The 60948-nt window shown below is 36.5% G+C and overlaps 4 protein-coding genes and 1 non-coding gene across 22 annotated transcripts; 1 reads left to right on the top strand and 4 right to left on the bottom strand.

The window, feature by feature from the left end:
• Positions 1 to 425: 425 nt before the first annotated feature.
• Positions 426 to 3056, bottom strand: LOC122314108 (putative methylesterase 11, chloroplastic). 2 transcript variants are annotated; one of them, XM_043129517.1, is made up of 2 exons: positions 2379 to 3056; positions 426 to 1087 (listed from the first exon to the last, which is right to left on the bottom strand). In XM_043129517.1, exons 1-2 carry the CDS (start codon positions 2742 to 2744, stop codon positions 1073 to 1075), a joined length of 381 nt encoding a protein of 126 aa, XP_042985451.1. In that variant the 5' UTR covers positions 2745 to 3056; the 3' UTR covers positions 426 to 1072. The 2 variants fall into 2 exon arrangements, with proteins under 2 accessions (XP_042985451.1, XP_042985450.1); XM_043129516.1 differs by having other exon boundaries at positions 432 to 1072.
• Positions 3057 to 4606: 1550 nt separating this feature from the next.
• LOC122313811 (pre-mRNA-splicing factor ATP-dependent RNA helicase DEAH10-like) lies at positions 4607 to 29875 on the bottom strand. 12 transcript variants are annotated; one of them, XR_006243510.1, is made up of 11 exons: positions 29098 to 29875; positions 28938 to 29027; positions 26633 to 28856; positions 26465 to 26533; positions 24335 to 24393; positions 24122 to 24213; positions 23960 to 24022; positions 21600 to 21804; positions 6575 to 6774; positions 6305 to 6439; positions 4607 to 5715 (listed from the first exon to the last, which is right to left on the bottom strand). XR_006243510.1 is itself a non-coding variant. In XM_043129056.1 (6 exons), exons 3-6 carry the CDS (start codon positions 21636 to 21638, stop codon positions 5673 to 5675), a joined length of 417 nt encoding a protein of 138 aa, XP_042984990.1. In that variant the 5' UTR covers positions 21639 to 21804; positions 23960 to 24022; positions 24122 to 24319; the 3' UTR covers positions 4607 to 5672. The 12 variants fall into 12 exon arrangements, 4 of the variants coding, with proteins under 4 accessions (XP_042984990.1, XP_042984992.1, XP_042984991.1 ...); XR_006243512.1 differs by having other exon boundaries at positions 26633 to 29027; positions 29098 to 29186; positions 29254 to 29875; XR_006243506.1 differs by having other exon boundaries at positions 28938 to 29875.
• An 85-nt stretch (positions 29876 to 29960) lies between these two features.
• LOC122313812 (pre-mRNA-splicing factor ATP-dependent RNA helicase DEAH10-like) lies at positions 29961 to 44118 on the bottom strand. 6 transcript variants are annotated; one of them, XR_006243513.1, is made up of 7 exons: positions 43012 to 44118; positions 31884 to 31997; positions 31149 to 31221; positions 30976 to 31068; positions 30810 to 30899; positions 30468 to 30731; positions 29961 to 30390 (listed from the first exon to the last, which is right to left on the bottom strand). XR_006243513.1 is itself a non-coding variant. In XM_043129059.1 (2 exons), the coding sequence occupies exons 1-2, from the start codon at positions 43095 to 43097 to the stop codon at positions 35910 to 35912; spliced, it is 303 nt and encodes a 100-aa protein (XP_042984993.1). In that variant the 5' UTR covers positions 43098 to 44118; the 3' UTR covers positions 35886 to 35909. The 6 variants fall into 6 exon arrangements, 2 of the variants coding, with proteins under 2 accessions (XP_042984993.1, XP_042984994.1); XR_006243514.1 differs by lacking the exons at positions 29961 to 30390; positions 30468 to 30731; positions 30810 to 30899; ... (1 more) ...; positions 31149 to 31221; positions 31884 to 31997 and adding exons at positions 35886 to 36126; positions 36358 to 36985; XR_006243515.1 differs by lacking the exons at positions 29961 to 30390; positions 30468 to 30731; positions 30810 to 30899; ... (1 more) ...; positions 31149 to 31221; positions 31884 to 31997 and adding exons at positions 35886 to 36126; positions 36769 to 36985.
• A 2564-nt stretch (positions 44119 to 46682) lies between these two features.
• LOC122314392 (cell division control protein 48 homolog B) lies at positions 46683 to 53533 on the bottom strand. Its single transcript, XM_043129934.1, has 12 exons — positions 53302 to 53533; positions 53160 to 53204; positions 52586 to 52641; positions 52249 to 52398; positions 51503 to 51610; positions 50514 to 50613; positions 49544 to 49828; positions 49301 to 49470; positions 48960 to 49088; positions 47772 to 47859; positions 47564 to 47641; positions 46683 to 47215 (listed from the first exon to the last, which is right to left on the bottom strand). The coding sequence occupies exons 1-12, from the start codon at positions 53461 to 53463 to the stop codon at positions 46751 to 46753; spliced, it is 1836 nt and encodes a 611-aa protein (XP_042985868.1). The 5' UTR covers positions 53464 to 53533; the 3' UTR covers positions 46683 to 46750.
• Positions 53534 to 55694: 2161 nt separating this feature from the next.
• TRNAT-CGU lies at positions 55695 to 55766 on the top strand. Its single transcript has one exon. It is a non-coding gene; the product is annotated as a tRNA-Thr (tRNA).
• Positions 55767 to 60948: the final 5182 nt, after the last annotated feature.

The raw sequence follows: 60948 nt of genomic DNA, 5'->3' as shown, positions 1-60948 counted from the left end.
TGACAGTCAAAATGCAATTCATTTAGCCAAGAATCAAGTATATCATTCTCGAACAAAACAGATAGATGTCTGATTTCACTTTGTACGTGAAATATTAGAAGAAGAATACATCATACTTCAGAAGATTGACACTGAAGATAATCCAACAGATATGTTGATGAAAGTCGTCACAGGGATCAAGTTCCAATACTGTTTGGACTTGATCAATATTGCACACTGCTGAGCATCCTCAAGTGCATTGGAGCCGTAGAGTGCATTTGATAGTGGAAGTCTCGCATATCAAAGAAGGAGGTGCATTCATTTGAAGAATGGATTAGTTTGTAAGCAACCTAGTATGACACACTTAGGTGGAATGAGTGACTGTTGAAAAAGCCACCTAAGTGTGAATGTAGAAATTAAAAGGCTGCTATGCACATGTATCGTCTAAAATCTCATGCTCTGCACCGTCCTATATGTTGCAAGTTCAACTATCAACTATAGCTACTAGTTACTCTCAATTATTTACTGGAAAGCGGAAAGCTAGCTACAAAGTTCCCTAATTTTATACAGGCAAATGAACTTTCAGTGAATATCTTGTCCAACTGTGTTGCATAATGTTTGTTTTGAATTAAAACGTGAGTCTGAGAGACGGGAATCTTGTAAGCATGAATAGAAGAGAGCAATATGATAAGGAATCTATACACAAAGGAAGAATAGAATAATAAAGTGGGGATAAGCTTGAATAGTCCCTTTCAGAGTTAGTCATCTCCGTATGAGATAAAAGCAATCTGAAAGTGTTATCCTTGTTGCAATTGAGAGTAAAAAACCAAGACTAACTTGTGAAAGAACACCAAGGACCTCATACGCACACAACTTTTCACCCTATTAGCATATATGAATGCAGACAAAAATAAACACTATGATTATATATCTAACACACACACACACACAGAGACACACACAAGTAAACTGCATCAACTTTGTATTCCCCTTCTTCCAAAAGTGTCATAATTTTTTACCAACACCAAGCACCAAAGCCACCTCCGTGAACAAGGACAAAATGATTGGTTTCCAGACCATCAGCCTTTACATCCTAAGGGATTAAAATCTGAAAATAAGATGATGACTGATATATAAGAGGAAGAATTTCCTTTCTTGGATGACAAATCATTATTTTTTGCACCTCCTATTGAACAGGCAGGGTAAAAGTATAAAATCGAAATGACCAAGTACAAGTATTTGAGCAGCATTAGAGTCCAAAAATCATGGAGATGATACTGCATGTCCATACATAATGATAGGAAATAGATAACGTGAATTTTTCGCAAACTGATCAAATGCTTCCTATCACTAGCTAACTTAATCCATTAACCCTACTTATTCAGTCCATTTTGCATCAAAACTACAGTCAATTATATGCATACTTTATGACCACTCTCATTAAATTGAGACCCCTGGAGCCAATAGAGAGTTCTCTGTTCTATTTTTTTCTTTTCTTTTGTTACATTAGACTGTAGAATTGGGAAGGATCCTATTTGCTTGAACGCCTGAACTTTGACGAACTGTATATTGATTAATTTGTCAAGGTTTTGGGGGTAAACTTGTCTCTTTTGACACAGGTTAGAAGGAAGCTGCTTTATACAAGCCCAATCATGTTGTAAGCGTCGAGTAACTTTTTGGCAAAAGCACAGTGATCAAAGGGTAATGGACTTCACATCAACCTTTTTGATGTCTTTGAATTGTCAGTTTTGGCAACTCTTCGCCAGCAGAAAGGAGTCGGCCATACTCATGGAATCATGCATCTTTTCAGCCATAGTGTATGATATCTCCAACTAAAGTTTGAATTTCACCAAACCCGTCCAATTTCAGTCGTTGAAAAATGCTCGACCAAACAAGCCATGTAAACAGACGAGAATTCGTTGCATAATTAAACACTAAAGAAACGTGGTTGAATGTGATTATATAGCATATTTTAATCATATATATGAAATAGGATATTATAATTTATGCCGAAAACATAACCGTCCTATATAGAATTAAATAATGGCCAGCGGGCTGCACTTTGTACTGGTCTTTCCATCTTACGGATTTGACCAACTCAGTCAAACAGCACTATTCCTAAGGATGCAGGCAGTGAAATGAAGATCATTAACCAAAACTATAATTCCTATTCTTTGACATGAGCTTCAGATCAAAAGATTCACAAACAAGATATAGTTCCCAAAACAAGAAATTGAGTAATAACAGAGTTAGACTGGAAAATCAGTTTTCACAAGGCCAAGGGAAGAAATCATTTTGAAGAAAAAAAGAAGCACAAAACTATGATCAAGTGTGGAAAAAAATTTGACGAATAGAACATCCAAAAACCATGGAAAAAATAGAACCAATTTGAAACAAACCTTATTGATAACAAGCTGATGAGGCTGAACGAGAGAATCAGATCGTGAACGCTGCCTAGAACTCGAACTCTTGGGAAGCTTTTTAAGAACACCAGGAGATGGATTAGGATAGACGACAGAAGTGGAGCGGTTAAGGGGCAGAGAAAGGTTCTGCTGATTTTTGCGGAAGAGAATAGCGGCGGCAATGGCCTGCTGTCGAAGCTGAGCATCTTCATCATCGAGCTTATTCTCCTGCTTGTTCCTGCTAGGGGAAGGAGAAGAAGAAGAACCGGTTCTACTTTTGCGTAAAAAGTTGGGTATGCGTTTGGAGGGTTCTCTGGTGAATCTGACCTCCTTGGGAGCGAAGCATGTCCATGAGTTTCCCATAATTGAAATAATTAACGATACTGTGAACACGCACGTTAATACAAACTCAAATCACACGAACCAAACCTTTTATGGATCCCGTGTTTATGTTCTCGATCAGACTGATCTACATGCAAGTGATCAGAATTCGACTATGCGTATGTCTGATCAGAGAGACAGAGAGAGAGGAACTCTTAAAAGGCAAAGCCGAGGAGGAGCACGGGCGTGTAGTAACGGCAACTGGAAGGTACGTGTCCTCCTCGGACTTCAGACAGCCGGCAAATAAAGGGACGTTGTCTTGTAACAGTTAAAAGAACTGTATTTTCAATTCCACGTTCTGGGTCCGACTGAATGCTGAATATAAATGCTATGGGTTGCTTTTTTCTTCCATTCTTTTTGTCAAAGCTGGCCGTCCAAATTAAATTGAATTTATTATTTTAAAATTATTTAAATATTTTATATATATCAATCTATATGATTGAACATAATACATTTAGAAAATCATGATATAAATGGATGATAAAAAGAAAAATCCATGCAGGACTTGAGAGTACGTAGTCAGTAGCTAGCACAGACTTGGACAGAAGCTGACGAACCCCGTTACCGTGACTTGAGAGTAGTCGGAAGAGAAAAATCTTTTTTCTGTTCTGGTTCTTAACAAATAAAAACAAGAAAAAAAAGAAAAAAGAAAAATACAACAGTAAGCCTGTCCTCTAGCTAGGTTGGTGCGCAGGAGTCGGCAGGACATCGAGGAGTCGAGGACTATCTGCAAAAGGTTAAAAAACGAAGTCTATTTGTTACGAGATATGATCACATCAAAATCCTGCTTCAATCTTGAGGCTCTTTTTTTCTAACACATTGCACCACCTGCAGGCTTCTTTGGATGTACAAGCTACTACGGATGTACAGACTACTACGTTTGGTTATCAACTCCATTTCCATCTATCTCAAGATCGAACTTACTATTTTTTTTATCTTATTATAAAATAATTAAACATATCTCATCTTATTTTATATATTTAAATAAAAAATTCTATGAATAATCATTTTTATATACTATTTATACATTTTATTAATATGATTAGTTGCGTCAAATTTTTTTAATATAAAATAACTACATTGATCAATTCAAACGTATATTTCAACTTATTTTATAGATTTAAATACATCTTAACAATAGAATTCATAAAATATTATTATTTACAAATCATCTAAAATCACATCAACACGTACCCAAAACCACATGATAACCATATCCACTTGATAGAGTCGCGCAACTATCCAACTGGAGCCATTTTAAGTGATATATAAATATATATATATATATATATATATTTAACGACATTAGAGGAAGAAATTACAAATAGAAAAATACTTGATATACAAAGAAATCTTACTAAAAGATAATCACAAATTAATGTAATTTGATATAATAAGTTAAATTATAAAAAAAATTGTTGTAAACTTAATTTGACGCATCACATTAGGGCTTGTGTGGGGTGCGAGATGAGAATTTTTTGAATAATAATAAGATAGTTTGTGAATAAATATTAATGAGATAATTTGAGTTGAATGTTTTTTAAATTTTAATAAAGAAAAAAGAACAGGTAGAATAAAAAATATTATAAAGTTAAAACATTGTTAAAATATAATTTTATAATATTATTTTTATTTAGAAATTTGAAAAAGTTTAATTATTTTTTATTTTTTGTTTAAAAGTTTGATAAAGTTATAATGATTAGTTTGAAAAAGTTAAAATGATTAGTTTGAATTATGATTAGAAATGAAATGGGATGAGATAAAAATTTTGAAATGAGATCTATTTCCAAACAGGCCCTAAGTCACCTGTCTTTGTAAATCTAGCAATTTCTCTTACAAATAAGTTGGGTTTCATCCAATTAATGCTCAAATAATATATACAGAGGCACAAGATACATCACAGCACTCAGACAACAATTTTCCTATTCCTTTAAGTCAGAATTATGAAGTATCTAATATCAAAGTCTCTTGCAAGAAAAAATCTAGTTGTAAGCGATTCTATACACCAATACGTGCACCCATCCAATGTGATTAGTCAGAAAATAAATTTTATTAAAAATAGTATCAATTTAAATTTTGAATATGAATCTATTAACATTAATACGCAGATTGGTATGCAAGTTCGCTTGTACATAGCAAAACTTCTATTGCAAACCCTTGTGACTGGAGACTATGGTTACTCATCAATGCTCAAGGCTGCCACAACCTCATCGAGATCAATAATAACTTCTGTAATGAACTAAAGTATGCGCGTATCTCCAAGCAAGTAGGGGGACTCGAGGAAGCAGCAAATTGTTTGGTCTGCTGAGTCTGCTGAGATGCCTTAAGAGTTAAGCAACAGCCCTCCTGGTCTTTATATATTATGATACACAAGGCAGGAGTGAAACATTGCCTTCAGTCAAGTTGATGGAAATCTCCATAGATAACTGGGAGCCACCTTCGAAAGAAACTCCTCAATGTAAATAGACCTAGGAAATATGCACCAGAAGCCCCCGCCCAGACAAGTTGAGAGCCAGTGCCTAAAAACTGGGCCAGAAGCCATCAAATTCCTACTTCCAGGGAGAATTTCCATCAGAAAACAGCCAGCTTTTTTTAAAAGAAAAATAAATATCTGCTACAGAATTCCAATTCTCCATTCTCCTTTCTCACATTGCAGTAGAGGAACCAAAACATCAAACTGCGGCATCCAGCATGATTTAGAAGACAAAGATTGGCATCAAGAATTGTTTTCTGAAAGAGTGCTTTAAGCAAGGTAGCTCATAGAATAACTCCAAAACTTTAAGGTGCTGCATCTAAATTAACATTCCTTTTATTTTTCCAAAAAGGTAATGACTTGATTGGTGCAATAAACGTGTTGAACCAAGTTTTTCTTCTGATATTGAAAGCCAATATGGTAGGCAACATCCCAGGTCAGCACGTGTTTGTAAAAGTACCTTTTGAGTTTTGCTTCAACCTGATTCATTCATGCCAGGACAGAAGCAGATAGAACATCGTGAGAAGTTTGTGGATTATATTCATGATAAATTAAGCATTCCAATGGGTGATATATAAAATAACAGAGCCAAAAAGATAGTACAAAAATCATCAAATGGATACAGAGAATTTGCAATCTTACCAGCTAATATCAAAACCAAGATTTAATTTTGTGTGCAATAATATTGAGGAGCCAGTTCAGATAGCCACAAGTAATCGATTCTATTAATGTTGCGGATGTACTTATGATTAGTTTGGACTAGTTCGTTGAAAACCATACACTCTGGTTTTGCCCGGAATTACACAGAAGGGTGGATCTGCACCACCTGACCACTTGCTAAAGCCGTGTCATTTAATTAGAAGTGTTAATATTCCAATTAACAATGGAGCATCATAAATTAACCAAAATAACCTTTTTGTGAAGGGTGCAAATACTAGTGGAACCCTTAAGATCTACCAGATGAATTCCATAAAGGTTCACCTTGTTAAAGGATATAACGACAAGCAGAACATTTGAGATCTACCAGAGGAATTTCAAGTACGATTCATTTAAACGTTACATTAAATACCTATATGTTCCCTCTGGCTGCCTCAAAGCTGCATTGAGGAAGAATGAAGCAGCGAGACATTTGCGGAACTGAACCATGCCATCTCCACAAGAAGCAACACGAAGACCCATTTGTTCAACATGACATCGAATTTGACTGCAATAAGCACCTAATAAATTAGGCGTGGAGATCTGGTGAAAACTTCAATGAATCAACTATTAACAATCTTCTATGGAAAATGAGACCTAAAAGATACACACATAAACCCAACAAGGATGATAGACAACCAACCTGTGAATGTCACGAGCATGTCTCAGGGAACGACTATTGATGAAATTTTCCTTGCACCACTTGCTCAGAATTTTGTCCTTTTTCTCTTTGCTGAGCCCCACCACTCTCTTATCCAAGAACTCATCACAAGCATGGTACACATTAACCAAAGTGAGGTGGTCTCCCTCTGGACTTGAAAAGCATCTCATTGCAGTTCTTGCCTGGCCACATGTGTAAGGAACGAAAAATGAACAGAGGAAGAAGATAGGTTGCAGAGCAGAGTCTGGGAGGAACTTTTTCAAGTATATTCGTGTGTCTCAGTACAGAACAGTACGCCTAATATAGGCACAACAAACTAATAGAAAATTATTTCCTAATATTACAATCAAATATATTTACCTAGAATAAAGAAAAGATATAAAAAGGCAAATAATCAAAATACAATAAATGAACTATCCTTTATCTAAACATGTAGCATCCTCTTTATTATGTAATAGCCCCCCACAAGATGGAGAATAGAGGTTTTCTATTCCCATCTTGGACAAATGTAACTTGAGAAGAAATGAAGGTAGAGCTTTAGTAAACATATCAGCTAGCTGGTTGTTGGAAGGAACATGAGAGGTGGTGATGCTGCCTTCTTGAATCTTGTCCCAAATTAGGTGACAATCCAACTCGATGTGCTTAGTTCTCTCATAAAAAACCGGATTTGTAGCTATGTGTAAGGCTGCCTGATTGTCACAATAAAGGAAGGCAGATTGGGGATGAGAAATCTGAAGGTAAGTGAGCAAGTATCTCAACCAAGTGATTTCACAACAAGTAGATGCCATGGAACGATACACAGCTTCAGCCGACGAGTGAGAAACAACTGATTGCTTCTTTGTTTTCCAAGAAACCAGCGAGCTACCCAAGAAGATGCAATCACCAGTGACTGAGCGACGAGTGTCGGGGCAAGAGGTCCAATCGGAGTCACAAAAGGCCTGGAGTTGGAGCTGAGAAGTGGAGGACAGTAAAATTCCTTGACCGGCAGTAGCTTTGATGTATCTTAATACCTTGTGTGCAGTAGCCATATGTGTAGATGTAGGATGAGCCATAAATTGACTCAAGAGCTGAACAGAATAACATATGTCGGGCCTAGTGATTGTCAAGTACAATAAACATCCAATGAGGCGACAGTAGGAACTTGGATCAGCTAGAGGAACACCTGTGGATTTGCTGACTTTAAAATTATGGTCAAGTGGCATTTTGAGAGGCTTGCTCCCAAGTGTACCCGAGTCAGCTAAGATATCCAAGGCATATTTTCGTTGACATAGGTGGATGCCTTTGGAGGAACGAGCAACCTCTAAGCCAAGAAAATAATGCAAGGATCCAAGATCTTTAATTTTGAAGTGACTATTGAGGAATGCTTTGAGAGAGGCTATGGAAGAAGAGCAATTTCCAACCACAATAATATCGTCAACATATACAAGCAATGTGGTAAATGAAGTGCCTTCGAACATAGTAAAAAGGCTATAATTAGTCTTAGATTGATGAAAACCGAAATTGATAAGAGAGGAAGAGAATTTGGAATACCATTGTCTTGAAGCTTGCTTGAGGCCATATAGACTCTTAAGCAATTTGCACACTTGGTGAGGTCCTCCTTTGGTGTAGCCGGGATGTTTACGCATATAGATCTCCTCTTCCAAATCACCGTGGAGAAATCCGTTGTTGACATCAAATTGATGGATGAACCAGCCCTTAATAGCTGCTATGGAAAGTAAGACCTGAACAGTTACTAATTTAACAACGGGAGAGAAAGTCTCCATATAGTCAATACCCTCTTGTTGGGTGAAACCTTTGGCGACAAACCTAGCTTTCAACCTCTCAACAGTCCCATCAAAATTGAATTTTGTCTTGTACACGTATTTACAGTCAATGGCTTCTTTTCTAGGAGGAAGGTCAGTGATGAGCTAAGTGTGATTATGCTCTAAAGCTTGCAGTTCAGATTTCATAACTTCACACCAGCCAGGGTCTTTAAGGGCTTGTTTGTATGTTTGGGGTTCAGAAATGGTTGAAATGGAAGTGGAAAAAGCAGTAAATGAGGGAGAAAATTTCTGGTATGAGAGAAAGTGAGATAAGGAATAATTATTACCTGAAACAGTGTCTTCCAGTTTGGACAGCAATGGTGGGGAAGCAGGAAGTGATGCTTGTTGACAATGGAATTCTTGAAGATACTGAGGAGCTTTCCTTACCCGAGTTGACCTGCAGGGGGGGTAGGGATATTGGTGGAAAGAGGGGAGGGAGAAGTGTGTGAGGTGGAAGCTATGTTTTCTGGAGGTGAAGTGGGCTGTCCAGAATTATTTGGTAATGGGAGGGAATGAGGTGGGGAAGCTGTTTGTGGGAAATCAATTAAATCTGGAAGTGGTTTGGTAAAAACAAATTCATTATTTGAAGATGGGGAAATGTCAGGAGTAAGGGAGTGGAACGGAAAAATTGTCTCATGGAAGATAACATCCCGAGAAATAAAAATGGATTTGGTGTTAAGGTCAAGAAGTTTATATCCCTTGATGCCAAAGGGATAGCCAAGAAAGATACACATGCGACCTTGGGGTTCAAACTTTTTCCGTCCATGAGGAAGTGTGGTTGCAAAACAAAGTGAACCAAAAATTTTCGGGTGTGAATTAAACAAAAGTTCATATGGAGTTTTGTTTTGAAGAAGGGGAGTGGGGGTTCTATTTATTAAGTAAGCGGCTGTCAAAATAAAATCATTCCAATATTCAAGTGGAACGCCAGCTTGTGTTTTTAGAGCTCTAGCGACATTAAGCAAGTGTTGGTGTTTTCTTTCCATAATGCCATTTTGTTGTGGGGTGGCAACACAACTTCTTTGATGGATGATGCCTTTATTGTTAAAAAAATTTGTCATTTGAAATTCACTTCCATTGTCACTTTGTAACATTTTGATTTTGAGGTCAAATTGATTTTCAACCAAGTTAGAAAAACAAGTGATGCATTTTCTGGTTTCTGATTTATTGTGGAGAAGATACAACCAGGTGCTTCTTGTGTAGTCATCAATTATGGTTAGAAAAAATGTGGAACCATCATAGGCAACGGTTGAGCAAGGCCCCCATAGGTCACAATGTATCATTTCAAAAGGTCTATAGGTCTTATGTTGGCTGTGAGGAAAGGGCAAACGATGTAGCTTAGCCAATGGACAAATGCAACAAGGTTTTGTATTAATAGATGAAACATCTTTCTTTACAATTGGATCTGTAATCAGATTAATACATGGAAAAGAAGGATGACCTAGCGAACAATGCTATAGGTCAGTAACAACTGTATTGTGTAAAAAGGAGGCTGAACCAGTGAATGTAGCAATGGAGAAGGTCGAAAGTTTATTGACTAAAGCAGAAGGAGAGACCTCCGTACTCAAGAAGTGATAAAGGCCACTCCTTACTTCACCCTTCCCAATCGTTGTCCAATATAAAAGGTCCTAAATAAGGCAACAATCAGATAAAAAAACTAGACAACAAGTGAGGGCAGCGGTCATTTTCTTTGCAGAAATTAAATTAAAATGGAAAGATGGTATGCATAGAACTTCATGTAGACAAATGGATGGAGTGAGTTGGACAGAACCAACCTCACTGCAATTTGGCATTTTAACAGAATAATTAACATGGGCAGTGATGGTTGTGAGTAGTGAGGTGCAGCAGACCATGTGGTCTGTTGCACCCGGGTTAATGATCCAAGGGATATTGGTGGAGTGAAGTGGAGTGTGTGCGCATGTAGAGAGGCAAAGAGAAATACCAGAAAGATTAGGTTGCATGTTAGGCAGGGTTGCAGATGTGAGATTGGACTGAATTGGATGGGAAGGACGCTGAACAGTAGCAGAAGGTTCCCTTGGCTAAAGCAGAGCTAGTAGTTGCTGGTACTGAGCTCGAGTTAAATCCACTCTTTCATCACTAACTGTGTCATGGTCAGAAGCAAGGGACAGTGTGTTTTGTGTAGCAAGAGCAGCGGAAGTGGTGTTTTTGTTGGAGAACTTATGGCCCGGTGGATAGCCATGCAGTTTGTAGCACCTCTCCATGGTGTGACCAGACAAACTGCAGTGAGAACAAATAGGTGGCTTTGCATTTCCAGTTTTAAAACATGTTTCAAATGTGTGACTAGAAATTTTGCAATGTGTGCAATAGGCACGGTCTTTCTTAGGGGTATTTTTGGTCTGATTGCTGGTTCTAATAAAATTCCTATTGATGGCTAAAGCCATGGAATCAGGAGAGGGGTTATGGGAAATGAGTCGATGTTGTCGCTCCTGTTGTTGAATAAGGGAGAAAATTTTGTTCATGGGTGGGAGAGGGTCTAAGAGCATAATCTGGTCAAGGACATTCGAATAGGGTATCATGTAGACCCATAAGAAATTGAAATACACAGTCACGTTGATATCTATCCAAGAGGGTTTTTGCAGTTCCACAAGTACATACAGGAATCGGATCATAAATTGAAGCTCATCCCAAAGAGTTTTGAGCTTACCATAGTAGATACTTACAGAGTCTGTGTCTTGATTAAGACTGGCTAGGGTCTTCTTTAACTGGAAAATCCGTGGGCCATTCTGATGAGAGAATCGGGCTTGAAGATCAAGCCATATGTCACGTGCATCATCGACGAACACCACGCTCAACTTGATTGAAAAACTGATGAAGTTCTAGATCCACGACACCACCATGTCGTTGCAACGCTCCCAAAGCTTAAGAAGGGGATCTATTGGGTCGATCAGTTTGGGTATATCTCCATAAATAAACCCCAATTTGTTTTTGGCATGAAGGGCCCGTCGCATAGCACGCGACCAAGTAATGTAGTTATCGGTTGTGAGCAAATCAGTGACTAAGATAACTGTTGGATTGTCGCCGTTATCTAGCTGAAAAGGGTTGCTGGGATAGCTCAAATTTAGGAATCAGGCCATATTGACGACGCGAGGGGTGTTTGGGTTAGGGTTAGAATGGCCAGAGGAATGGATAGAAGGAGAATCGGCTGAGCTTTCAAGGGGTTCTTCCATGGAGGTAGCGCTTAGGCTCGTGATACCATGTAAGGAGCGAAAAATGAACAGAGGAAGAAGATAGGTTGCAGAGCAGAGTCTGGGAGGAACTTTTTCAAGTATATTCGTGTCTCTGTACAGAACAGTACGCCTAATATAGGCACTGTGTGCTAAAAAACTAACAGAAAATTATTTCCTAATATTACAATCAAATATATTTACCTAGAATAAAGAAAAGATATAAAAAGGCAAATAATCAAAATACAATAAATGAACTATCCTTTATCTAAACAACATGTAGCATCCTCTTTATTATGTAATAACATGGGGGATAAACATGGTAGAATAACTATGAGTCCAAATGCATGACAATTTTTCTACAATAGTCCTCCCTGTATTGAGATAATATACACCAAAATGGGCGATAACAGAACTAGATAAAAAATTCCACAACATATTTACCCTGCAAACTATTTCAGTTCACAATTATTGCGCATACTGCTGTTCTATTACTCATTGAAGTATTAAACTCCCACACAACAGATCTGCACGATGTTTTTTTTAATAAGTAAACGATTATATTAATATAAAAATGAATAGGCATAGCCCAAGTACATAAGGGGGTATACAAGAGATAACAACTATTTAGGAAGAAGAAATAGAAACAAGATCATCATGAAAATCAAGGCCATTGAAATCTACAGCTTTGGCCCAAAAAATCAAAGTTCTAGCAAAAAGATCTACACGAAGTTACTGCACCCTTCAACACCCTTTGCTAATGCTCATCATATTTAATGCCTAACCAAACTGAACCATTTAAATATGGATTAAATTCCTGCTCACTAGCATTGCTTACAAACCATATCATCTGGCTAAAGCAGATACTATTGAAGTATCATTCAGTTACGTTCATATCATTGCCTAGCAACAAAACCAATACGAATATTGCCATGAACACGAGGGCCATAAAAAATAGATTCCACTGAGAGCATTGCAACAGTTATCAACATTTCTTCCAAGCAGTTGAACTGACTAGCCAAAATAAGAGCTCTGGAATAAACAGGGTCTAAGGGGAGCTGAGCCATTTGATGGCCTACTGGATTTGACAGTTTACATTCATCTGTTAAAGCGCCTAGCAAGAACAATTGCTCCAATGACTTGACAATAGATGCCGTGTTTGAAAGTTCAAAAATGTTTATGTACCAAGGGACATAATTGAAAGATAACAAGCTTTTGTTTATCGGAATAAAGCAAATAGAACAGGATATCAAGTGATATAATTAAAACAGCTACAAGCCTTGCAGAAAACAATGCAGGTTCCGCAAGAGAGGGTATTAAGAAACAGAAGACTACCCATAGCATTTCTCTGAATCTACAACCCTGCTTTTCAGACAAGAAGAAGCCCACTATCAAAGACAATCACTTAATGATTAATGATGATGATGATGCTCATAATCACAAGCTACAGTTAATCCACTCCTGTAGGACTTGAACCTTTTTTTTTTTAATTATTATTATTATTATAAGTAAAAGATTGTATTAATATGAATAGGCATAGCCCAAGTACACGGGGGTATACAAGAAGTAATACATATTTAGGTAACACCAATTATAATACATAAACAGGCAATTTTACGCTTCCGAAACCAACAAAATGATTTATATTTTTCACTATATTTTATACTTGCTAAAATTTTACGTATATTTTCTTTTTTTGATAATAAATTTTACGAATGTTATCCTAGTAAATTTAAAAGGTTGGCCTTGGGTTTTGTGTTTAATGGAGTTGAATGAGAAGATCCATGTGGCCAAGTATGGCCATTCAGGTCATCATAATAGACAAACATGCAGAAAATCCCCACACACAAAAAGTAAAGTATAATGATGAACCATCTGCAAATATTCACCTCGACGGTTTCTCCATGAAGTCAATGTCAAAGTAGATTCAATTCGATACCTCTTTCAGAGGATTTATCCCCCTTATATAGAACATATTTACATATCTATGTACTGTCTAGTTTGAGCGGGAACAGCCCCTAAAATTACGCCTAAGGATTTAGATTGCAGCGCCGTATGTAGCCTCCCTCTATTTAGCAGTGTTGACCAGCCTCCCTCTATTGCAGCGCCGTATGTAGCCTCCCGTATGGACTGTTTGTACGTTGACAGCCCCCCTCAAATTGATGCCCGTAGATCAACAAGCATCAATTTGCTACTTAGAAAGCAATGTCGATGACGAGTGAGAAACTTGGTGAAAATATCAGCAATTTGGAGTTCAGTAGAAACATGTGGAAGAGTGATAATACGAGCTTCAAATGCTTCACGGATAGAGTGACAATCGACTTCAATATGCTTCATGCGCTCATGATAGACAGGATTGGCCGTGATCTGAATAGCACTCGTATTATCGGCATGTAGAGGTGTGGGATCGGTCTCAAAAAAATCTAGCTCAGCAAGCATACCTCGAAGCCAAATAATTTCAGAACAAGCTAAAGACATCGCTCGGTATTCAGATTCTGTAGATGACTTAGAAACTCGGTCTTGCTTCTTACTCTTCCAAGAGACCAATGCATTACCTAAGAATACACACCAACCAGTGATGGAGCGACGTGTATCCGCACAGCCCAATCAGCATCGCTATAAGCAGCCAGACGAGTCGAGTTGCCAGCTGGGAAGAATAAACCACAAGCAGAAGTGCCATTAACATATCGTATGATCCTACGAACAGCAGCCAAATGAAGATGACGAGGAGTCTGAAGAAACTGACTGACTTGCTGTACAGCAAAAGAAATGTCGGGTCTAGTAATAGTGAGATAAACAAGGCTACCCACCAACTTTCGATATAAACTGGGATCAGAAAGTAAGTCACCCTCCTCTTTGCGAAGCTTGACATTTAATTCCATAGGAGTATCCACAGAATTAGCCTCCTGTAGACCAGCTGTAGCCACCAAGTCACTAGCATACTTATGTTGATTGAGTTGAAATACCAGAGGGACTACGATGCACCTCAAGACCAAGAAAATATGTGAGAGATCCAAGATCCTTCATATGAAATGACTCTAAGAGATGAGTCTTGAGCTGGCCAAGTAAGACAGAATCAGAACCAGTGATCACAATATCATCAACATAGACTAAAAGAACAACAATACCCATGTCTGATTTCCGAAGAAACAATGAAGTATCATACTTGCTCTGCTTGAATGAAAATTGTAATAAAATTGTGCGGAATTTATCAAACCAAGCCCTCGGAGCCTGTTTGAGACCATAAAGAGAGCGACGAAACTTACACACATGTGAAGTCGGAGAGCTGAACAATCTCGGGGGTGGCTTCATATAAATACACTCTTTAAGATCCCCATGAAGGAAAGCATTCTTAACATCCATCTGATGTAGTGGCCAATCACTGGAAGCAGCAAGAGCTAGAATCATACGAACAGTAGTCATTTTAGCCACAGGAGCAAAGGTCTCTTCATAATTGACACCATATTCTTGATTATTCCCTAGTGCAACAAGCCGAGCTTTGTAACAATCTAAACTTTCATCAGATTGGATTTTGACTGAATAAACCCATTTGCAACCCAGAGGAACAATGGTGGGAGGACATGGCTCAATGTCCCAGGTGTGGTTGGCCTCTAAAGCGTCAATTTCTTCCCGCATAGCTTGTCGCCAACAATCATGCTTGACAGCTTGTGAGTAGCATGTAGGAATATCAAAATTGGATAATGTAGTAGTAAGAGCAGAAACAAACCACCCATACCTATCCGGAGGTACTGATACTCGAGAAGAGCGACGTACCAAGTGCTCTGAAGGTGCTGCAACTGATTGATCCTGGAGCATGGTAGGATCAGATATTGGTTGAGCCACCGGAAGAGACTGTGAGTGGGAGCGTCTTGTATACACAATATCTGGTTTAAAACGGGAGCTGACTGGATGAAGATCTGAGAACTGTTGTTCAAAAGATGGGAGGACCACAGTAGAGGAAGAAGGTATAGAAGACACAGGAAAGAAATGTTGATTTTCAAAGAAAATAACATTCCGAGAAATGCGCGTACGATGTAAAGTGGGATCATAGCAAACAAATCCCTTTTGACACACATTATATCCCAAGAATGCACATCTAACAGATTGAGCAGATAATTTATGTCGCTCATGAGGAGGTAAATGGACAAAACATACACAACCAAAGATACGAAGATTATCATAACTAGGTTGTTTAGCAAACAAGCGGAAATAGGGAGACTCCATGTGTAAGACTTGGGAAGGTAAACGATTAATCAAGTGAGTTAGCAGTTTTCAGAGCCTCGACCCAGAACATGGATGGAACAAATGATTCTAACAAGAGTGTACGTACCACATCAAGAAGATGATGATTTTTGCGTTCGGCTACTCCATTTTGTTGGGGAGTAGCAGGACATGAACGTTGATCAATAATACCTTTAGAAGCCAAGAATGCCTGAAACTCAGTAGATAAATATTCACCACCAGAATCTGTGCGTAATGTCTTAATAGTAGCAGAGAATTGATTGTCAATATACGCAAAAAACTCAGTGAAAGTACGAAAAACCTCAGATTTAGAGCGAAGAAAATAAACTCAAGTGAATCTGCTATAATCATCAATGAAAGTCACATAATATTTAAATTTTTCACGTGAACTAACCGGGGAAGGTCCCCAGACATCACTATGGATAAGATCAAAGCAGTGAGAAGCTCTACTAGCGTGTAACAGAAATGGAAGAATTTTACTTTTTCCAAGTTTACAAGAATCACATTGAAGAGATAAAGAAGAACGTTCTTCATTATCAAGAAAACCCGAGTGCAATACATGAGATAAAATCTGAGCATTGGGATGACCTAAACGACGATGCCACATCATACTCAGAGTTGGAACATTATGACAAGTAAATGACTTAATAGACGAAACTGAAGAAAGTAGTGGAACAGGTAAAAATAGTGGAAATAAACGCCCCACTTTAGGTCCCTTCGCGATCGGCTTCCCCGTTACCTGGTCCTGCACAACACATCCATCACCAGAAAAGTGAACAGCACAGTTGTTATCAACTAATTGACCAACAGAAATAAGATTTGTGGAAAGTTGAGGAGCAAGAAACACATCAGTAAATTGAGAAGAGGCATCTCCGATAGCAGCTATTGGCAAGGCATTACCATTGGCAGTCTGAATGGCAGATTGACAAGCATAGGGCCGAACATGACATAGAGCAGTAGGAGTATTCGTCATATGATTAGAAGCACCCGAGTCTACATACCAGAGTTTAGTTGTATTTTTACCTTGAAACCCCATTGCAGATAATGCCGAAATTAGCATTTGTTGCACCATTTCTGGTGTGCAATAATTTGTTGCAGGAGGTGCAAGATCGGAGGAAGCACCTGAGGAAGAGCCATGTGCTACAGAAGTTTGAAATGCTTGAGCCTGACGATTCTGGGGACGGATACGACAGTCTTTGATAATGTGACCTTTCTTCTTACAATAAGAACAATATTTCTTAGGACAATTAGCAGTAATATGCCCGTATTCCTTGCAGCAGAAACACTGTAAGGTGCTAGAATGAACAGGCGGTCCTCGTCGTTGAGCAGTATAAGCCATAGGAGGGAACCCGGAACTTCTATGAGAGTGTTCTAGAGAAGCTTGAGTACTGAGCCTTTGTTCTTCACAAAGTAACTCACCAAAACAAACATCAAGAGAAGGAACAGGCGAGCGATTCAGCAGAGAAGATCGAACAGATTCATACTCGGGGCGAAGTTTCATAAGAAACTGATCACGACGACGAGTCTCGTGAAGACTTTGAATAGTGGAAAGAGAGGTAACAGGAACATCCGCAGTAATCAAATCAGAATATTCGTTCCAAAGAGTCAGAAAGGCCGAATAATAGTCTTGAATGGAACAACTGTCATGAGAAAACAAGGCAATCGTATGCTCTAACTGAAAACGACGAGCACCATTATCTTGATGATATACTTTCTTTAAGTAAGTCCACATGAATTGAGCGGTACGATGAGGCCGTAAGTGGGTGATAATATGTGGCTCAACTGAGCCAAGAAGCCAAGACATAATTCGAGCATCAAGCACATCCCAATCCTTGGATTTATCAGGATTAGATGCACAATCAGTGCCATCAATATGCCCCCAAAGATCTTTTCCTTTAAGAAAAAGTTCAAACTGAAATGCCCACGTAGAATAATTATTTCCCGAAAACTTAGTACATACAGGTACGGAGTCCATGTTAAAAAAAATATAAAAAAAAAATTAAATCCGAGAAGAAGATTAAATGGAACCCAAGACAAGACTAATAAATTATATCCCACGGCAAACCCACAAAAAAAAAATGACCACGGTTAAAAGGCTAAGAATCTAGAAAGTTGAAATAAAGTAATTGTGGCCGACCAAAAAAACAACTGAGAATGACAGAAAAAAAAAAAAAACAACCGAAAATGATGAGCAACCGAGAATGACAAGCAACCGAGAATATTGGGACCGAGAATAGCTAAAATCGAGAATAGTTAAAACCGAGAATACTTAAAACCGAGAATAGCTAAAACCTGAGACGTGAAGGAAATTGACCGAAGATCTGTGAAAGCTTGAAGCCAGCTCGCAGAAACAGGGCAAGGGAGAGAAGCGAACAGAGTTGACCGAGAATCTGAAACCGTGTTGCTGCAGAGCACCGTCGGACTATCAGCGATGAGAGCATTCAGGTCCCTGCATCCCGTGTTGAGCTGAAGTCCGAGTATGGGTCAAGTGGGAGTTTAGTGGGTTGGCAGGGGTTGGCTCCGTTATCTGCTGAGTTTATCTGCTGGGTTGGCTCATGACCGGATGGGTTTCCTAATACAGGTTTCCTAATACTGCAGAGCACGGGCTTGATTTGCTGGGAAAATTCCCGAGCTGTAGGTCACGGTCCAAGATGCAGAGAACTGTCGACAGCCTCAAAGGACCACAATACTAGAGATAGGCCGAAACAAGATAGATCAAAAAGATTCAAGAAAGCTCTGATACCATGTCAAAGTGGATTCAATTCGATACCTCTTTCAGAGGATTTATCCCCCTTATATAGAACATATTTACATATCTATGTATTGTCTAGTTTGAGCGGGAACAGCCCCTAAAATTACGCCTAAGGATTTAGATTGCAGCGCCGTATGTAGCCTCCCTCTATTTAGCAGTGTTGACCAGCCTCCCTCTATTGCAGCGCCGTATGTAGCCTCCCGTATGGACTGTTTGTACGTTGACAGTCAAACCCAACAATATCATTGATACCCAAAGCCTTGAGCAGCAAAATGACATTAGAGAGGTTGCATCGTTTTATCTCAGGCTTTGTTGAATTCTCAAGTTTATCAAATTCACCCTCCGGGTAGAGACGAAAGCACTTTCCAGATCCTTCACAACCTGCTCGTCCACTGCAGTTGGAATTCGGCAGTCATGGTAGATTATTAGTTCGTAAACATCCTTCTGAAAAGCCAGGGGTATGCCCAACTAACCGTGGATCCTAACATAAAGAATGGAAGGAGGAATACAAGGAATCTCATATGAAAACCAGGCGGAAAAAATAATAAAGAAAAAATATCCATTGCGTGTACAAATTAAAACTAATAGTGCAAGTGACAAGCAATGTCACAAATTGTTTGGCATAAAAGCCTTTTATTAACAGAAAATGTATGGTTTGTGCTTTTAGGTGCTATAAGCTAACAGATATTAAAAAGGCGTAATTGATGGTGACAGGTATTAACCAACAAACAATACTTTCTTATTTAAGTTGAAAATTGACATTTAATCATGAGTGAATGATTATGTAAACTTTAGTAACTAAGCACTCGAGAGAAAAGAAAGCTCAAAGTTAAAGCTCTTAATCATTCTTCAGGATTATCACACAAACTCAACTTCCTCAAATTCGTATATAATTATTCAACCATAACTGTCGACCTTGATCAACTATGCTTACCTCCTTTAAAAAGCCTGTGATTTTTTTTTCTTTTTTTATAAGTAAAAAGAGCCTAAATATACGCAGAGGGTGGGTGGGATAAAACTAAGATTATCAAAAAGAGCCTGTGATTTTGATATTGGTACAATGATCAAAGATTCCATCCCTTTGACTGGATCATACGACCGTGCTTTTTCAAGTCCAGGATCTATAACATACTTGATTCCAGGTATTGTCACTGATGTCTCAGCAATATTTGTTGCTAATATTACCTAAAATAGAAAGGAAAATGATTAATGGTTATCGAGATGAAAGAATGCCTAAAATTTTCCTGGTAGTTAACAGTTTACACCATATAAACCACCATCATTACATTCTCATCATCAGCATAAAATGCAGTCAGATAAATGATAGAAAAGTTGAGAGTTTTATTCATAAAGATAGGAGTTTTTTTCTTTTTTTCTTTTTTTAAAGAAAAAATTGAAGTACAGCTGCAAGCTCATCTCAACATCTTTTAACCAATATTTCAAGTATAGTTTGGATTTTTGTACTTGAAACAATGACAAAGAAGTAATAGCATCTTGAAATATATTATAGATAGGAGAGATGAATCAGGCTGCCTAACCTCGTACTCTTGAACATATATAATAACCTCTTTTATTTCTAAAAGATTTTTTTTTTTTTATAAGTAGAATGAAATTTTATTAAACCAAGTAATTAGGCTCTTTTAATTTCAAAATTATATTCATATCATCAACATACAGCCAGTGATGATAGTGGGGGTGATGATTGTGCAAACCCTTAACAAGGGCAAAAATATAAAATAAATATAGTGCCCACAACCATCACAGCGGTGTTGGCATAGATGGTGGTTAAAGCAATGCTGATGGTAGTGATAGTGATTGTAACTACTTATGAGGCTAGGAATCGTCTTGTCCTATGCCAACACTACTACAACTAATACCTAAAGGGAAGGATGTTAGATCTAGTTGATTGGCTGGGGAAAAGCCAAGCCAAGCCATATATAGGCTTATACTCCAAAACAATTATTCAATAGTATGATTAGAGTCCCTTGAAATCATTATCACCGTTACTTATCAAAATAAAGAAATCATTATCACCATAAGAACTTCTCATACTAAGGGCCTTACAATCCCCGACCCCCAAAATTAAATTACTTATGTCCACATCATGCCATTTCATTGTAGATATAACTGCTCAAGTCTAACATTAAATTAGCTTTGATATTATTTGTAGCAATCCAAGGGAATTGCAAGCCACATCTGAGTTTATACTCCAAAAGTACTCATCAATGTTAAAATTAGAGCCACTTGAAATCATTCAAAACTGCAAATATTTCTCTCTTCAAGGCAAGTGAGATCCCATTCACTATCATCTCATACAAATTCAAGGTATTATGGTGTTGGTGGTTGAAGCAATAGTTTTCCATAGTGGTGAAGCATAAGGGGACATGCAACAGCTGGAGGAACACATGTAAAAAATTGCAGTGACGGCATCAGCGGCAGTAACAATGTAGAATAAAGGTTTAGAAGGGTCATGTCAGAGTTTTTGCACATGAAGCCAGCTGTGTAAGTGGCACTCAATGTTGAGCAAAGGTGGTAGGGGCAGTAGAGGTTGTACAAGTGTGTTTGATTGCTAATGATGCGGCAAAGATGGTCTGTGGTGGTCGCAAGGTGGCATTAGAGATGGTGCCATCAACAAGGGTTCTTAGCAGAGCACCAAAACAGGGCTATATTGGTTGAGGTTGAGGCAGCGATATGATGTTGACAAGGATGGTAACAGCAATGGCTGCAGCAAAATCTATAAAAATTGTAGCAGTTATAAATGGGACAGGTGATGGAGGCTGTAACATTGGTTTGGTGGTGATGGTGGCTTGCTTTTTGGTAAGAGTTTGCTTGTCACTTAAAGAGGAGTGGCAAGGCTAATTAGTAGAGGAGTTCGATGGCACAATGTCATCTTGATGTGAAAAGAATATAAAACACCTATTGGCATCAACCCAACAGTTATGGATCAAATGTTACAGCATGAATGTGCACCATAAAACAGAATGGTCATAAGATACGCTAAATAAAAGCTGACATGCAATGCTAAATACCTTACGGAAACCGGCTGGAGCTTGTCTAAATGCTCGCATTTGCTTTTCTGAGGGAAGAGCTGAAAATATGGGAACGGTTAACAGCTTTCAACTGCCTTCAGGTAACTGTTGAAGTCGCTCTTTTACAAGTCGTTCGACTGATTCAATCTCCTCTTGCCCAGTCAAAAAATACAAGTATATCACCAGGGCCTTCCTCTAGATGAATCTAATAAGATGAAAATACACACATAAGAAGCCACAGATGAACTCTTAAATTATCTTAGGAGGTGAAAGAACAAACTGAACTACTTCAATAATTTCAGAGTTGAACTTCATGACAAAATGGGAAAAATATAAGTTTCCACCGATCCTATTAACCCCAATCTTGTAGGTTGAACTTAGCTCTACGCGATACTTTCACATCAAGGTACAAGCACAGAAAGTAAAACCATACAATATATAAGCATACTTAGAATTGAACTCTGATACTTCGATGTTTCACAAACACTCAACATCAAGATCTACTATAATTGAAATCGCCAAAGAACCTCATCGAAAACATTAGAGCAACTTGCATGCAGAAGCTGGGCTATCGGAACACAAAATAAGATAGCTATATAACAACCTGGAATATGGTAATTAAGGCTGCGTCTAAATAATCTGCCTCGGCATGATGGGTGTAAAATATATCCACGGGAAATTGTCGCCCTTGGACGTGAACAGCTCTTGCACTGCCGAAAGTAACGATACACTTACTACTTTTTTATCACTATTTTAATATTTGTAATATATTTATTTTTTTATCATTTTCTTTTAAATATTTTTTTAACATCTTTAGCCATTCAGAAAAAATTTAAAAAATAGATAATTTTAGTAATAATCACTTGCTTAATCATTAAGTAAAAGAAAAATTTTTTAAAAATTAAAAAATTAAAAAAAGTGGTAAAATAGTGGTAAAAGAGTGGTAAGTGTATTATTATTCCTGCCAAAGTACTCGGAGAAACCACGTGCATCTAAACTCGCAGACATGATAATTAACTTCAATGGAGGAAATTTTTGCATTATAAATGTCGTTTTTATTAAGACAATTTTTGCCCCCATCAATTACGGTATACACATAAGTTACAAACGAATTTGCCTCTAAGTTACAATGAAGCCCAAAACAAGTATGTTTATCTAACTGCATTATGCACATGAAATTAGACCCCAAATATCCTCAGATTTTACTATTTAACCAAGAAATTAGAAATATGTTATCTGCAGAATGAACAAATCCTAATGATAAGTTTTGAAGAAATGAAGACTTTTGTAAGAGAGAGAATTTCAAAATTTTGAGATTCTATAATTCTATTTGCTCTATTAAATTCGTAGGCCAATAGGTCTATTTATAGATGGTTAAAGGATGTGAATGAAGAGTAATTTTTCTATCTAATCCAAACAAGTATATCAATTGGGAAAAATCTAGTCTAAAGCCGGTCTATGCGCATACACCCCACACCGTGACATGGCAAACCCGGTCTGACCGCCATGTCACAGTTTCCACTTAGATGGTTTCAAAGTTCACGGTCTGAACGCCATCTCTCTCTCTCTCTCTCTCTCTCTCTCTCTCTCTCTCTCTCTCCAAAAAAAACGAGCGGGAGCAAAAACACGATTCCTCTCCTCTCAAACCCACTCTGCTCCTCTCAGCTTTGTCAAAGGTGGAATCGCAGTCTCACTTCCGAATCAATGGTGAATTATTCTGCTCCAATAAATTTCAAATCACAGAAAACCCAGGTCGTACAGAATCAGGCTCATAGACACATGCTCCGCTCACTTCCGAATCGCATAGTCTCTTCATCTCCTTCGTAAGCCTCAAATCGCAGTCGCAAATCCAGATAAAAGACCCATTCTACTCCTCTCACTTCCAAATAACAAAAATTCCCTTCTTATTCTGCTCCTCTCACTTTCGAATCACAAAAATTCCCTTCCCATTCTACTCCTCTCAGTTCCCGAATCGCAGAAAACCTTCGTCCTCGTTGGTGCGTGTCTTCCACTCCACAACGGTAAGGTAATCCCTTTCTCACTTTGGTTGGTTTTTTTTTAATATTGTTTTAGTTTATTAATGCTTGGAGATATGGTTTCTAAGGTTGTGGTTTTACTCTTGAAAGTTGGATTTTACCCCCTCATTTTGCACTTGTTGTGGGAAAAATGTTTATGGAGTTTTGATATTAAATAAAATGTATATTTTTTCACGTTGTGTTGTGGTTTCGGAAGTTGTGTTTTTGCTCTTGAAGTTATCCTTCATTTTTTTCTTGTAGTATTAACAAGAGAAAAATGGTTTCTATCATCATTTTGGTGGTATTAACAAATGATTATTATATAACCAAGAAAGATGGACATACCTGTTGAGTGCTACTGGCAAATTGAATTTGTCGATGTTCTTGTTCACCTTTCCCACCATATACCTGGAAAAAATATATATATATATATATATATAGCAGCTGAAACAAGTGCTAAGGTCCTCAACATTTTTAAGGGTTTTTAGCAATAATGTAGTCAATAACCTGAAGTTGGGTCCAAGAATGGTTGGGGTGGTCTGATTGCAGTATAGTTGTATGATGGGCTAATAGAAATCACTTGTTGTGGAGGGTTTTTCCTGAATAAAATGGAACTAGATTATAAACATTGATTTTCAAACAAAACAAAACAAAACAAAAAAAAACATTTGATTAAAGTCTTAAAGACAAAGTACTATGGATCCTGAATTCAATTTAGACCTTAGTTGAGAACCAATCTCCTCCAAAGCCTTCAGTACTGCAGGAACATCACATGATATCTGAGTTTAACAGAAACCCAAAACATTATTCATTGTTAGCAGTAGAAAGAAACTAGAGGCATAACTAAACATGAATAACAGTAGGTAAATTAAAACAATGTTATTCTAGAGAGAAGATTAAAAACAAATCTAATGTGAGGATCAATTTTTTTGAGTTTTGGTAATGCTCATATCAGTTTATTTTATTTAAATTCTTGAGTGTAATCTATTTCAACACTAGTGTCATATTGTTGGGTAACAAAGTATGTAGTGAATGAAATGAACATTGTGAAACAGGGTGCATCGCCTAAGCTTGTGGCTGTTCAAATGAGAATATGATTCCTATTTTGGCAATTATATGCATGACTTAAAACCACTTATAAATTTGACAATTATTAATTTGTTTGGTTGAGTTGCATTTAACATCACATTTTAACAGCTTGTTGAACATCACATTATGGTCATTCTACTTACTTTCATGAAATGGTTTAACATTTTTGTGCACTGTTTGAGATAGATAACATATGGCATCGAGTGCATCATCATGTGTAGTTGATGATTTTTTTGAATAACCAACATGTTGGTGTGGCTTGAAAGCCTCATTAAAGACCTCCAAAACTAACAAAAATCTTGGAAAAAATTTTTACATATACTCGAAGTACAACAAGGTAAAACATAGATTTTTTTGTCATATTTTTGTATTGCTTTTTAACGTGTCATATTCATAACTGGTTCAAATATACCTTTTGCATTGCAGGGAGAAGCAAAGTGTCAATTCTTCTTATGGGCAGATATATTTCAATTGGTAGAGGACAAAATTCGCACAAGAGAGAATGTAATTCGAAAAAGGGAGGACGATGTACTGCTGCGTGAGTATAAAGTTCAGAAAAAGGAAGATAAACTAGTTGAGAGAGTTCTTTCCAAGCAAAAGGAGAAAATTGTGAAGCAGATCGTACATAATAGATGTATTCGCATATCTTTGTGTATGTATTGGGTGTTATTGATTGTAATAATTTTTGGTTGGCTTGGACCATAAATGTATCTTGGTCGAAGTTAGTTGGAAATGGATAGTTCGGATTAAAATATATTACCGTATTTTTCTTTTTGTTGTGAAGGGAGATCTCAAGTGTTAGTAGATTATAAACTTTTGGTATGTAAAATGGATGGGTTGCTAGATGTTGAACATGGCCCGGTTGTATTTTGAAGAAGTTAGTTGTAAAGTTTTGATATGTAAAATAGATGGTTCCTGGATGTTGAACATGGCGTAGATATTCACCTAATTTATAACCTTATTATAATTCACCTGATATTAGACCAAATAACCAAATAAATCACAACCTTCCAAATAACCCAATAATATCCCAACCTGATGTTACAAATAAGTTAATCATATATGAGTAGTTACAACCATAAATAAGGACACATTTTCTTAAAAACAATATGCCAAAATACATCACGATATGTAAAATGGATGGTTCCTAGATGTTGAACATGATGTAGATATTCACCTAATTTATAACCTTACTATAATTCGCTTGATAGATATTACACCAAATAACCAAATCAATCACAACATACCAAATAACCAAATAATATCCCAACCTGATATTACAAATAAGTTGATTATATATGAGTAGCTACACACATAAATAAGGACACATATTTCTTGAAAACAAATATGCCAAAATACATCACAAGCATCAAAATACTTCAATTACATCACAACGACCATTAATATGTCAAAATCTAACCTGAACCCCCAAAATACATCAAAATACACCACAACCATATAATTATTCTCAATTACATCACAACGACCAAAATATGTCAAAATACATTAGAACCATCAAAATATATCACGAAACCCTTCCTCTCATCAAATACTTGCTTGCAACCACAACCTCACTTCTCCTCATTAACTAATGGCGTTGGCTGTGTGATAGTACTACACTGTGCTAAAACAATAAAATCATTCTTGCTACCACTGAGTACCTAAAAAAATTGAAAATAAAGATATACAAACCGATTACAAAAAAATTCTAAATCAGTGAGAAGCAATATAGAACTAATGCACGTAAGGGAAATGTATTACCTTATCAGTTTCTGGAGCTTCCAATACCTCACCATCCTGTGATGCATCATCAAATATTTTCCTGCAAGTCTAAATAAATTGAAAGATAAAAAAATACACATCGTTAGAAACAAATATACATGCAGTCAGAAGCAATATATAATTAACACTATAAATAAGATTTTTTACCGGTTTCTTCTTTCGCTTTGTTGCAGTTTTCTCCACAGGCAGAACCTTCATTTTCATTGGTGGCCTCCCTTTCCCTCGAACAATGTGTGGGCCTAAGATTTTCTTACCCTTGTCCATGACCATAGTCTCTTTTACCTTACTTGAACCGAACTCGAGTGTTAATCCTTTAAATTTATTCTCAAACTCATCCAAGTGGCACATGAATGCAATAACATGATCATCACTTGGGCAAACATGGGTTGCCCAAGTGAGGCACTGTTTAACCACGAACTCATACCTTCGTGAGTCCACATTCTGTCGCAAGTCGTCATAGCTACTTTTTACTATTGTATATCTCCTATTTAAGTCCTTCCTCCATCGATCCAAGATGTACGTATCTAGCAACGCATGAATCTTATTCATCTGGCAAACGTTCAATGCATGCCTACAAAGAATCTCCCCATCTCAAATAATGCACATGTGCATTTAACATCAACTTCCTCCTGGTTAAAGTAAACTGTGTACTTTACGCTCTTGACATGGTCATAATCAGTGGTAATTTCACCCAAAACATCGTAGGTGGAAATGCAACCATCCTTGCTGATAAGTATGCAGTTATATAAAATCACTCCCCACACCTCTCTTTGGACCTCTTTAAATTTTGCACTCGTATACACCGATTGAAATTATTTCTCAATGCAGAATGCAGATGAACATGGGATGGTTTGGTTGGAGGAATTGAAATCAGCTGTCGTCTCGAGCTCCACCTTTTTTCTGAGTGCATTGTCAAATTGATCGATAAATTCTTTCAAAGTCATACTAGAATGCACAAACCCATCGAAGAAAGCGTTCATACTTTCAGACCTCTGAGTTGTGCTCATGCCATCCCAAAATACTCTCTTAAGGTACGCCGATACCCAGAACGACCTCTCATTGTACAACCCTTGCATTCATGCATTATCACCAAGTTCATACTTCTGAATAAGTTGCCCCCACTTCATCTCAAATTCTGCTCATGTCTGTGAATCATATAGGGCACTCTGGATGGAAGTCTTCAACCCTGCATTATAGGCAGTGTGAGATCCCAATTTCTCGGGCAATTTTTGTACTATATGTCATAGACAATATCTATGGTGAGTGTCTGGGAATACCAGAACAATAGCACTTTTCATTGCTCGATCTTGGTCAGTAATAATTGCTTTTGGAGCCCAACCATCCATGCATTCTAACTATGTTCAAAACAACCACAGAAAAGTACTTGTGTCTTCGCTTGAAAGCAACCTAGCTCCTAATAGTATAGACTATCCATGATGATTTACACCAACAAATGGAGCAAATGGCATACCGTATTTATTGGTTAGGTATGTCATATCGAAGGTGATAACATTTCCAAAATACTCATACGCTGCTCGACTACGTGCGTCAGCCCAAAACACATTTCTCAATCTCAACTCCTCATCCACATCAATCATATATGTAAAACCATCATTCTGCAATCTCATCCTATTGAAGTACTCAGTAAGTGTTTCGCCACCTCCTTTACCCAACCTTAATTTCCTAACTTTGTCAATAAAATTTCGACAGTCTTTTTCTTAAAAATCTAGATTCTCGAACCCCCCTGCATCAACAACAAGTGCCCAAAATTCTTGTTCATTTGAATACACGCTCTGTTGTTCAAATCAAGCATCCTCTAACTGTATTTGTCTAAATACTTATGCGATCTAAAGAATCTAGATTTTTGTGGGCTGACAGTGCTATGATTATGAGCAATCTCAACAATGGTCACCTCCCAAGTACCATTCACCAAGTGAGCATTTATCCTTGTCTTACAATCTGTGTTAATAGTTGGTCGTGGCCTCAAGATATTACTATGGCTAGGTTGGTACTTGCCACCTCGCGTACACCCAATCATCAAATACCTCACGCTCCTATCTGCCTCTCTCTTCATCCGTTGTGTTATAATACCAAAACCTTTTTGCTTGACATATCGCTTATAATAGGCCATAAGCTCATGTTCAAAGGCAAACTCCATACCAGGTTTGGGATCCTCCTCAACTTGGTCATTATCAGAATTTTCGTCATTTAAATCCTCAGCTTCTTCATTCTCTTCATTTAAAAGAGATGTATATCCAACATCAGTTTCACTTTCAGATATAAATGTCACATTAGTCGATAGATTAGTTTTAGAATTTTCAAAGCTTCTCGACTCCTCTCCGACACTTGATGGAGGGCATGGCAGTGGGGGCTGTAATCAGGTAGATGAACGTACTCATTACGGGTAACAATGCACGTAATGGAAAAAAATAAAAGGTCAAAATGAAATTACCTAGTTCATTTGTTAAACATGGCCGGACTCTTCCGTATTAGTTGGGGGAGGGTAGATGAACGTTGTCGAAAAATGTGGCATTGAAGGGGGCTATAATCAAGCACGATATTAGAATGCGTAACAACTTAAAGGAAAAAAAATTATATGCAAAATTTCTAACCTAGTTCGTTTTTTGAACATGGCCGACTCCTCCACATTAGTCGATGGAGGGTAGATGAACGTTGTCGAAAAATGTGGCATTGAAGGGGGCTATAATCAAGCATGATATTAGAACGGGTAACAAAATTTGTAAAAAAAGATGCGCAAAAGTTCTAACCTAGTTAGGTTGCTAAACATGGCCCGACTCCTCTGCATTAGTCGACGGAGGGTAGATAAACGTTGTTAGAAGATGTGGCCTTGGTGGGGGTTGTAATTAAGCACGATATTAGAATGCATAACAACATAAAGGAAAAAAATTATATGAAAAATTTCTAACCTGGTTCGTTTGTTGAACATGGCCGGACTCCTCCGTATTAGTTCAGCGAGGGTAGATGAACGTTGTCGGAAAAGGTGGCATTGGCGGGGGCTGTAATCAACCACGATATTAGAACGACTAACAACATTTGTAAAAAAAGATGCGCAAAAATTCTAAGCTGGTTATAGGGGTGAAAACCGACATATCGGTTTCAATTTTTGACTCCGAAACCGCACCGATGGGGTGAAAATGATGAAAATCTCGACCGAAACTGGCCGGAGAAGGGGGAGGAAACCGTCGTCCTCGATCTCGGCGTAACTCCGGTTGATTCGTCGGCGTCATCAGTGGCTGTGTGCGCCGTGAGAGAAAGCGAGAGACTACGGTGAAGCTGCGAGATTTTTGAGAGAGAGAGAGATATATATATATATATATATATGACGCCGCGAGGTGAGCTTAGAGAGAGAGAGAGGGAGCTGGCGACGAAGGTGGCCTTGCGTGGCTGCGCTACATGCGCCTTGAGATAGAGAGAGAGAGAGGAGCGGCGGCTGGTGAGGGTGAGAGATACGAAGAAGATGAAGGGAACGGTGCTGTGTTAACCCTAGAGTTAAAACGGCGCCGTTCGTGTAAATTTTTTTGTCCAATACTAAACCATAAAACGACACCGTTTCACTTCAGTTTTAAGTGAAACGGCGTCGTTTCATATATTTATAAATTAAAAAAAATACTTAAACCATCGGTCGGTTCAGCGGTCCGGCCCAGATTCAAACCAGGACCGAACCGCTGGACATCGGTTTTGAATAAAACCTACTGTGCGCCGACCGGTTCTACTCCAGTTCTGGCTGGTTCCGATCTCCAGCGGCTGGTCTGAGTCGGTTCCGGTCGGTTCTTCGGTATTTTGTACAGCCCTAGCTGGTTAGGTTGTTGAACATGGTCTGACTCCTTCGCATTTGTCGATGGAGGGTAGATGAACGTTGTTGGAAGATGTGGCATTGGTGGGGGCTGTAATCAAGCACGGTGTTAGAATGGGTAATAAACAATTTAAGGAAAAAAATTGAAATGCAAGGCAAAAAATCTACCTGGGTCGTTTGTTGAAGACGACCCGAACCCTATGCATTAGTCGACGGAGGGTAGATAAACGTTGTTGAAAAATATGACATTGGTGAGGGCTTATATCAGGCACGGTGTTAAAATGGGTAACAATGCACATATTCAAGGACAAAAAGTTAGGAAAAGAAAGGAAGTACCTGGCTTTTTGGTTGAACACAGCCTGAGAGTGACTTCTCCGCATTAGTCAATGGATGATAGATGAGCGTTGTTGGAAAATGTGGCATTGATGGGGGCTGTAATCAGACATGATGTTATAACAGGTAATAAACAACTTAAAGAAAAAAAAACTGAAAGGTTAGAAAGCTATGTACCTGGATCGTGTGTTGAAGATGGTTTGACTCCTCTGCATTAGTCAACGGAGGGTAGATGAACGTTGTTGAAAAATGTGGCATTGGTGGGGCCTGTAATCAGGCACAGTGTTAGAATGGATAAGAATGAACTCAAGGGATAAAATTGAAAGTTTAGAAAGCTATATACCTGGCTACCCCATGTGTATGTATATGAATTCAGATATGTACTTGGATGCATCATAAATGGTGGGTAGTAAGCATTTCTTGGACCATAATATCCCTACAATACACAAATAAAAATACATTAACTAATTGGAATCGAGACACCTTCATTTTATAAAAGACATTAATGTATCATACCTGAGTCGGTGGAATTCGTGTAGAAGGCTTAGGTGGCCCTTTATCTTCCTCTTTGTCCATCACTCTATTTCAACTGAGTTTATAGATTGATATTACAAGAAATAAATTAAGTTAATTCAAATTTCTTCAAACTAACTCCAATTACATTTGACACTCACAGTTTAACAAGTTTTAAGAGATGATCACCATAAAGTTCATATTTATTATTTTTAAATTATGTAACAAGAGTATTTCAGTATTCAAAAGTATAAAATAAAATTAATATAACACTTGTTTAAAACTCTTCTCTTATTTATAAAATGTATTCCTTTATCATAAGAGAAGATTATCAATAAAATTAAGGATGTCGCCTCTCATTTTACAAAAAATTACAGATTTTGAACGCCTCAATTATTTTGTGAAATACACAACTTAAACCCCTTAATGCCTTAACCTAACTAGATTTAAAATTAAGAAATAATGTTTACAATTTTGAAATATTCAATCGCATATTCTTTTTTAAAAAATAAATAAATTTGGTACATGAAAAGTTCTCGAAAACATTCTCAAACGCAGGAGTCGCGAAATGGAAAAATCTAGTCTGCTAGGGACAACATGTAAAATAACATAATGTTTTTCTTTAAATAAAAAAAAAAATTATATAGCATATATCAAGAAGAAGAAGACAGTTTGTTTCTCTGGGACTTTTCCGACAGAACTCAAGCCAAAATTTGAGATCAAAACAGGGGGATGTACCTCATATAATGGGTGTCCTTGAACACAGACGGTAGAAGGCAGGCAGCGAACAAGACGACAGGCGGTGGATGGCATGGTAGCGGTAGCTGAGGAAAGGAAACCGAGCGAGAGGGGCTTCGGCAAAATTGGAGGGAGATTAGAATGGATTAAAATTCGAAAAATTGATTTGGGGGAAAAAGTCGGGACTCGATTTTGAGTAAAATGATGTGTTTACTGTAGCAATTAAAAAAAAAGTCAGATCAGCAATGTGTGGTGTATGTTACTGTAGCGGCTTAAGTATAGCATAACTCTATTAATTGTGCCTGTTACCAAGTAACCCAAAGGTTTGATCCAATCCAATGGTTACATTGGTTCCCTACCACACTTCATGCAACAAAAATCCTTCTTTGAGAGAGGCATGGCTCGAACCTATGTCTTTGGGGATGAGAGAAGCCATCAATAGCACTAAGCCAAGTAATGATTTATGGAATATTTATAGACCCAAATATTATAACCATAAGCAATAGCTTATAAACTTTCCTTAAATTCTCTCTTTCCAAAATAATGCATGACTTCTAAAAATAAATCCTAAAAAATTATTAATGATAAATATAATATATATTATTTTGAAAATATTTTCAACAATCCCCTACCATTTTCAAAATACATCCTGGTTAGAATAGGAAAACTTATAAATAAATGAAGGTGTCTTGTGGACTTGAACCTTCACATAGTGAAAATACATCAAAGTTAACCAGAATGGCATAGTAGACACGCTTTGGACTAGCGATTCTATACGATTAGCCGGATATATCTCACATATAAATTTTCTTCTCTTTGGGTAGTTCATCTGACACATGGAGTAGCCTTCTATCTATATCCTAGTTTTATGAGTGCTCTAGTGACAAAGCCTAATTCGCATAGGAGGCGGCACCACCCCCAACACTCATATAGGTAGACTTACCAAAAATGACCTACAATAAAACACTTTAACATAACCATGTTATAAGTTTATTAAGAGCTTATTGCTCAGCCTCTCCTTTTCATTACAATACCAAGCATTTAAATCTTGGGATGGTAAATTAGTTTGTAAAACTAATTTAATAACATGGTGCTTGCAAACCACGAACATATAATGTACTTTGCTCATTGAACTCAAGTCATGATATATTCAAGAGTTGAGTTGAGTTTCCATTATTGATGATTTTATCGTTTTGGCTTTAAACTCATCCCTTTGGTGTCCTACATCAATTCTCTTGCAAATTCTTTAGTTAATGGATATGCCAGTTTTGACAATATCTCGTAAAATCAATTGTAATTACTCTATCTGTGAGTAATTGCCTTAATATATGCCTAGACTTGCCATTATATATATGGCTTTGGTATGTGACAATACAACCTAACTGTCACAATGTAAAGATGTTGGTAGCATTGATTTGGCCAAATCCGATATCTCTATCAATATTTTCTTAGCCACTTTGACTCTTTGCTACAAGAAGCCAATGCTATAAACTTAGTCGTTATGGTTGAGTAAGTTATGCATGCTTGCTTCTTTGATCTCAGGAGATTACTCCTCCACCAAGAGTAAATATCTACCCACTGGTTGATTTGTGATTATCATGCTCGGTTCTCAATTAGCATTTATATTCCTTCTACAACCAAAGGAAACCTCATTCTATAATCGAAGGAAATCCACTATACTCAATACCATAATCTATAACATTTCTCAAATATCATAAAATGCTTTGTACAACTATCCAAATAACTTGGTTCTGTGAAGACATTATATAAACATAGTAATATATAGAAAAATCACATAGAAGTGACACATTTTTAAATTATCCATATTCATAAATAAAATCTAAATTATCCATATCAACTAGATTTCTAGCATTCATGTATTATAAACAACAATGTTGGAAATTAAGCAAAACCTTAATTATTAATATCAAGTTTGAACATGCCTTCGCTTAAATATCCATTCCCCATGAAATTATTGTTTTTGGTCAGGACAAATTTATCTGACTCAAAAACCAATTTAAACCCAAACTTATTCAGAAGATTAATAGATATAAGATTTTTTTTTTAATTTCTGGTACATAATGCACGTCTTTGAGAGTAAGAACTTTTCCGGAGGTAAACTCCATTTTTATTATCCCTTTGCCTTTAACTATGGCAGTGGATGAGTTCCACATGTATAGAACATGTGTATCTTCTATTGGCTCGTACCTCTTGAACAAACTTTTGTCTTTACATACATGCATTGTTGCTCTTGAATCAATCCACCAAGAGTTATCTCCTTCAAGAGTGTTAGTCTCAGAAATCATAGTCTCAAAATTATTTTTAGAACCAAAGTCATGTTGTTTCTTTTAAAGAAAACGACATTCTCTTTTGTAATAACCTTGTTTGCCACAATGAAAGCAACTTACTCACAGATTTTTCTAATTTTCATTTTGGAAGTGACTTTGTTTTCTTTCAAAATTATTCTTTCTCTTACCGTTTTCATATCCGGATTCACTGAGTTGTTTGGGTTGGTGGGTCTTTCCTTCCTCTACCATGTACATGTTGGAAATCAAATAATCACGCTCTTCATTATTGTCTCTAAGCCTTATCTCTTCTTCTATACGAAGATGTTGGCCTAACTCTTCTAGAGACATTTCTTCCCTTCTATGTTTCAAACTTCTTTTGTAGTTTTTTCATAATTGAGGAAGTTTATCAATAATAGATGAAACTGATATGGATTCATCCATTTTCATATTATGTTGAGAGAATTGATTAAGAATATGCATCATCTCATTGAATTGTTCAACAACAGGCTTAGAATCTACCATATTATAATTGAAGAATTTTATAACTAAAAATTTCTTACTTGTAGCATCTTCTAAAAGATACTTAGCCTCAAGTGTGTCCCATAAATCCTTGGCGGTTCCCTTGTTCTTGTACGCGTCAAACAATGTGTCAGACATTGCATTGCAAATATATCCCTTACAAATATAGTCATCTTGTTCCTATTTGATCATTGCCCAACTTTGAGAGATTGTCTCTTATTCATTTACAAATGGCCTAAGAGTAGTTAGAACATAAACCACTTTGAGACTGGCAAAGAAAAAGTGCATCTTCTTTTGCCAAGGTCAAAAATTGGCTCCATCAAAATGTTTAAGTTTTACAAAATCTGAAACAAACTCTCTCAAACTATACCCCATTAATTATCGAATATTGTCTTAAGATTGTTGGAATAAAAGGTGCTAAAAAAAAAATAGTGAGAAAAAATTTGCTTCGAGATGCGTTACAAATGTCGCTTTCCTTAAAACAATATTCGCCCTCACCAATTACGGTATGCACAGAAGTTACAAGTGAATTTACCTCCAATATAAAATGAAGTCTAGAACAAATTTGTTTATCTAGTTGCGTTATTCACAAATGAAATTAGATCCCGAATACCGTCAGATTTTACTATTTAACCAAAAGATTAAAAATCTATTCTCTGCAGAATAAACAAATTCTAAGGACAAGTTTTGAATAAATGAAGACTTTTAAAAGAGAGAAATTCAAAATTTCGAGATTCTGTAATTATATTTTCTCTATTAAATTTGTAAGCCAATTGGTCTATTTATAGATGGCTAAAGGATGTAAATGAAAAATAATTTTTCTATCTGATCCAAACAGGTATATTAATTGTGCCTATTACCAAGTAACCCAAAGCTTGGACCAAATCCAATGGTCACGTTGGTTCCCTACCACAATTCTCGCACGGGTTCAAAACCTAATAGGTGCGATTTTTCATTTTAATTGCAGCGCCTCACACTTGCTTGGGCCCCTTCAAGTAATGATTTTAGTTGCCATAAATCATTACCACTAAGCCAAGTAATGATTTATGACATATTTATAGATCCAAATATTATAACCATAAGTAATAGCTTATAAACTTTTCTTAAATTTTATCTTTCCAAAATAATTCATAACTTCCAAAAATAAATCTCAAAAGATTATTAATGATAGATATAATATATATTATTTTGAAAATATTTCCAACAATTTTCTGCTTTTTCATTGCTTGAGAAAAACACCATTGTCTTTATCCGACAGAGTAACATTGTTTTCCTTATTTTTTTCAATATTAACACGGTCATTGAAAGATTTTGACCTTGCTCGTTGTATATTTTTAAGCAATCCCAGCAAAACATCAGTGTGGACAGTCCTCTCGTGGGCTTCATCAACAATAATGATTGAATATCTAGAGAGATATGGATCTAACAATGCTTCCCTGTAAAAGAATCAAAACTCAAATCCATTCACACATGAGAAAAGCTCATCAAAGGTCTTGTAGATAAACCCTATTACAAGTAAGCAATGCATTTAATATTTTCAATATCCTCAACCATCTTCACATCATTTTTTTTTTTTATTCAATAAACAAAATTTTATTGAGCATGAAATAAACAAAGGCCAGAGAACACAGGACATATACAAATCCTCATTTACCAAAATCACTTACAGAATTCTTTGTCCTCCGGTACTGGTTCTTAATAAGCCTCCTTTCACCAATTTCAAATTGATCTATTTTTTAGAAAATCTCATGGACTATACATATTTTTATTCTGTGGACAAAATAGTATAATCTGAGAAAATTGAAAACTTCTTCTAGCATATATCTTTTATCCGCTATTGCATTCATCAAACGTAACATACAACATTCAAAATCTCTACAAAAATCAAGGTCCAAAATTAATAGGCAATCAATATCCACTCTGACTTTCCAAATGGATGAACCAACAAACAAGCAATTTGTTTAGTCAAAACGATCACAAAATATACTGTCAAAAAATAAATAAAAACTTGTCAATCAAATATGTAATGTCACAATGACCCATAAAAAATAGAGCAAATCATACTTTCTAGTTTCTACCTTAGTAGCAACCCATCTATCATGTATTTGATCCTCGTTGAGATGGAAGTCGCATCCTCAAATCTAATGGAATACCCAACCCTTTGGCCCTACTCCACTCCACATTCCTCAGCAACCCGTTTTGCAACAGTAACAACCACAACACGTCTAGGATGAGTAATCCCAATAGTTTTCCCATCCCGACAAAGTCTCGCATTAAATAGAAACTGTGGCAACTCTACAAAGTATATCACAGTGTAAAATTAAAGAGGAAAACTGATCGCCATAAAATTTCAGTCATAGGAGAAGGGGTATGATAAAGCATACGGGTAGTTTTTCCACTTCCAATTTTACCAACAATAATCAAAGTATCATTGTGACACCTCATCCACAAGTCGTTTCTCGACTAAGAAAATAAAAACCATTGATAAGCAAATTTCAAGAAAAAGAAAAAAAAAACAATAAAAACAACCTGAACCAGTCTTAGTAAATACCGAAAGCAATCGGAAGAGGCTTTCTACGCTGCGCAATAGTTTGCTTCTTGCAATATGATCAAAATCACATAATGTTTCTTCATTCTAAGTCCATACAGTAAAATAGAACTAAAAATTCATATCTTCTTTTACTATCTCTAAAGAGTTATCTGTAAGAGCATCCCTATCAGCATCCCCATACCGAGATTTTCCCTAAAATTTAGGGATAAATTTTAGGGTTTTGATGAAAATGGCTCTCCATCCCAATCCCTAAAATGCGATTTGGGTTTCCGGTTTGTACAGTGATATCCCATATTTGTGCATCTACTGTTTGTCCCCAAATTGTTTTTCTCTTTCTTGGTCCCGCGTTTCTCTTCTCTGGACAGTTGGGTGGCCGTGTAAAATCACCTCCTCGACTCCTCCCTCGCAATCAGACGAAGCTTGCACCGAATGTGGGTAATCTCTAAACTTTCGCTTTCCTCCATGGCTGGTTTCTCACCTATTGGCCTATCTCTTTCTATGTTTCGGCACCTTCCATGGCTGGACTTTGTGAACCGGGCATCCTCCATGGCTGGCCACCGAGCTTCTCTATCTCAAAAATAAAATCCCCCATCTCGGTTTAATCATGGTTGCAGTGATTTACCGTGATCTAATTTTGCTTAAACCTCTAGATTTTTGTATGTATGATCTAAAAACCCTAGCTATTCTTGCTCAAAATAGGCGCTGAAAATGGTTGGAGAAATTGGGTTGCTGAGAATTTGTTGTTTCGATTACCATTTCTCTGAGATTTGATAACTCCACTGATATCTGTTGAAGGGCCGAAATTGATATTGTTTGGATCTGAAACTTTGTGGTTATGTATGTTCTTCTATGCAGATTTTTTTTTATGTATTTAGTAATCTTTTCTTGCTCAAAATACTAGATTTGTTGAGCAATTTAACTGGGTCTGAAAATGATAATTATTGTTGCTTTGTTTGGGTTATTCGGATGGTTGTTGATATCCTTGTTGCTCTGATAATCGCTGGACAGATTTTTGAGGCTTTGGGAGTGTTGTTTCGATTACCATGCCAGAATTTGGAAAGTGCTGATTTCATTTGTGGCTTTCTATGTGGAACATATTTGGTTATGTAGTTGTATAAACTGAAAATTATGTTTGGCAAGCTGAGAAATCTTCCAAAATTTGAGTTAAATTCTACTGATTTTTGTGGTTCTCTGCATCCTATATTAATAGGTGTGATGTTTGTTATGCCAATAACATGTGCAATATTACCATTAAGTTTCCTTGGTATCTCATTTAGGTGTGAAGTCTGTAGGGATTGATTTTTGGACTTATATATCTAATGGGTTGGGGCCGTGGTTTTCTGGTATTTATTTTTGCACTTATACCTTTCCAATTTCTTTTGAAAATGTGTACTCAGTCCATATTTGGCTTTTTGTGGCTGGTGGATATTCATTTACCCTTCATTTTGAACAAATTTGATAGTTGAATACAGTGATGAACTGTCTCGATGACTGAAGTTATTATTTGTTTTCTGATTATTTTATTTGAGCTTCCATGTTAATATTATTGGTCTGTTCAGATTCTGTTTTCAGATTAATAGCCATTTTCGTTAATTAATTTTTGTTCCATTCTTGTATATCATTTGCAGTGTTTCATATATATCGGGCTAGGGATGCATTCCAATAGGCTATGATGATGGTGTTATAGAGGGGGTTAATTCACTAGTGTTAATTAGGGACCCATCGTTATGGCGGGGTAATCCTCATCCGGATGACCATATTGCAGTTTGTGATACTTTTCACAAAATGCAATCGGGGTTCGGGTGGGGTTTTGCAGCCATTCGATGTTCGGGGCCTTACTTACGCATGCTGTCAATATTTACACCATTCTGAGCCGTTTTAGTAATTAATATATTTTATATTATAATAAATACTTGATTCGGATGGGGATGCTCTTATTTTTTTTATTTGTGATTTGCATGCTGTTTTGGTTGGTGTTTTGTATTATGTTGTGAATATAATTAATGTGTAAAGTAAACCCCCTCGGCTGTGATGATAACAACCGCATGTGGGGATACGGGATATGATTGGCCATCTCCTCAATGGCTAGGTAAGCCGGACGGCCAACAAGTACTGGCAATCAGTGTTGCAGCCATGAGTGGGTGGCCAAAAATCTTTGATGTCACCATTCGGTTCCTGAGCCCCGAACAAAAGATGTAAACTTTTCCAAGTTATTTGGGCTCTAACATTTTGGGGTTTTATTAGAGATGGATTCACAAGACCCTGGTCATATGTACTTTACCAACCTCCTAAGTGAAGATCCTCAACTCGAGCCCACTTATGGTGGGCAATGTGGAACATCTCCATTGATCCTTGATGACTCTCCACCTCTACCCCCTAACGAGCCTATCGGTGTTAGAAAATCAGTGAGGAGTGCAAATTTCACCCCCGAGCAAGACAAGTTACTTGTCTCTGCATGGCTAAATTGTAGCCTTGATGCCGTCCAGGGAACAGATCAAAAACACTCCCAGCTTTGGGAAAAAATTTTTGAGTACTTTCAACAATTTAAAGAAACCACAAATGAGCGGACAATAAAATCCTTAATTCACCGGTGGTAGGTGATCCAAAAGGCCACAAACAAATTTTGTGCGAAACTAGCCCAAGTTGAAAGGTTAAATCAAAATGGCATGACCGAACAAGATAAGGTAGAATTTCCAAATCATTACTTCAGTAATTTGTGTTTAATTTCTCGAACCGAACATTTGTTTAATATTTTAATTTTTTTCTCATGCAAGTTTGAGAAGGCGAAGCTTATGTACCAATCACTCGAGAAATGCTCATTCCAGTTTGAGCATTGTTGGCACCTGTTGAAGGACCAACCTAAGTGGATTTGGCGCGCCACAAAGGAGGATCCAAAGCGGAGGAAGACGATGTCCCCATCCCCGACCCCAACTCGATGTTCTGGAGCTACAGTTGATTCAGTTTTTGATCTCGAGGCGGATCATGTGATGGAGAATGAAGTTATCGAGCCCGACCGACCAATTGGAAGGAAAGCTGAGAAAGGAAAACGAAAGGCCCAAGGCCAGCATGCAGAGGAGAACTTCCAACTCAGGAAGATGAAGTATACTCTGTTGGAGGAGTCACGCGCTCAGGAGAAAGAGTTTTTTCGTCTTAAAGCCGAGAAGATGGCGTATGACAAGGAGACAGAGGCCAGAAAATTACGTCAAGAGAACGAACGGCTGCGGTTGGAGGCTGAGAAAGTGGAGCTCGCGAAGAAGGAATCAGATCAGCGCATTATGATGATGGATGTGAGTGTCATGCCAGAATTGCAGTGGGAGTTTTTCTAGCAACTCCAGAGGGAGGTCATGGCGAGACGCAGTCGGTCCGACGATTTGGATTGATTATTTTGTATTTGATTTCTTATTTTATGTTTGACACAATTATATATGTGTAAAAATACATGTAATTAATCTTTTTTGTATTTGATAATATGGGAAGTATGATGATGGTTGTGCAATTAATGACTCAACGACATTTTCAGAAACAAACTCGATTACCATTAATATATTCAGAAAATTGATAACAATAACGAAATACAAATGCAAATCCGATTAACTTAAACATAGGAGCCCAATTACATTAAGGAAATAATAAAAGGTAAAGCAACCCTGACTAATGTTGTGAATGTAAAGGCCATTGATGTTCAATTAGATCTTCTTAAAGCTGATGATGTGCCGAGCTGTCTCTAATATCATGATGACGCTGGATAAAGTATGTAAGCTCAGTTGTATGATTGCACGACAATTCGGGGAGATTATCATCAAGTTGATCATATTCAATGTTCAGACACTCACTATCATCACGCTCATCTTCAATTATCATATTATGTAGAATAACACATATTTTCATTATATTCGTTAGTTCCTTCACTTTAAACATTTGGGAAGGTTCACGAATGATAGCAAATCGTTGTTGAAGTACCCCGAATACACGCCCGACATCTTTCCTTGCGGATTCTTGTGCTTTCACAAAATTTTTCTTCTTATTTCCACATGTTGATGGAATCGTCTTCACAAAAGTTCGCTACTTGGGATAAATACCGTCCGCAAGGTAATAGCCCATAGTATAGTCGTTGTCATTGATAGTGTAATTGACTGGAGGAGCACGCCCTTGGGCAAGTTCCGTAAAAATAAAAGATCTCTCTAGCACATTCATATCGTTATGTGAACCGGGCATACCAAAAAAGGCATGCCATATCCAGAGATCATATGAAGCAACTGCTTCTAAAATAATAGTTGGTTCACGGATGTGGCCAGAGTACATACCTTTCCAAACTGCGGGACAATTTTTCCACTTTCAATGCATGCAATCAATGCTTCCCAGCATTCCTGAGAATCCTCGTTGTTCACCAACTGCAAGCAATCGGGCTATATCATTAGCAGTTGGAGACATTAGATATTCTTCTGAGAAAACAATTACTACTGTCTCTGAAAATTTTTTTAGGCTCTCCATTGCGGTGCTTTCACCAATACGTATGTATTCATCCATAAAATCTCCAGTAACCCCATACGCCAGCATTCTAAGTGCTGCGGTGATTTTTTGCATACAAGATAAACCGAGTCGGCCGGCATTATCTCTTCTCTGGACGAAGTACGGGTCGTAAGACTCTACTTCATTTAGAATACGAAGAAATAGGGGACGACTCATCCGAAATCTCCTTCGAAATAGATTCAAGGGATATACTGGATTTTCAGCAAAGTAATCACGAAATAGACGCTTGTGTCCCTGAACATGATCACGTCGAATAAACTTACGACGTTGGCTATTGCCACGTCGCCTCGATGACTGACCATCCGCCTCCATGTTTTGAACATCGCTATCATCTTCAGATGATACGTATGTCAATAATTTGCGAAAGAAAGTACGAGTCATATGATGAAAGGAGTAGGAGATGAAAGGATGCAATAGAAGTTGGGTTTGTATAGAGGAAATGAGGCTTGAGTTTGCATATTTATAGAGGAATTACTGTTATCGTTTGACAAAGGAGTAAAAATGTTACTGTTTGAGAGAAGACAAAAAAAGTTACCGTTGGAGAAAAGATTAAAAAATTTACCGTTGGAGAAAAAATAAAAAATATTACCGTTGGAGAAAAAATAAAAAATATTACCGTTCGTAGTTAAGACAGAAAATATTACCGTTGAAGAAAAGTTGCTGAAATATTACCGTTGCATCCAATTAAAAAATTTTATCATCAATACGTGACTTTCGGTTTTTCATTAGAGATATTGAGTCCGGATCTAATTAAATTAGTCATCACGTTAGAAAATGCACTAATTAATAAAAACATTTTATTTTATTCCTACGAATTTCAATTTAAAAAAAAATACTATATTGGATAGTCTTAATCTCCAATAAATATTTAGTAGAAAGTGATATTTTAAAAAAAAGATAATAAGACAAAACAGTTAGTAGTTAAGATTGTAAATGGAAGAGAGAGAAAAAAGTAATAAAAAAAGAATAGAGAAATATTATTTAAAAGAATAGAGATAGGGATTGGGAATGGGATGTAGGAGGTTTTTAGAAGATAAACAAATTTTAGGGATAAATTTGAGGAAATGAGTATTTGAGTTAAATTATAGGGATGGGAAAATAAAACCGGATGGGGATGCTCTAAGCGTAACAACAATACAAAAATTGGACTTAATTGCCACAAGCGATCAAACAAAAATCATGCAACTATATGTTTACATATGCAAATACATATACAAAGATTTTAAAGTTTTCTCCTTACCCGGAGAAGGCATCGAGCTTGCAGTCGTGAAGTTTGTTAGGGTTTTTGGTCGGGTCTCGGAGTCCTCCTTGAGCCATTGAAGGCATCCTTATCAAGTATCAAGTTCAGAGAGAGAGAGAGCTTCTCTATAGGTTAAAAAGCCTTAAATAGGCCAAATTACAACGTTCAAGGTCGGTAAGCTTTGTGTGGTGCTTTGCTTTGCTCTGCTCTTAAACTGCGATCTGTGTCTTTGTGTAACGGGCTAAGAAGTCTAAACCTAGACAAAGATCTCAACAGATTAGTTTCCGGAGTCAGAAATTTCTTTTTTCAATCCCGCTTCTAAGCAGTCGGGCTACTTTTCTTTGTATAACAGACTTCCACACATCTGCTACCACGTCACAATTTACACCAAACTTACAATATACTCATACACATGATAAAACACTAAAATCAAAAGCGGAATAAGCCTAGCCAAAAGGAGATTTTCCATTTTCTTAGCACCGCCGCTTAGAAACCAGAGTTCCAACGCCACCAGTCCACCGCCATCAGTCCGACAACAATGGTTTTGGGCGTAAAAAATGAAAGTAAAAAACAAAATATCGCAAATATCATAGACCCAAACATGCATCAAATATCACAAATCCAATCCAGATCACAAAACCAGAGCATCAAAAAATCCATTATCACAGATTCACAAATTCAAAACATCCTTCGTGACTGGTGGTCGTTCGGTAGCTGAGAGCCCATTCAAAAAACAAAGAACACCAATCTGTCTACACCATTGTTGAGTTCGAGGGAGAAAGAGAGATCTGAGATGACGTGGGTATGGTTGAAAGTAGCGTTACCTTTGGGAATCATAGCCGGAATGCTCTGTGCTATGGCTAATGCTCAATATTACATTCAAAAAGCCGCTCATGGTAGGCCAAAGCACATTAGCAACGACATTTAGGATGTGGCTATGGAACGGCGGGACAAGAAGCTCATCGAGAAGGTCTACCGTTGCTCATAATTAGAAGGTGGGTGAGGTGCGAGGTGGTTGCAAAAGGGGGGAGAAGGATTTCGGGTGGATGGGTTCTCCTCGGGGATGGGTTCGCCTCGGTGGAGAAGAAATTGAAGAATTTCACCTGAAGAGGGGGGAGAAGATTTCTTGTAGGGTCGAATCTAATTTTATTAGTCTGTGGTGTGGTGACCTCTTGATAAAATGAGACTCATGCGTGGCATTTGTTTATTGAAGGACTGTTATGTGAAGAAAAATAGGTTATAAGTTATTCTCTTCTTTTTTATCAAATTTTAATTTGGGAAAAGCCACTATGCCCTCTCGCCTTGCTCCCTCAAAGTGACCGCTAGTCTTAATTTTTTTTTTACTTAATAATCAAGGAAGTAATTTTAAGTGTATTGATGTATTTTTTTTATTTTCTAAAAATATTAAAAAAAAACTCACCTAGCAGTCAGCTTGAGCGATGCACTCTGAGCGGCAGAGTAGCACCGCTCTTTTAATTTTCACCTAACTTTTCGGCTTATACCAATTGAATTCGATCGGGCCAATGATTGGGGTTCGGGTTGTATACTTGTATTTTATTTAGTCTACTTGATGTCGACAAGAATTTAGAATTAGTTATGGACTGATTTATTGAATTAGGACAAGTTTGAATCCCCATCTTTTAATTTTTAATAAAAGAAAAGGGACGAAAACTCTCATTAAATTCTCATAAATTTTAATAGAAAAATAATATTTGTAATCGAAGAGTACATAAACACTACACAATTTTTTTGAAAAAAGTAAGTGGACTCACATAAAAAAAGTAATATTTTAATAATAGGCCCTACTATTTTTTAAAGCGATTGCATGGTGCTTGCACACTCTACGACTATATATAACATTATTTTTTGTAATATCCTCCCAACTTTTAATTTTCTCAAAAAATCCTCAAACTACCAAGCAATTATAATATGACCATTTTTTTCCTTACAAAAATAAAGACTTAAATATTCAAAGAATTTAAATAAAAGTAATAAAAAATTTAAAAAAAAGCTCTCTATTTGTTGTGTTTATGTATATTTTTTTTTAATTTTTAATTTTTATTTTGTGTTGAGGATATTAGTGTCGACATCTTATTGAAAGAGGTGATAATTTTTTATAGTCCATTAAAGTAGTGTGTAAGGGGATTTTTCCCCTTGGGCCAAAGGCTTAGAAGGTAGGCCCGAACTGTCAGATTTGGCTGAATGACCCATTTGAGATGCTTCCTTCTCATTATATAAAAATAATTACAAAGATGAGATTGAATTCAACAAACTACATCTTTATCTGTATCTAAACTAACTTGATTTTATCCTATCTAAATATGTACAAATTTAATTTAAATACAAGATAAAATTAGAAGATAAATCCTAATCTATTTGAATTTCAATTATGTTACATCCTAATAAAGTAGGAGATTAGTTGCCATGTAACCCTAGTCGTAACTTAGTAAAGAAAGCCCTAGTTTTTCTTTGATACATACAAGGTAAGCCCAGCATAGCTGGGTGACCTCCCGACCCAACAGAGCTCAATCCAAGGCCTTGATTGTGCGGACGACCCACTATGACATACAGAAAGAAGGAACACACCACCTTGCATAGACCTAAGTAGACAACTGGGCGAAAATTATAGGGAGCCGTTGATCTTTTGATGAATAGGGAAAGTAGAGCTTAACGGCATGCATCCACAAGATAAGCGGGGTAGAGAGCCACGTTGCATTAATTGCACCACCCCAGAAGCCATACCGCATTAAAAGAATTTGACTGAATGAACTAATGAGGGGACACATCCCCTAACACAAAAGCATGGGTAGCCAACCTCTGGGAACCATGTATATAAGGCCATCCACAGGTATGAAGAAGACTCTCTAAACTTTCTATTCTCTTGCACTAAATATTAAGATGATATTGACTTTGGCATCAGAGACCCCCCAGCCACCACAAGGGCCACCATCTCGCAGTGTTCTCTTTGTGTTTATAGGCCAAGACTGAAAACCCGAATTACTGAGTGCCCAATGCAAAAGCGTTTGAAACACGATGTTAACACAGTATTTTATATATTTTTCATAAAAATTATAAAAAGCAAATACAATGCCATTCAAGTATTTAAAATGTGTATAACTGACTTTAAAGTATGACTTCATTGTATAGATTCAATTTTAATGTGAATCATAACGGTTTCAACGGAAATATCATTCAAATATCTAACCTCAAATGTTTTTTTTTCCCCATCAACTATCCTCAAGATAAAAATTCTTAATTTATAAGGTGATGATAATGGTATTATTTTCTGCATAATCACAAACTCGATATAAAATACTCATTTATCTCATAATGCAAATCAATACTCAAACACCAAATTAAGCAAAATCACAAATGCCATGAAATTCAATACAACATGAATAGACTAACAAAAATTTTACATGTAATCACTTTTGTGTACTTCTTGTGCACTCCACTAATGTAGTTTGCTGCATCACTTTTTTTAAATATAAAATAACTGATTTGATCAATTACATCAATAGAATGCATAAAAAATATGCAAAAATAACTGTATGTAACAAAACTTATGACCATCCTCTCCACTGACACACTATGGAGAAGGGAGGAATGGTTCACATAGGAATATTGATTTGAATACCAGTAAGAGTGGCCATATGCAGTGTCATTAAAGCGTGTGGCACAAGGAAGAAAGATGTGAATTATGATCCCCAAAAAAAAGCACACTGCTTTAGCGAATTCTTCATGTAGCAGCTACTTTATGTTGGGTTTGATCTGTACGTTCTAGAAAATATTTAGCTGTAGCAACAACTAGTAACATAAAGCTTACAACACCAATTTTAACTGAAAACAATGGACCCATTGATTCCTTTCTCTGCTTGCTTTCTTGCACGACACTTGAGGGTGTCACAGATGGGGTTTTCAGAAATGATGAATATGCATCAATTTCAGCCTTTGTGAGTGCCGGTTTTAACGAAGCCTTCACTGTCTGGAAATGACGATCACACACAACAGTGGCGGTAATGTTTTCCCTCAGAGCTACAATTCCAGCTTCCCTACACAAGCCTTCCAGTTCAGCCCCTGTGAAAAGCTCAGCATCTTCTGCTATTCTTCTGAGATCAACATCATGGCCTATTTTCATGTTACGTGTATGGACACGAAGTATCTCATGTCGAGCTTCCAGATCAGGTGGTGGTACATAGAGCACCTGAAATTTCATCAAAGTAACAAATCAACCTGGGACACTTTGCTAACTCCTGGAAATGTAGCTATTTAGCAACATAGGGCACTTTGGTCTTCTCCCCCCCACCCCGCTGCGGGGGACTAGAACTGACAATAGTATATCACACTAAAAAATTCTCTCAAAAGATTTTTTTATTTTTTATTATTTGTAATTTAGTGCTATCTCATGCAAGAAAACAAGGAGGCACACTGGATTCACCAACTCACTACTAGGAAGCTCACAACCTCAGAGGCTCACAACCCCAGAGAGAGACTAACTTTACAAGTATAATGTTAGCTATGAATATGCCCAAGGCGAACAAAACTTCCTTACAAGATCAAAGCGTCCAGGGCGCATAAGTGCAGCATCAATTGCATGAGGACGATTTGTGGCAGCCAAAACAAGTATTCCCTTGAAAACAAAAGAAACAAATAAGCGTATACTGGAATCACAAGAAGAAAGTGAAAGCTGTGTCCACTTTATCATACATAAAATATTAAGGTCACTGGAGGATAAATAACCATTTGGATTTAATGCTCACTTTAGCTTCTTCTAAACCATCCATTTCAGTCAGTAGAGTAGATAGAAGCCTCTCTCCTACTGTAATGTTGCTGCTTGAACTCCCCCCTCTGCCATTAAAAAATACATAAATAAAAAAGCCCAAAGTTAATTAATTGTGTGTTTGGGTCCAATCCTAACACCCTCAATTAAAAGCCAGGACATATCCTGAATGCCATTGTGCAAACCACCAAAAACATATCAAGTCAGTAAATGGAAGTTCTCAATAGAATTATGCATTAACAGTCAACTGTCTCCAAGGAAAATAAAAAAGGAAAACAACTTAGACACATAAAGGTTAAGATGCACCATAAGGCCCATTGGTTAACAAATAAAGAAAATGGTAAGCTTATAAGAAAAAGCTACTCTACCGCCTTAAGTGTACCGATGAAGTTGCCTCCATTGGGTTGGACAGGCAATGGTTCAGTGTTTTGATTTTTTTTTTTTTTTAAGAAAAAATCAATGACATGGCCGTCACGTGACAAGGCCACGTCAATGGGACAATTTCATTGGTACACTTCAGGTGGCAGAGTAGCAAGACTCAACTTACAATTAGTCTACATCTATTTTACCACTCTATTTAAAGTGAATGGTAGTTAAGTAAAAGTAGAATTAGTTTTTAATGAAATGTCACAATTGCATTGGTTGATTTAAACTGAATTGTAAAATAGTTATAAAAGAGTTGTAGGTGTATCGTTACCCAACACATAAACAGACCAACCAACATTATACTTAAGCCTGTGAGTCGTGAGACCAGACTAGCCAGAAACATAGCAAAAATGGTTCCTTAACCCCATCAGAAACTTAGGTTTTGGAATTTTGTGCACCTACTGCCATTATCCAACCACCTAACTGTTCAGGTTCCATTTCCCTGGGCAAGCACATACATGCATACTAGGAAAATGATTTAATATTTGGTGCCCTTGAATCATAGGGGTTTTCAGGAGACACAAGTAATCAGAGTGATTTCATCATATCAGCAGGGTTCTTGGATCCTTGATAACCAATCACAAATGCTCAGGTTTGTGTTTTTCATGAGTTTAGACTCCGCAAAGCACGACCTGATACTGTTTGGTACATGCAAACTTCACATTAATGTCAAAACTTGAGGTCAGTTCTTTGAGCATGTACAAACAAGACAAATGAATCCTGATTGAATATATATACTAACCGCTTAGCAGCAATAACGTCAGCTTCATCGAAGAATATTATGCTTGGTGCTGCGAGGCGAGCTCTCTGAAATATATTCCGCAACAAAGCTTCTCCCTCTCCAACATACATTGAATACAATTCTGCACCACTGTAACAACCATAAGTCAAACAAAAATCAAATCATAATCTGGTAAAGGATAAAATGTCAACATATATTGTAACAACTAACAACATGCATTTCCAAATTACACCCTTGCAGTCCAGATGATATTCCAAGCAAGTACCATAAATTTCCTAATTACACTCAAATGCTCATGTTTACTCTATGCACCCTATGTAGTGACCATAAAAAGTCCGAACCTCAAGGAAAAAAAAGAAGCTTGGGCAGCATGAGCTGCAGCTTTAGCAAGGGTGGTTTTTGAGCATCCAGGAGGTCCATGCAGAAGAATTCCACGCATAGGAGATATCCCCAGCCTTGAAAATGCAGCAGAATGTTTGATAGGCCACTCCACAGCTTGCTGGAGCTTTTTCTGCCCATGGATAAGGAATCCTTACAAATCCCACAAGACTTTAAATGCAAAACAAAAAGTCTAGGATACAAACCTTCAAATCTTTTAGCCCCCCAATATCTTCCCAAGTTATCTTTGGGATTTCCACAGTAACACCTCTTGTTATGCTTGGCCCAACTATGGATTGTGCATGTTTCCAGTCTCCCATTGTTAAGCTGAGTACACCAACACTTCCATTTGCATCAGAAGACCTTCTAACTGCAAATATGGTAGCCTCACGACATAAAGCTTCCATATCAGCTCCAACATAGCCATTGCAAGATGCAGCTATGGCCTGTAAATCAACACTGGGATCCAAAGGAACCTTCTTTGTGTAGAGCTGGATTATTTAACACAAATAATGTTACAGCCTTGTGCTGATAATAGTGTACTTACCTATCATACATTCTATTAAACTAGCCAAAAATAAAGGCAAAATAAATTTTCATCCTTCCAAGTCCATATTTGCTATCAATTTGGTTCGTGCAGTGGCAATCCCAACTATAAAGTTACTGATGATTACCAAGGCCATCTCTGTCATTATTTTTTTTCAATAAACAATTCCATCAACATGTTTCATTATATGACTATCAGGTCTATATCCAGTTCATAAGATGAAACAACTAAAAAAATGCAGAGAATTCTGTGGAAAAAGAGAAAATAAGATAGAGATAGAGAGAGAAAGAGATTGAAGGAGCCATGACGAACAATGCTACAAATCATCCATATTCGCCTCCCCCCCCCCCACCTCTCCTTTCTGTCTCCTCTTTATATGTTTATCATTTTATCTTACCAATACAATGTAGTTTTCATGGTCATGTGCAGCATTATGAAATTTAACAGCAGCATATCAAGGAAAATAGAACAGAATGATAAAATGGACAGAAATCTGAAATTTTATGATTGAGATTGCCAAGATTAAAATTACAGAGGCCAAAGTCCAGCACTTTTAGAAGCTGGTGTTGAGGGATGCTGCCAAACAACAAACCAGGGAAGGCTTATAAATTTAGCAGATTTATGATTACCTTGAGAATTTGAAAGCGCTCCTCTTCAGTAGGTGTAGTAACTTCAATTTCAGCATCAAAACGCCCTGATCTTCTTAGTGCAGGGTCAATTGCATCCACCCTTTGTACATATAATAAAAGTTAAAAGCAAATCCAAAGTTTTAGGCAAACAGTGCAAAATTAAAAATTAAATAAAAGATAAAAGGAACTGGAAATTATATGATTTTTTTTGTCGATAAACAAAATTTTATTGAGCATGAAATAGACAAAAGCCCGAGTATACGGGACAAACTGGAAATTATATGATACTAAACCTCTAGTAGTGTTAGTTGAGTGCACTATTAGCAAATGAATAGCCACTAATATCGGCACAAGATTAGCTAGGTAATAATTAGTATGGTCTTCACATGGAATTTAATGGAAAGCATCAAAAGTCTAAAGCACAACAATATAACAGCTATATCCCTCAATGAGTATGCAGGACAATGTACATTTCAAATTTTCTATTTTATTTTATTTTGATAATGGGGGAACCACCCCACGACAAAGCCCTTATGACTCACCTATGGAACCTAAACCCCCAGGGAGACTAGCATGGCAATCCACTGTCATGGTCTCCCACTTAAATCACAGTTTGATCCCATGGAGAATCAAACCTGTCACATGGGGCTCATGCACACAAGTTCGCCCTTACCACTTGGGCTACCCATGGGTGGGTTTTAAAATTTTCCATGCCATTCAATAATAGTGATTAGCAGGATCAATATGGATCAGAAGAAAAGCACAAAATTGAATTTAACTGCAGCTGGAAAGCCACAAAAAAATGTGATAGGAAAACCAGCGAACATGTATTTCAAAATGACATCAGATATGGTCTTTAAGTTGACATCTAAATATATCACACGTTGATGAAGTAAAACTCGAAGAAAAATTCCTATAGATATACAATAGTCAAGTTTCATAGGAAAATAGAGCTGCAGAAACTATACAGATATCAGAGAGACAATAACCTGTTAGTGGATGCAACTACAACAACCTGTGGTACAGAAGTTGAGGAAGGTTTATTGGAGTCCATTAGTGTAAAGAGTTGAGAGGCCACCCGAACGTCTTGCTCCCTTCTGCATTTGAAGTATAATTTATTGCATGTATTGCAAATCATTATCAAAGGTTTACAACTCAGCTATATTACACGTTCCATATTACCTTATATATAATAGACAAGCATAGCCTATAAATTTGTTTCTGCAGTGTGCAGAAAATTTCAATGCAGATGTGCCCACACAGAACAATCAGAAGTCTTGCAAATCATATAGAAATCATAAAAGCATGAACTTTTGGCCTCAACAAATTTAATCACCATTTCATCAAAAATATCACCATGGAGATGATACTTACAAGCATAAGACACGTTCGGCTAGAGCTGAACAAAATTATGGTAATGAAAAAATCAAGGCCAAGTCCAAAGGCTAGGAAACTCAGATGAACTCAACCTGACAAGGCCTTGACTGGCAACTCTCCTTATGTGGACCATCAGACCCATCTCACACCAAGCGTCCCAACCCAAATTTAACAACAATAATCTAATAATGATCCCTACGTTCTCAGAGCACATCTAAATTCCTCAAATTCTACACAATATTTTCTTTTTCCTGTGTATTAATAGAAAGCAAACTTTATGAAGTCCAAAGATTAAAGGATGCAGTAATAGAACATCCATGTACTCCTTAATGTCACATCCATCTTCTCCATAACTTGCCTGGAATCACGACGAGGACAAAGTGCATCTATTTCATCGATAAATATAACTGATGGTTTGCCCATCACTGCTTGAGACGATGCCTCTGAAAATGCCTCCCGCAGAACCTTCTCACTTTCTCCAGCATGTGCTCTATGAACAGAATGCGGACTGCAGAACATACCCACAAGAAAAATCCAAAAATGAGGAAACAGATGAATAAAGCTTAAGGACATAAATATAACCTATAATAGTTGAAAAATAATGAAACGATATAAAAATCAATTGTTTCAGAATCATCATAAACGGCAGTCTGCAAAAGTCAAAGCAAATAACAAGCAAGGTGATAATGAAGTACCTGATAATGGTTAGATGTGCACCGCATTCCCGAACAACTGCCCGCACCAAGCTTGTCTTGGATATGACAAAAATATAAAATTAGATAATATTATGACTTTTTAATATGTGGACCAAACGAAGCCATCATTTCACCACCAACTATGAGCTACTCAGAGAACTTCCTGTAGAATGACCAACCTAGAAAGACGTATCATGTGGGGGAAAAAAGGAGAATTTGAATTCAAAACATTAAAACCAAACCCTGTCATCACCATTCGCTGTGTAGAGTAACCCTCCATTTTTTTAGCAACAAATCCTTAGTACAAATCTTCAATTCGTTTTTTGTTTCTCCTTTTCTTTCGAAGAACCAAATATAACTAACACAATTCGAACATACACACAGCATCCTACAACGCACGGACACGCATTCATTTTAACCCGAATCCAATAGCAGAGCAGTAGGAAAACATTCCTCAAACTTCACCGTAAAGCAAAACGCAAGCAACTTTTTTTTTCCTTCGTACAAATTAAATGGAAACCAACTTACAAGTTAAAATAGAAATTAGAAAATATGCAAGGTCGCAAAAGAATACCTTTCCGGTACCCGGTGGACCGTACAGGAGCAAACCTCGGGGCCACTGGAAGCAAACCCAAGAACCAATTAGCACGAAACTAAAGCTAGTTCGTAAGGTAACCATCGAATACGGAATGAAAGATTGAGTGCGTTGTTGTTACTTTAAGACCGAGTTTCTGAGCTTCCCGAGAGTAATAGAGAGGGAAAGTGATGAGCTCTCTGAGAGCTTGGAGAGCTTCTGCGTTTCCGGCAATTGCTTGCTCTGCTCTCCACCGGTTCTGGCTGTCGATGTTGTGGCTGCTGCTGATGCCTTGGCTTTCCATTTGAGCGCCAACTGCTCAGACGAGAGGCTTTTGAGGTTTTATTGGGAGCTCAGAGGAATACACAGTTCAGAGTTGGGTCCTTATAGTCTTTTCGTACGTCAATCGAAATTTGGTGGACATAATTTCCTAATAACTTTATTATAACCACGAGGGGAAAGTGTCCGATTCTCCGATTATTTGAAGGAAAAATTACTACCACCTAGACAAAACTTATGAATTGGATTTTTTTACTTGACAATTAAGGTAATATATTTTAATAAATTTATAAATTATTTATATTTTTATAAAATGTTTAAAGTATTTAAAAAAAAATTGCCATTCAGTGAGGATCCTCAATAGAATCCTATGTACGTGCAGCATCACCCTTATTTGAAATATGAAAAAAAATACTAATAGAAATTAATATTTTTGAAACTTCATAGAAGGTGAGTGCTCGAACATTGACGAGTACAAAATACTCGCACTTTCGGGGTGAGCAAAAATTGCTCGAATCCAGGAGCAAGAAAAGACTATTCACAACCTGGAATGAGAAAAAATTACTAAAACGCAAGAGCGAGCAAAACTACTCGAACTCAGGGACAAGCAAGCTCGTACAGTTATGCCGCTCCACATGTGATGAAAGAGTGTTCAGACCCAAGGGTGATCAAGGAGTACTTGAACCCCGAGTGAGCAAAGAAAACTCCAATCCCGTGCAAGCAAAGAGTGTTTGCACCCCCACGAGCAACAATTGCTCCAACGACAAGCCCCAAGGCGAGCAAAGAGAACCCAAACGATGGGAAGAGCCGCATCAACTCCACAAGGCTCACCCCCTCGACAAGTATCATTAAAGAACATGAAGAGTTTGGTTTGGGACTAAGAGTGCTCACCCAGAGTGGTGGTGAGAAAAAGTATTTTTCCTAGGGAATACTAAAAAAGTAATTCCATATATAATTTTAGACCATGTAATCGTCGTACAATTACTTTAAAAATTAATAAAATTTATTATTAAAAAATTATTCTTTTATGTAAATTTAAAATTTATTTATTTTTTTAAAATAATTATGCGATATTTACCTACTCATAACTATAACTATAATTTCTCTACTAAAAATGCTCGCTCCAACGAGAATGATGTTCTTCCGAAGTGCTTGTCGGCGTTGTCGCCCTATTACCCAGCACTATTTTGATCAAAATTGATCAAGAGCTCCCGCACCTTGAGGCGCCATCCCACAAGCCGACCTAAGGGTGCTCGCACCCGGGATGAGCACTTTGCTCAATGCAAGTAGGTTCCGTTTAGTAGATAGAAATTTTTATTTCAAATTTAAAATTATCATCTCATCATTACAACTTTTTTAAATTTCCATACAAAATATAATAAATAATTTAACTTTTTCTTAACTTTTTTAAATCTCAAAATAATAATAATATTAAAATATAATATTTTAATATTTTATCTTAAACTCAAAATTTTCATCTCACTTACCAAACAGAACACTAAGTCCTCGCATCCAATATTGCAAGTGAAGCACTCACACTTGCTATAAAAAATGCTCGCTGCCTTTACTTTTAGGTGCGAGTTCCCTTGGCACCTTGGGGCAAACAATAACATATCTCACTCATGGACGAACACTTTGGTTACATTATATGCTCAAGAATGGTCCCTGATGGCCGTGGGATCTTGCACAAATTGTACAATTCCCACTGGATTTAATGCTTATGTGGTAGCTCAGATCATGCAGGACATAAAAAATGAAGATGGCAAGAAAAAATACGATACAACGAAAAAGAGACGAAGTGTGTAAATAATGTTTAGACCTTATGAATAATAGTTATCACATGAATTTCTATTAGGACGGTCTAAACTCGTTCTTTTATTATAAAATAGAAATTGAGAGTAATTTTATAAAAATAATATTTGATTGTGAGATAAATTGAAAATATATATATATATATATATGTACTATTATTCTTTTGATAACAAGTTTATATATTGTACCACCAAGCCATTAATAATTAAAATTTGAGAGTCAAGTAGAGATTGTCATGTACAAACCATTTATTAAATGAGAAAAATTATCATTTTAGGAAAGGTATTTTTATAATTTTAAAAAATTTTAAAGATAAAATTATTTAGAGTTATATTGTAATCTCTAAATGGGAACTATACGTAACATTGTGAGAGATAGTTGGCAAAAGTTGAAACGAAGGCCGGAGATAATTAAATTTAAAGTCAAATCGAACACGCAAGCGAAGCTTCCGTAGCATAGTGGTAGTGCGTTCGCTTCGTAAGCGAAAGGTCGCGAGTTCGATCCTCGCCGGGAGCTTCTGATACTTTTACCATTTGGGAAAGTTAACGGAACCATCTTCCCGTTAAATGGATTTGAGATTTTTATATTTTTAATTTTTTTCATCATTATTTTATTATTTCGAATTAAATAATAGGGGATTTGTAATTTTAATGTTTGTTTTAAAAAAATATTCTTAAAAGTGTGATATTATCTTTTTTCGATCCGGGAGTTAAGACACAATCTTGCATTAAATAACTGATTAGATTCATAAGAGAAATTATATTTGCAGTCATAGAATACGTAAGCACCGCCTACTTCTTTTTAAAAAATTAAGTAAATATGAAATTCACATGAAAAAATTAAATTTTTAATAATGAACCTCACTCTTTTTTAAAAGAAGTGCATAGTATTGGTTTAACTTATGACTATATTTAACATTATTCATTTTATATTGAAAAGTTTTTTCAATATTTTTATTTTAAGAAAAGTTTGATCTCATTGATAAACATCAAACTAAATGACAAATGTATGGAGGAATTTCCTCCAACAAAATACACTCCTTAGAGTGAGAAAGAGCATTCTTAGTAAGTACATGTGCAACATTGTTTACTTCTCTAGGAACATGCCTAACAGACCACTCATCAACCCTTTGTAAGAGATTTTTTATATCTCTTATAATCAAGCCATCTGTGTTCTGTCCCTCCTCATTGATGTTCATTGTCTTAACAACAGAAAGAGCATCTCCTTTGAAAATCATCTTCTGTAGTCCCAATTTCATACAAATCAAAACAGCCTTAAGCAAAGCAAAACATTCTCCTAACTATGCATCTGGAAACAGACTCTTTGAGGATCTACAACTAGCTGTAATTCGACCTCTACTATTTATGACAATAACTCCTACTCCAACTCTGCACTACTTCTTATCAATTGCAACATCCCAATTAAACTTTAAGATACCAAATGGTGGAGCTTCTCATAAATGCACAATTTGAATGCTGTTATCTGCTTGAGTATGTGATTTTGGCATTGCATTCTTATATTCTTCCATCATGTTATAAGCTTGCAAAACTAGCTTCTCAGGAGAAATAAAAGTGTCTTCAAACACCATCAAATTCCTTATCTTCCAAAGCTTGTGAGTTATCACTCCTAACTCAACTAATATTTCAACTTCAATTGGCATAGAAAAAAAAAAAAAAAAAAAAAAAAAAACTAAGATAACAGGTCATGAAAGGAACCCACCACTAGACTACACTTATGCTATCTCAACTAAGAGTTTTTTCAATATTAACTACATATGTGATATCTTTTAAGTTCTCTTTTTATTAAAATGAGTTTTGCTACGTACAATCATTTTTACGTACTCTTTGTATACTTTATTGATGTGATTGACCAAATCAATTATTTTATATTAAAAAAAATGATGCAGCCAATCACATTAATAGAGTGTGTCAAAAGTATATAAAAGTGACTGTACATAAAATTTTTATTATTAAAAAAAATCTATTTTATAAAGTTCAAATTAAATGATAGGATTTTGTTATTTTATATTATTTTTCCAATATATTCTTAGAAGTGTATTAATAAATTAATGTGGTATTAATTAAGCATATGAAAACTCAAGACTAAATTGAGAATTGCTATCGCTATAAAAAGATTCAATTAAAGTAAATATATAAACCGATATATTAGATAAAAAGTAATTTTACAATCTAAAATATTTATCGATTATAATCATACATTAGAAAAGATTGAAACCCTAAAATTAGGAAGAATCAACCAAATTAAAGTATTGGGCATGCAATAGATAAATTCATAAAGCAATTTATTGTTCGTTTAATAATGGTTTGAAATATTTGAGTCTTTCTAATTCTCTGATGATCACTTGAGATATGGACCTTCAAGTTCGTATCAGACGGTTTTCTCCTTCAAATCTAACATTTCATTTGAAATTTTATTTTAGTTATAAACTTATATCCCAGACAGCTCTAATTAATCGCTCACCTGCCACGAAAAGATAGGAGAAAAAAAAAATCAGCAACAAATCCGGCTAGTATTACGCATTTATTTATGTTGTTCTTTTTTTTATTATTTTTGAAAATATTTATGTTGTTCCTTTTTAATTTCTTGATCTATATATTCTAGCTAGGTAGAATTAATGTATCCTGCACGTACAAATATTAATTATGAACCCCACCAATATTGCTGAACATCGAACCGATCATGATCATTATGACCATACATGCATATAGGAGTGGCAATATATGACACAATCCGTTAACCCAACACAAATATTATACAAGAATAACGGCTTTGATTTTAGCTTTAATGAGTTCTGGTCAAAATAGATTGACCTGTTAAGATATGATTGCTTAACGGGTTATAAACAAGTCAACTCGTTAAGAAAATTAAAATTACAGTTTTACCCTTAACCTAAAAACTAAAAAACTCTAAGACTAAACTATGCCCTGCGACTCTCATGTCTCACCCTTAGACCCTTACAAATTCACAATCTCATATTCTTAGATTCTCAGATTCATCTTCACGGCTACGCCGCCACTCACTCAGTTGTCTCAGACTCTTACAACATCCCAGACCATCTCTGAGTCTCTCACGGAACTTCTTCTCTTCTCCAATTCTACTCAACCCTGTCGCACGAATCTAGGGTTCGTGCTTCTTTTCTTCACTTCTTCTCTTTTCCTCAACCCCATCGCCGCTCAGCCATCTCACTACAGGTTTATTCTTCTCTTCTTCTTAATTTTTCTTTGTAAGTTTCATGAATTTGTTTGGTTCCCTAGAAAATAATTTGTTTGGTTTTGATTTCCACAAGGCCCTTGGTAGGCTAGTAGTAGCTCCTTCTTCACTTCTTCTCTCCAAATCTCAAGCAACTTCTTCTCCAGATCTCCAGCAATAGCCAACAGGGTACCTTCTTCTTCCTTTTCCTTTTCTTGTTCTAGTTTTATGTTGTTGGCCTGAGTCCTTTTAGGGTTTCTCTTAGCTATGTTAAAGGCTCTTATGGTTATATTTTCGCCTTATGCCTTTTGGTATGAAGGCATTAAGAATATGTTCTTAGAGGTAGTTGCCTTACACAGAGGGATTTCATATGTGAATCATGTTTACCTTTACCTTATATTGCTATATGTTTTGAGTTCTGGAACAAAGTCTTACAATTTCTCTTCTTCTTTTTTGGTTGCCCGAGCATTTAGAAGTACGTTATATTAAATAAGAAGAGTGCAACGAGAAATCAACTAGGGTAGTAGATTACAAAGATCAGACTAAGTCATGGTAATAATGTATTACAAAACATATGTACTTTTTATGCTCAAAGAGGACAGATTTCTATAATTACAAGTTGGATTTTGAAACACAAGATTGCATTGTTTACTTAATCGAGAGATGTAAATGAAAATTTGCTTTGACAAGAATGGGCAAAATGTGCCCTTCCACAAGATGGAGAGAGAGAGAGAGAGAGAGAGAGAGAGAGAGAGAGAGAGAGAGAGAGAGAGAGAGAGAGAGAGAGAGAGAGAGAGAACACCAATTTCTTAAATTGAGAGCGCTAATTCATGAAGTTATTGAGCAAAAAAATTAGCATAGTGAGCAGATTCATTATCTTTCAAAATCAAATTTTTTAAATCTTTGATTTAATTCATCTCGCATATTGCATGGTTAGCTTCAATGGAATCTTTCAAAAACAATTAGTACTGATCCGAAAGTAGATATTGTTGAGATACATTTCAGTCTTATATAAGTTCATTCAATGTACATATATAGATTTACATTTATATTTATAGTGTAATTGTTGTGTAGATATCTTGAGTTGTGCAAAAATTACATATCTTAATTTCAATCTTTTAAGTCATGGTTAAGTACTTAATTAGTTGCTGATTTTCATGTTCCACTTTTTTAAAATGTCAAATGAGTGAGGTAGTAGGCTAAATTGACAATTTGATTAACTTGGATGTGCTGAACTCAGAAAGTTTTCAAAATGAAGAAGCTAAAACAAAACAAAGGAAAATGTCAAATATGTGAAGTTTTTTTTTTTTTTTAATGGTCCCTAATTTTGATAAAGGTGATGGTAAGGCAAGAGTAAAGTGTAAAATGCGTGGAGTTTCTTACTTGGTAGGGAGCAAATATAGAACTAGAAATTTGAAACGTCACATTGACACATGCCCTAAAAAAAGTTCATAAGATATTGGTCGTTGATGTTAACACAAAATAGTCGATCTGTTTCGATAAGCAATACTTCTAAATTTGATTTTGAATAATATAGAGAAATTTTGGTATGCTCTATTGTGAAGCATGAATTGCCTTTTCAGTTTGTTGAATATTTGAATATGAGATCGACTTTATTACAATATTTGCATACAGATGTTCTAATTATTTCTAGAAATACTACTAAAGTTGATTTGGTTAAGATGTATTATCAAGAGAAAAAAAAAGATTAAATGCATGTTAAATGTTGCTGTTGGTAGAATTTGTCTGACACTTCGCTTGTGGATTTTTATAACCATTTTATGGTTATTGGTGCATTACAACACATTTTCTGGATAAGAAATGCATTCTATAGAAAATGGTTTTAAACTTTTCTTTTATGCCATCACCACATAATGACATATCTTTATTTGAGAAAATTTATAATTTGCTATGTGAGTGGGGAATTCAACACAAGATTTTTGCATTGACTTTAGACAATGCTTCTTCAAATCACATTTTAGTAGAGTTATTAAGAACTCAATTGAATATTAAGAAAGCCAATGTTTGTGATGGTGAGTTCTTGCATCTTCTTTATTGTGCTCATATTCTCAATTTGGTAATGCAAGATGGGTTAAAAGAGATTAATTGTGCTATCCAAAAGTTCGTGAAAGTATTAAGTATGTCAAAGGATCACAAACAAGGAAACAAAAATTCTTAGATTCAACAAATCAAATGTCTTTGGACAATAAGAAAATGTTGAGATAGGATCTCCCCACTAGATGAAATTTTACTTTTCTTATACTTGAGAGTGCTCTTTTCTATCATTGTGTCTTTTGCCATTTGGAGTTGACTGATTTCAAGTATTGTCTATCAACATCTGATTGAGAAAACGTGGATAACACTTTCTTAGAAGTTTTTTATGATGTCACTTATGACTTTTCTAGAACCAAATACCCTACAACTAATTTGTACTTTCCAGCAATGTTTATGATTTATTTGACTTTAAAAGAGTACTTTGAGAGTGAAG

This window comes from Carya illinoinensis, chromosome 6, assembly GCF_018687715.1.
Source record: "Carya illinoinensis cultivar Pawnee chromosome 6, C.illinoinensisPawnee_v1, whole genome shotgun sequence".
Classification (NCBI taxonomy): domain Eukaryota; kingdom Viridiplantae; phylum Streptophyta; class Magnoliopsida; order Fagales; family Juglandaceae; genus Carya; species Carya illinoinensis.
This window is presented reverse-complemented; position numbering and strand designations above follow the sequence as displayed.

What these genes read in the sequence shown, in the direction of transcription:
- LOC122314108 (XM_043129516.1), bottom strand. Translation starts at nt 2,744, where the DNA reads ATGGGAAACTCATGGACATGCTTCGCTCCCAAGGAGGTCAGATTCACC. An exon ending in ATCAGCTTGTTATCAATAAG is followed by an intron (nt 1,073 to 2,378) that starts GTTTGTTTCAAA and finishes TTAATCCCTTAG; the next exon opens with GATGTAAAGGCTGATGGTCT.
- LOC122313811 (XM_043129054.1), bottom strand. Translation starts at nt 27,034, where the DNA reads ATGAATAAGATTCATGCGTTGCTAGATACGTACATCTTGGATCGATGG. An exon ending in AAGCTCCAGAAACTGATAAG is followed by an intron (nt 24,394 to 26,464) that starts GTAATACATTTC and finishes TGTTAAACTCAG; the next exon opens with ATATCATGTGATGTTCCTGC. An exon ending in GAGATTGGTTCTCAACTAAG is followed by an intron (nt 24,214 to 24,334) that starts GTCTAAATTGAA and finishes CATTTTATTCAG; the next exon opens with GAAAAACCCTCCACAACAAG.
- LOC122313812 (XM_043129059.1), bottom strand. Translation starts at nt 43,097, where the DNA reads ATGCCTTCAATGGCTCAAGGAGGACTCCGAGACCCGACCAAAAACCCT. An exon ending in AAGCTCGATGCCTTCTCCGG is followed by an intron (nt 36,127 to 43,011) that starts GTAAGGAGAAAA and finishes ATTCTTTTACAG; the next exon opens with GGAAGCATTGTTAGATCCAT.
- LOC122314392 (XM_043129934.1), bottom strand. Translation starts at nt 53,463, where the DNA reads ATGGAAAGCCAAGGCATCAGCAGCAGCCACAACATCGACAGCCAGAAC. An exon ending in TGTCCTCGTCGTGATTCCAG is followed by an intron (nt 51,611 to 52,248) that starts GCAAGTTATGGA and finishes CTTCAAATGCAG; the next exon opens with AAGGGAGCAAGACGTTCGGG. An exon ending in GCCCTGGACGCTTTGATCTT is followed by an intron (nt 47,216 to 47,563) that starts GTAAGGAAGTTT and finishes ATGAAATTTCAG; the next exon opens with GTGCTCTATGTACCACCACC.